General features: G+C 45.4%; 1 protein-coding gene across 1 annotated transcript; it reads right to left on the bottom strand.

Annotated features, from left to right (window-relative positions):
• Positions 1-17,864: 17,864 nt before the first annotated feature.
• LOC115081117 (vomeronasal type-2 receptor 26-like) lies at positions 17,865-45,977 on the bottom strand. The gene is made up of 6 exons (XM_029585629.1): positions 45,822-45,977; positions 44,784-44,928; positions 43,354-43,484; positions 42,889-43,233; positions 38,766-38,889; positions 17,865-18,787 (listed from the first exon to the last, which is right to left on the bottom strand). Exons 1-6 carry the CDS (start codon positions 45,975-45,977, stop codon positions 17,865-17,867), a joined length of 1,824 nt encoding a protein of 607 aa, XP_029441489.1.
• Between the last annotated feature and the right edge of the window lie 14,784 nt (positions 45,978-60,761).

Here is a 60,761-nt window from a genome sequence, read left to right as displayed (position 1 = left end):
TACAGAACATCTTTATCATAGCTAATCTGCCTAATGTTTTCAGCAGAAGGTTCATCCAATTCTGCAGCTTAGACTTAAAAATGTACATGATTGGTGTTATGTTACACTTATACCAATCCGAGAAATCTTTGTGAATATATACCCCTAGGTATTTAGGGCTAGATTTTAAAAACTCTGCGTGTGCATCCTTGTGCACACAGTTCCCGATGCGCGCACATGGACGTAGCTATTTTATAATATGCGCGCATCGGTGCACGCATGTTATGAAATAAGGGTCCAGTGCGCACATGCGCACAGCCAACAGCCCATCTGGTCCAGGGGCCTTTAGAAACATAGAAACATAGAAATGACGGCAGAAGAAGACCGAATGGCCCATCCAGTCTGCCCAGCAAGCCTCACACATTTTTTCTCTCATTCTTATCTGTTACTCTTAGCTCCTTGTTCTATTCCCCTTCCACCCCCACCATTAATGTAGAGAGCAGTGATGGAGCAGCATGCAAGTGAAATATCTAGCTTGATTAGTTAGGGGTAGTAGGGGCAGTAACCGCCGCGATAAGCAAGCTACACCCATGCTTATTTGTTTTACCTAGACTATGTTGTACAGCTCTTGTTGGTTTTTTTTTTTTTTTTTTTTCCTTCTCCCCTGCTGTAGAAGCAGAGAGCCATGCTGGATATGCATTGAAAGTGAAGTATCAGGCACATTTGGTTGGGGTAGTAACCGCCATAACAAGCCAGCTACTCCTCGCTTTGTGATTGTGAATCCTTTTTTTTCTTCACCCCTGTCGTTGAAGCTATGCAGGATATGCGTGAAGCATCAGGTTTTTTTTTTTTTTTTTTCCCCCCTGCCCTTGAAGCAGAGAGCTATGCTGGAAATGCGTGATGTATCAGTCTTTCTCCCATGCCGATGCAGGAGAGAACCATGCTGGATATGCATGGAAAGTGAAGTATCAGGCACATTTGGTTTGGGGTAGTAACTGCCGTAACAAGCCAGCTACTCCCCGCGTTTTGAGTGCGAACCCTTTTTTCTTCTCCTTTGCCGTTGTAGCAGAGAGCTCTGCTGGATGTGTGAAGTATCAGTTATTCTTCTCCCCTGTCATTGAAGCAGAGAGCTATGCTGTATATGCATTGAAAGTGAAGTATCAGGCATATTTGGTTTGGGGTAGTAACCGCCGTAACAAGCCAGCTACTCCCCTCTTTATGAGTGCAAATCCTTTTTTCCATTACCTCTTGCTGTTGAAGCTTAGAGCGATGTAGGAGTCACAGTAAGCATGTGTATGTTTATTTAGTAAGGGTATTGTGTCAATAGCCATCATTCTGGCGAGTCACCCACTCTTCATTGGTGGCCTCTTGACTTTATGGATCCGCAGTGTTTATCCCACGCCCCTTTGAAGTCTTTCACAGTTCTGGTCTTCACCACTTCCTCCGGAAGGGCATTCCAGGCATCCACCACCCTCTCCGTGAAGAAATACTTCCTGACATTGGTTCTGAATCTTCCTCCCTGGAGCCTCAAATCGTGACCCCTGGTTCTGCTGATTATTTTCCTACGGAAGAGGTTTGTCGTTGTTTTTGGATCATTAAAACCTTTCAAGTATCTGAAAGTCTGTATCATATCACCTCTGCTCCTCCTCTCCTCCAGGGTGTACATATTTAGATTCTTCAATCTCTCCTCGTACGTCATCCTATGAAGATCCTCCACCTTCCTGGTCGCCCTTCTCTGTACCGCTTCCATCTTGTCTTTGTCTTTTTGTAGATACGGTCTCCAGAACTGAACACAGTACTCCAGGTGAGGCCTCACCTGGAGTACTGTGGTTCTGAAGTACTTTAGGTTCTGAAGTACTTTAGGTTCTGAAGCTCTGCTATAGCCATATTCATTTCAGCCTTTTGCAATGGCTTATTTAAATATTCCAGCTTTCCTCTATCAACATTGGTAGAGACTCCTAACTCATAAATTTTTCCCTCTCTTCTGTATCAGCCACTTCTGCCATGTACAAGGATTCATAGTACTTTTAAAGATCTCTCTAATCCCCTCCTCTGACATTACTACTTCCCCAGACTTGTCTACCATACTAGTCACAAATGAAGCTCCTGTTCTTGGTTTTACCAACCTTGCCATCAGCTTGCTCATTTTATTACACTTGGACTTTTATTTATTTAGTATTTCTTTACTCATTATTTTAAAAACTTTTACTCAGAATAAGTGTTGAAAAGTGGTTGAGTTGCAAGTAAACTGTGATATATGTAACTGTGATGTATTATTCAACAAATGAATAAGCTAGAAACCCAAAGATTTGCACAATATACACCGTGTATTACTGAATTTTTTGTTCATGCAACAGGACCTCATAGAAAGGCACACTTATTCATGCTCATTAGCAAAGATTTAATGTCTACCATTGGTATAATCATAGGTCTTTTTATATGATTTTTTATGCTTAGGGCCAGATATTAAAATGATTACGCGCATAAGGTACGCCCCCTTGCATGTGCCGTCCCCGGATTTTATAAGATACACGCGGCTGCGCACGTATCTTATAAAATCCAGCATACTTTTAATTGCGCCTGGTGCGCGAACAAAAGTATGTGCGTGCGTAGATTTATAAAATCTACCCCTTAGTGTAATAAAAATTAATGTGATCATCCGAAGTGAAATGTCATACAATGTTTCATTTTCAGTTGTTCAATATGGGGCCGATTTTAATTCCTACGTGCGCGGGGTACCTTTGTGCGCGCTACCCGACACAAATGTACACCCGATTTTATAACATGCGTGGTGCCATGCGCATGTTATAAAATCCGGAATCGGCGCACGCAAGGGGGTGCATACATGTGCACCTTGCTTGCGCCGAGCCCGAGGGGAGCCCCAATGGCTTTCCCCATTCCCTCCAAGGCCACTCCGAAATTGGAGCGGCCTCGGAGGGAACTTTTTTTTGGCTCCCCCCAACTTCCTCTCCTTTCCCCTATCTAACCCACCCCCAGCCCTAACTAAATCGTCCACCCTACCTTTGTTTTAAAAGTTACGCCTGCGACTATGCACGTATCTATTGAAATCCGGCGTACTTTTGTTTGGGCGCGCGCAGGGTGTGGTTTAAGGGTTACGCGGAGCGGCCTCGGAGGGAAATTTCCTTCCGCCTCCCCCCACCTTTCCCTCCCTTTCCCCTACATAACCCCCCCCCAAGCCCTATCTAACCCCCCCTACCTTTATTGAAAAAGTTACACCTGCCCTGTTGCAGGCGTAACTCGCGTGCGCCATCATCCGACCCGGGGGCTGGACCAGAGGCCTCGGCCACGTCCCTCAGAACGCCCCCAGGCCAGCACCCCACCCCCCCGGAACGCCCCCTGGAATGCCCGAAACGTCAAGCCGCCCCCCGACATGCCCCCCCGACACGCCCCCCTTTCAAAGCCCCGGGACTTACTCGCGTCCCGGGGCTTGCGCGCACCACCAAGCCTATGCAAAATAGGCTCGGCGCACACAGGGGTTTTTTTTAAGGGTTACGCTCGTAACTTATGCGCGTAACCCTTTTAAAATCCGCCCCTTAGCTTTTAAATCAGCGGAGGAACTGCCTGAAATCTTAGTCGAAGAGGCATGAGTGGTGTCAACTAAAAATGAAACACGGCATGACATTTCACTTCGGATGATCACATTAATTTTTATTACACTAAGCATAAAAATCATATAAAAAGACCTATGATTATACCAACAGTAGACATTAAATCTTTGCTAATGAGCATGGATAAGTGTGCCTTTCTATGAGGGCTTGTTGCATGAACAAAGCATTCAGTAATACACGGTGTATATTGTGCAAATCTTTGGGTTTCTAGCTTATTCATCTGTTGAATTTTCATTTGGCTATTACCCTTCTTTAAATGACTTTTTGAGAGAACAGCTATATTACTGTGATGTATTATAACAGTGCGAGGTGATACTGTATTGGTTTATGTATGAAAACAAATATTTGAAAAAAAAATAAAAATAAAAATGAAAACAAAACCCTTTGAAAATGATTTCTGACATAATATCTGTTCAAGGTTGTCTTTTCCACTAAAGCATTTTGAAATGTAAGGTTTATGGACTCCTGGATGTGATTATGTATTTATTATTTTATCTTTCCTTTACAGCTGAATCTAACCAATCTTTTCATTTGTAGGAGATTAAGAAGTAAAAGACAGCATGTGTGACCCAGTACTAGAATTATACAGTTGGAGAATAGAAAAGTTTGGTATAATTCCAGAAGTAAAATCCAAGGAGAAATGGATGTCCAAGTGTAAAAATCAAACTGGTAATATTTTTGATGTTCACATCCCTACAAATGTGAGACAGAAAACCATATAAAAGAGGCAGCTCAATTCAGTTAAAATAGTTATGTTAAAGAAAGGATCGACTTAGCACAATGATATGAGTGTTTGGTTTGATCTACAGGAGGACACCATTCAGGGTAATATGGTATTGTAATTCTTTTGGTGTAGTGGGGCTGGGATGTTTCCTGTCTTGGACAGGATGGGGATTTTTCTGTCTCCTATCCTTATTATTTTCTTTGTTAAAAGTGCATATATCTCTGTTGTAAGATGACATGGAAATACATCAAAATAAGAGTGATTCTACTGATTGTCATCAAGTAGAATGTTACCTTTTAGGACAGTGTTTAGGATGCAAGGCATGTGTATTAAAAAGGGTATTATTTCATTTTAATTATATGTGGAAAGCAATCTAACTGGTGTTTCTTTCAGGAATTGAGAAAGAGTTCCAACTCATCAGCTGTGAGAGAGCTTTCAATAACAGTGTAGTAAGAATACAGTGTAAGCTGTAGCATTCTCTAGTACACTCCACCTATGGGGCCTGGAGGCAGGAGTTCCTCTTTTCCATGTATCATTTTGTTTGGTGTCCCACTTCGGGGGTGCTTGGCACAGAAAAGGAAGGGTTTGAGGGGTGCATTGTCACAAAGTAGGAATGTATTACCAGTGTTTGTAAGAATCTTCAGTGAGTGCAGGAAAGAAGGCTTGTATGAAGGGATTTTGGCAAGTTCTCATTTGAAATGGGCTCAAAAGTTTTTGATAAATTCAGAGGCTTTCTTGCATATGATCTTGTGTGGTATTTGTAATTAATCTTGTTTTTTCCCATGGATGGAGCAATGTGTTACGTTCGTGGACCCTTGTAGGGATGTGAATCGTGTCCTCGATCGTCTTAACGATCGATTTCGGCTGGGAGGGGGAGGGAATCGTATTGTTGCCGTTTGGGGGGGTAAAATATCGTGAAAAATCGTTAAAAATCGAAAAATCGAAAAATCGAAAAAACCGGCACATTAAAACCCCCTAAAACCCACCCCCGACCCTTTAAATTAAATCCCCCACCCTCCCGAACCCCCCCCCCAAATAACTTAAATAACCTGCGGGTCCAGCGGCGGTCCGGAACGGCAGCGGTCCGGAACGGGCTCCTGCTCTGAATCTTGTCGTCTTCAGCCGGCGCCATTTTCCAAAATGGCGCCGAAAAATGGCGGCGGCCATAGACGAAAAAGATTGGACGGCAGGAGGTCCTTCCGGACCCCCGCTGGACTTTTGGCAAGTCTCGTGGGGGTCAGGAGGCCCCCCACAAGCTGGCCAAAAGTTCCTGGAGGTCCAGCGGGGGTCAGGGAGCGATTTCCCGCCGCGAATCGTTTTCGTACGGAAAATGGCGCCGGCAGGAGATCGACTGCAGGAGGTCGTTCAGCGAGGGTTCCGGCCATACGCGTATGGCCGGCGCCATTTTCCGTACGAAAACGATTCGCGGCGGGAAATCGCTCCCTGACCCCCGCTGGACATCCAGGAACTTTTGGCCAGCTTGTGGGGGGCCTCCTGACCCCCACGAGACTTGCCAAAGTCCAGCGGGGGTCCGGAAGGACCTCCTGCCGTCCAATCTTTTTCGTCTATGGCCGCCGCCATTTTTCGGCGCCATTTTGGAAAATGGCGCCGGCTGAAGACGACAAGATTCAGAGCAGGAGCCCGTTCCGGACCGCTGCCGTTCCGGACCGCCGCTGGACCCGCAGGTTATTTAAGTTATTTGGGGGGGGTTCGGGAGGGTGGGGGATTTAATTTAAAGGGTCGGGGGTGGGTTTTAGGGGGTTTTAGTGTGCCGGCTCACGATTCTAACGATTTATAACGATAAATCGTTAGAATCTGTATTGTATTGTGTTCCATAACGGTTTAAGACGATATTAAAATTATCGGACGATAATTTTAATCGTCCTAAAACGATTCACATCCCTAGACCCTTGGGCCAGCTGAGACAGTTGGTGGTGTGCTGTGGAGACCCACAGCGAACGTCACAGTCGAGAGGCGGCAAAGAAGAGACTCAGAAGATACTTCACCACCGGAGGTCCAAGGTCCCCCCAGGAGGAGCCCATAGGGACCCGGACCTCTTGGACTTAGGTGGGACCCTATGCGACCAAGGATCTGCGCAGCGGCTGAAGAGATGGATGAAGGTCGGCTGGGCCCAGGCGGCAGGAGAGTCTTCACCCTCAGAAGCCTGCGGCTACCACAGGAGGAGCCCGTGAGAGCCCGGGCCGCTGGGACTTAGGAGAATCTTCTGGATTTGCGAGTACCGGATACCTGCTGTGGCAGAAGAAGCCGAATTTGGAGTCCAGGAGCGGAGCCGGGTCAGAAGCTAGAAGTCAGAGATCCAAACCAAAGCCAGGGACGAAAGCTGAAGACGAAGTCAGGAGACGAAGCCGGGTAAGAAGCCAGAAGACAGAAGATGAACCGAAGTCAGGGGCAGAAGCTGAAGATGTAAAAGTGTTCAACAGGCTTGGACATTGTTTAAAAATACAATCCTAGAGGCGCAGTCCATATGTATTCCGCGCATTAAGAAAGGTGGAAGGAAGGCAAAACGATTACCATCATGGTTAAAAGGAGAGGTGAAAGAGACTATTTTAGCCAAAAAAACATCCTTCAAAAATTGGAAGAAGGATCCATCTGAAGAAAATAGGATAAAACATAAGCATTGTCAAGGTAAGTGTAAAACATTGATAAGACAGGCGAAGAGAAAATTTGAAATGAAGTTGGCCATAGAGGCAAAAACTCATAATAAAAACGTTTTTAAAAATATCCAAAGCAAGAAACCTGTGAGGGAGTCGGTTGGACCATTAGATGACAGAGGGGATAAAGGGGCTCTTAGGGAAGATAAGGTCATTGCAGAAAGACTAAATGAATTCTTTGCCTCCGTGTTTACTAATGAGGATGTTGGGGAGATACCAGTTCCAGAGATGGTTTTCAGGGGTGATGAGTCAGACGAACTGAATGAAATTACTGTGAACCTGGAAGATGTAGTATGCCAGATTAACAAACTAAAGAGTAGCAAATCACCTGGACCGGATGGCATGCATCCTAGGGTTTTGAAGGAACTCAAAAATGAAATTTCTGATCTATTAGTTAAAATTTGTAACCTATCATTAAAATCATCCATTGCACCTGAAGACTGGAGGGTGGCCAATGTAACCCTAATATTTAAAAAAGGCTCCAGGGGTGATCCAGGTAACTATAGACCAGTGAGCCTGACTTCAGTGCTGGGAAAAATAGTAGAAACTATTCTCAAGATCAAAATCGTAGAGCATATAGAAAGACATGATTTAATGGGACACAGTCAACATGGATTTACCCAAGGGAAGTCTTGCCTAATAAATCTGCTTCATTTTTTTGAAGGGGTTAATAAACATGTGGATAAAGGTGAACCGGTAGATGTAGTGTATTTGGATTTTCAGAAGGCGTTTGACAAAGTCCCTGATGAGAGGCTTCTACGAAATCTAAAAAGTCATGGGATAATAGGCGATGTCCTTTCAGACAGGAAACAGAGAGTAGGATTAAATGGTCAATTTTCTCAGTGGAAAAGGGTAAACAATGGAGTGCCTCAGGGATCTGTACTTGGACTGGTGCTTTTCAATATATATATATAAATGATCTGGAAAGGAATACGACGAGAGGTTATCAAATTTGCGGATGATACAAAATTATTCAGAGTAGTTAAATCACAAGCAGACTGTGATACATTACAGGAGGACCTTGCAAGACTGGAAGATGGGCATCCAAATGGCAGATGAAATTTAATGTGGACAAGTGCAAGGTGTTGCATATAGGGAAAAATAACCCTTGCTGTAGTTACATGATGTTAGGTTCCATATTAGGAGCTACCACCCAGGAAAAAGGTCTAGGCATCATAGTGGATAATAGTTTAAAATCGTCGGCTCAGTGTGCTGCAGCAGTCAAAAAAGCAAATAGAATGTTAGGAATTATTAGGAAGGGAATGGTTAATAGAACGGAAAATGTCATAATGCCTCTGTATCGCTCCATGGTGAGACCGCACCTTGAATACTGTGTACAATTCTGATCGCCGCATCTCAAAAAAGATATATTTGCGATGGAGAAGGTACAGAGAAGGGCAACCAAAATGATAAAGGGGATGGAACAGCACCCCTTTGAGGAAAGGCTGAAGAGGTTAGGGCTGTTCAGCTTGGAGAAGAGACGGCTGAGGGGGGATATGGTAGAGGACTTTAAGATCATGAGAGGTCTTGAACGAGTAGATGTGACTCGGTTATTTACACTTTCGAATAATAGAAGGATTAGGGGGCATTCCATGAAGTTAGCAAGTAGCACATTTAAGACCAATCGGAGAAAATTCTTTTTCACTCAACGCACAATAAAACTCTGGAATTTTTTGCCAGAGGAGTGGTTAGTGCAGTTAGTGTAGCTGGGTTCAAAAAAGGTTTGGATAAGTTCTTGGAGGAGAAGTCCATTAATGGCTATTAATCAATTATGCTTAGGGAATAGTCACTGCTATTAATTGCATCAGTAGCATGGGTTCTTCTTAGTGTTTGGGTAATTGCCAGGTTCTTGTGGCCTGGTTTTTGGCCTCTGTTGGAAACAGGATGCTGGGCTGGATGGACCTTTGGTCTGACCATGCATGGCAATTTCTTATGTTCTTATGTTCTTACGTAGTCAAGGAACGTAGACAGATCAGGAGCCAGGAGTCAGCAGAAACGAACCGGAGTCCAACGCAGCAACTAGAGACACAGCGGACCTATGTGAACCTCGTTGCAAGGCCCTGAAGGAGTCCAGATGCAGGGTTTAAATACCCTGATGGCATCTGATGTCATCCAAGGCAGGGCTAAGGTTCCCAGCGCTGGCCCCTTTAAGAGGGACTCCTCCTCGCGCGTGCGTCTAGGGGGTGGAGCTAGCCGCGGCGGATCATCGGCATCTCTCACGAGGAGGGAGAGACATGCTGGCAATGCTGCAGGCCCAAGAAGGCCTGGAAACGGACCCAAGGTAGGTGGAGGGACTGGGGCACGGCCCGGGACCGCAACACAATGGGCTTGTGCATAAGAGTGCCTATATCTGTTACACGCCGCACCGGCAGCAGTCCTGCGCATGGGCCTGTTCACCTTCATGGTTCCACAGCAGGTCCCGGGACAACCTCCCTCACGGTAGTTGCCAGTCCTGCCAGGCCCCAGCGTCCCGCGGCGGCAGTCGCCGGGCCTTCCACTGTGCGCCAGGCCTCACACCAAGGCTCAGCGTGGTCTGCCATGTTAGCCACGGCCCTTCGTGCGTGGACCGCCCGGACTCATGTAGGGCCGAGGGCGGGTCCTAGCTCCGCGGCACGCCCTGATTGATCCCTCGTTATAAGGAAGCTCCTGGCTATGCTTCCATGCCTTGGCAATCGGATCGGTTTGTTCTAAAATTGCCTCTGTGTTGTTCCTGTTCTTGCTTGTTCCTAGTCTCGTTCCAGGATCCTTCTGTTCCAGTTCTGTTCCAGACCTGTTCCTGCATCCTAGTTCCTGCGTCCTGCTTGTTCCTGTATTCGTCTGTCTGTCTACCCAGGTAGTACCCTAAGAATATAAGAACATACTGGGTCAGACCAAGGGTCCATCAAGCCCAGCATCCTGTTTCCAACAGTGGCCAATCCAGGCCATAAAAACCTGGCAAGTACCCAAAAACTAAGTCTATTACATGTTCCCATTGCTAATGGCAGTGGCTATTCTCTAAGTGAACTTAATAGCAGGTAATGGACTTCTCCTCCAAGAACTTATCCAATCCTTTTTTAAACACCGCTATACAGCTGCACTAACCACATCCTCTGGCAACAAATTCCAGAGTTTAATTGTGCGTTGAGTGAAAAGAATTTTCTCTGATTAGTCTTAAATGTGCTACTTGCTAACTTCATGGAATGCCCCCTAGTCTTTCTACTATCCGAAAGAGTAAATAACCGATTCACATCTACCCTATCTAGACCTCTCATAATTTTAAACATCTCTATCATATCCCCCCTCAGCCGTCTCTTCTCCAAGCTGAAATGTCCTAACCTCTTTAGTCTTTCCTTATAGGGGAGCTGTTCCATTCCCCTTATCATTTTGGTAGCCCTTCTCTGTACCTTCTCCCTCGCAATTATATCTTTTTTGAGATGCTGCGACCAGAATTGTATAGTATTCAAGGTGCGGTCTCACCATGGAGTGATACAGAGGCATTATGACATTTTCCGTTTTATTCACCATTCCCTTTCTAATAATTCCCAACATTCTGTTTGCTTTTTTTGACTGCCACAGCACACTGAACCGACAATTTCAATGTGTTATCCACTATGACGCCTAGATCTCTTTCTTGGGTTGTAGCACCTAATATGGAACCCAACATTGTGTAATTATAGCATGGGTTATTTTTCCCTATATGCATCACCTTGCACTTATCCACATTAAATTTCATCTGCCATTTGGATGCCCAATTTTCCAGTCTCACAAGGTCTTCCTGCAATTTGAGAGGTAGAGCAGAAAACCGGAATGAAGGAATCAAAAGGACAAAGGATTCTGAATTTCATTCAATAGGATATAGGTAGCCAGTGAAGAGACTGTAAAATTGGAGTGTCATGTTCTTTCTTTTTTAGACCATAAATATGTTTTGCTGACATATTTTGGAGAACTTGTAAGCATTTTAGTTGATATTGTGGCAGACCCAAGAGGAGAGAGTTACACTAGTCAAACCTTGAGATAACAAATGTGTACTGGATGTGGACCCTTAGTCCGGAGCGAGGGATGATAACCCACTGAGGATCAGCCCCGATGAACCTGTCTCTGGAAGGTGGTATGGGCGACAGCCCTATAGAAGAGAAAGTCCCACAGCACCGCCAGGAGGCCCTCTGAGGAGCGGATAGCCTGGAAGCGTCAGGAAGCCCCCGAGGAGCAGGTACTACAGACGTTCCTATAGATATCGGGTACTACGAAGGAACAGACCGGTCTGAGACAGGTGGAGAAAGGCAGAGACGGGCCGAACTGAAACTCTGAGGCTGGTAGCAAGGTGCGATGTCAGAGTCCAGGCAGAAGATCTGGGGCCGGCAGCAAGGCGTGGAGTCGGAGTCCAGGCAGAAGATCTGGGGCCGGCAGCAAGGTGCGGAGTCAGGGTCCAGGACAATGTCAGGGCGGGCAGCAGACAGAAGAAAACCAAAAACCAGTCTGAAGTCAAGTCAGGAGAGAAAACAGCAAAGGCAAGGCAGGTAACACCACAGGGACTTAGTTGCAAGGCGTCTTGTAGGTCCAAGGGAGAGGTTTAAATCTCCCTGGTTGATGACGTCATCTTCCGAGGCCAGCCTGGTTTTCGGGCCGCAGCCCCTTTAAGGGGCGGAGCCTGCCATGCTCTCCCCGATGCTGCCTGCAGGGACGCCAGGGAAGTCGTGCCGCGGCCCACGCACCATCCGCCGCGTCGGGGGGGTCCCCCTCTCCGGCGAACCACCGAAGGTAGGGGTCCTGGCAGGGGGCTACCGCGGCCAGGTATCATAACAGTACCCCCCGTCTTACACCCCCTCCTGGAAGGACCGGGTTTACCAGGATGTGTTAGATGAAAGTGCTGAAGTAAAGTCTTATCCAAGATGTTCCCTGATGGTTCCCATGAGTTCTCCTCCGGACTAAAGCCTTCCCAAGCAATCAGATATTCCCAACATCTGTGGTTATGATGGACGTCAAGAATCTCCTGTACTTGATAGATCGGATCATCATCCGATTCAACAGCCGAAGGTCGAGGTGGAGCAGCGTGGAACAAAGAGGAAATCAACAGTTTCAGCAAGGAGACATGGAAGGAATTATGGATTCGAAGACTGGCTGGAAGCCGTAAACTATAGGTTTTTACTGATGATGAAAGGTCCAATGTACCTGGGAGCGAGCCTCATGGACGGAACCCTGAGGTGTATATGGCGCGTACTGAGCCAAACACGGTCTCCCGTGTTAAACAGTGGAGAAGGTCGACGATGTTTGTCCGTCATCCGCTTAGTAGTTTCAGCAGCATGTAGAAGTCTAGCGTTGGTAACCTCCTATAGCTCATACAGCTGTTGTGCTGAAAGGTGGGCCACCAGGGAGGCGACGGAAAGTGGTAGAGGAAGGGGAGGCCGTGGCTGCTTGCCATAGACAACCTGGAATGGAGAATTTCCAGTAGCCGAGTGCGCGTAGGAATTATGCAAAAATTCGGCCACGGTAAGAGCGTGGACCAATCATCTTGGTGGTCGTTCACAAATAGACGTAGGAACATCTTCAATCCTCTGTTTATCCGTTCAGCCTGCCCATTCCCTTGGGGGTGAAAGGCTGTGGTAAAGTCCAACTGTACTCCAAATTTCCTGCACAGCGCACCCCAGTATTTGGCAGTAAATTGTGGGCCTCTGTCAGATGTTATGTGGAGTGGAAGACCATGAAGGCGGAATAAATGTAGAGAGAAGAGCCCTGCTAACTCAGGGGCAAATGGTAATTTGGGCAATGGGACAAAGTGCGCCATCTTTGAAAATCGGTCGACCACAACCCATATTACCTGATTCCTGGAAGAAGTAGGGAGATCCACTACAAAATCAGTGGATATCTGGGTCCAGGGTTCTTGAGGCAGTGGAAGGGGTTGGAGGAGTCCCCATGGCTGGCCAGGTAAGGGTTTTTGTTGGGCACACTTCGGGCAAGAATCAACGTAGGCATGCACATCCCGACTCATATGGGGCCACCAATAGTAGCAAGATAATAGTCCCAAGGTACATGCTCTTTCAGGATGGCCAGCCGTAAGGGAATCATGTGCCCAGGAGAGTACTTTGGGACGAAGGTGAAGGGGAACCACCGTCTTCCCTGGTGGTGCTGTATCTGTAGTGGCAAGTACCACCTTAGCTGGATCTATAATATAGGTAGGGGATTCTTGCATGTCCTGCATCTCGTATAACCTGGAAAGGGAGTCTGCATGAGCATTCTTGGTTGCCGGGCAATAGAGTAACACAAAATCAAAGCGGCTGAAGAATAACGACCAGCGAGCTTGGCATGGATTCAACCGTTGCGCCTTGCTAAGGTATTCTACGTTTTTATGGTCTGTGTTGCGCCCCCTCCAGCCATTGCCTCCATTCCTCGAAAGCCATTTTTATAGCCAACAACTCCTTTAAGGGGCGGAGCCTGCCACGCTCTCCCCGATGTGAACCACCGAAGGTAAGGGTCATGGCCAGGGGCTACCGCGGCCAGGTATCACAACAAAATGCATGTGTAAGCAATTTAAGATCAAGGTAATCTAAAAGCTGATGAAGCAATCAAATATACAAAGAAAGTATGATTTCTGTATAATACAGGAAATATAAGAAACCATAAACAGTTTTGTCTCAATCAAGACACAGGACTTGATGCGCACGTGCGTATGTAGGAGCGTATGTTATAAAATAGCTCTGGCATGTGTATGTGTGCATCTGATTTTGCAAGTGGGCATGGTAAAGTCGTGTTTCAGTTTTGCAAGTAGGGGAATTTTATAACAGGCAAGTATCCACGCCAAGATCAGTTTCACCAGTTCGTCCACCAGTTTGCCCATTCTCCAGCTCGGTCCTCCAAACCTCCCTGGTTCATTAGCCTGCATACCTGCCCAGTTAACCCAGACTCCTAAAACACCTCAAAGATGCTTGCAAACAGTTTTATTTACATTTAGATCTCCTCATTAGCAGAAGTAAAGTCATGCGGCACTAGAACTGGGTGTGTACCCAGGTGCATACGTACTTACCCACTCATCTCTTGGCCCTATTCTGGCATGCCCACACCCTGCCCACATCACGCCCCGCCCTTTTTTTCTCTGAAGTGAGATATTTGTGCATTGGGACTTGTACATGCATGTGTTCTACATGTGCTGACTTCTCACGATTGTGGCGCATGCACAACTTTTAAAATTCACCTTCAAGAGAGGAGATTACATCTTTGAGAGTGATAACATTATCTAACATAATGGGCTGAGGAAGTAAAGGAGAACATTCATGTTGAGAAATCCAAATAGCTTCTGATTTAGAAGGGTTGACCTTTAATGTATGGAGGAGGAGCCAGTTTGGAATCATATGGAAACAATTATTAAAGATGCTTTAGAAGATGATGTTTTAGTATTTAAATATGCAGCTATCTGGATATCATCTGCATAGAGAGCCTAAACCCAAAATTATGAATCAATGTAAGAAGTGATGAATTGAAAAAATTAAAATACACAGTTAAAAAAAAGATGGGAAAGATAGAACCTTGTGTATGGTGTTGTAATTTTAGTACGTTTTGAAGATAAATTTATGATTGCGTTCCAAATTTTAAAAAATCCAGGGGAGAGTATAGAGAACTCTGTGGGTTCCTACTAAGGGGAATAGTCCAACTTTATAGGCGGAGAAGATATAGTATAAGAGCAGGTGTTAGTTCCCCCATGAGGAAGTCTGAGATGATGAGCTCCTGCCACCATCTTAAGTTGTGGAATCTTTAGTTGACCATCCCAGGAATTGCATGTTCCTTTTGCTCTTCCTCTTTGCTTTTTTTTCTAGGGAAGGTTCCTGGGTCTCTTTGATTGAGACAAGGATAAAGAAAGAAGAGAGGATACCTGTTTTTATTATGATTTTGGAAACCTTTTATTTTGAAGAGGGATATTTTTCCTTCTTTCCTGCCTTTTATTTGGTTTCCCCCTTTTTTTTTTTTTGAGAACTTTCTTTTTTGTTCTTTGCCTGAGTACCCTAGGGTCCACGGCTCAATTCTTAACATTAGAGGAAGTGATGTCTCTCACGGAGAGAGAACCATAGAACCATTAGTTTCTTCATGGAGGAATGAATCAACATTCATTCCAAGGAAGAAGGAGTAAGGAACAAGAGGAGAAGACCAGTGGCATCAATCAGCTGTGTCCATGTCATCTCAATGAGATTAATAGGAAGAAAGGAGAAGAAATGCATCAACCAGGTCTGATGTGAAGAACAGAGAAGAACAAGGAGTAAAAGAGGTAACGTTATACAAAATGGGACTTTTAACTAAAACAACTAAATTGCGTTAGAATCCTTCCCACCAGCTATGGAATAGAAGCTTAAAAACTGCCTCAATGCTTGTGTGACAGACCCTCCTGATCTCGCCACCAGATGTCACTATCCCTGAAATTTTAACACTCTAGTAAAGGGCCATCCATACCCTTCAATCACTCCCAACTGGAAGATCTAGATTGGATGCCTGAAGACTATTTATCCCAGCCATTTAAGACACTAGGGGTTCAGTTTGAGAAATCAAGGGAAGAGTAAGGATGATTGTTTTATACTATGGTGAGGCCTACCAACTTTACAATGGACTTTAATGTTTGATTAATAATGGTTTAGATGATGGTACAACGCATGGAACCTAGAAGAGTAATCTTCCATTGTCAGGAAATTCTGGACACTGAGTAAATTAACATTAAAAGGCAAATTTTAAAAGCCCTACACGCTTCAAAGATGGGAGATATGCGCTGAGGTTGGGCTGGCACATGTTGCATGGTTTTTAAAAGGCGCCCAAGTACGCGTATCTCCCGGTATACACACAAAACCTTTTTTTCAAAAAGGGCGTGGGACGTGGGCATGGTCTGGCGGGAATGGGCATTCCTGGATTTATGAATGAAACCAGTGCATAAATGCTTACGCGCAGAGGCACGTGCCGGGGTCCCCTACCATGTATCGTTACTTCTGCTATGGATAACGTGTAAGTAAACAAAAACACAATAGATGCCTCAGTCTTATTTCAGTGTTTATTAGAACAGAGATGTGCTCAATAATTGCCCGACTCAGGCCAGGTTTCGCAGCTCGTTGGCCGCTGCCTCAGAGGTCAAAACAGTATATCAAACAGCGCGCTGGTCTCCTCAACGGAATGGGGATCGTTACTTCTGCTATGGATAACGTGTAAGTAATAAAATAAAAAAATCTAGGCTAGTCAGCGGGGTTTTAAGGGTTGGTGCTAACAGGATAAAAGGGAGGCTATTTAATTAGGGGGGTTAAGAAGCCCTATCCTTTTCCTGGGCCAACTGGGAATGAACAGGGGAAACTGGTAATTGCATCGGCGCGCGTCTACTAAAATTCTACCAATTTACACAGTAGAAGCAGCATTTGCATGCACATGAACAGCCTACTTTATACCATGCGGGCATATACGCGTATATGTTCTAAAACAGCTGGGTCTCTGGGCGTAAGCTGGCATACGCACGTACATATGTGCCCACACTCCGGTATCAAAGTTGTCCTCTAAGAGAGGACTGTAACCTCTAACATTGTGTTTGTGGGGTGATTCCTGCGACCTAGAGGAGACACCTAAGTTCTAAGGAATATTTATTGATCGATGGTGCCTCATGTACTCTCTTTGGCCTTATTCAAATCCAGTCTAAAAACCCTCCTTTTTGTTGACACTTTTACACCTTTACAACCTGATAATTTCTCTTTCAGCTTTATTGATTTTAACCCTTTTCTTAATTAATGAAATTCCCAATGTTTCTTTTACATTGTATGTTGGTCTTGATTAGATTGTAAGCTCTATGAAGCAGGGATTATCTCTTATGGGGCGGATTTTAAGAGCCCTGCTCGCGTAAATCCGCCTGGATTTACGCGAGCAGGGCCTTGCGTGCCGATGCGCCTATGTTCCATAGGCCTACCGGCGCGCACAGAGCCTCGGGACTCACGTAAGTCCCAGGGTTTTTCGAGGGGGGCGTGTCGGGGGCGTGTCGGATCGGCGCGGCGTTTTGGGGGCGGGACGCGGCGTTTCGGGGGCGGGCCCGGGGCATGGTTTCGGCCCGGGGCGGTCCGGGGGCGTGGCCGCGCCCTCCGGAACCGCCCCCAGGTCCCGTCTCGGCGCACTAGAGGCCCGCTGGCGCGCGGGGATTTACTTCTCCCTCCCGGAGGCGTAAATCCCCCGACAAAGGTAGAGGGGGGGTCTAGATAGGGCCTGGGGGGGTGGGTTAGATAGAGGAAGGGAGGGGAAGGTGAGGGGAGGGCGAAAGCAAGTTCCCTCCGAGGCCGCTCCGATTTCGGAGCGGCCTCGGAGGGAATGGCGGCAGGCTGCGCGGCTCGGCGCGCGCCATCTACACGAAATCGGCAGCCTTGCGCGCGCCGATCCAGGATTTTAGCGGATACGCGCGTATCTATTAAATCCAGCGTACTTTTGTTTGCGCCTGATGCGCCAACATAAGTACGCTAAGGCGCGCTTTTTGAAAATCTACCCCTCTGTGTTTTTGCACAGCACTGTTTACATTAATTAGCAGTAGGGATGTGAATCGATTTTTGACGATTTAAAATATCGTCCGATATTTTTTAAATCGTCATTAATCATTAAAGAGTGTGATACAATAGAAATTCCACCGATTTATCATGACCTGGTGGTCCAGTGGGCCCCAGGAGCGATCTCCCGCTCTCGGGCCGTCGGCTGCCACTAATAAAAATGGCGCCAATGGCCCTTTGCCCTTACCATGTGACAGAGTAGCCATGCCATTGGCCGGCCCCTGTCACATGGTAAGGGCATGGAACCGGAACCAAACCGATTCCGGTTCTGATTCACATCTCTAATTAGCACTATAGAAGTGATAAGTATTAGCAGTACTGGTAGAATCGAAGGGGGTACAATAAATTACTTTGCATTTTTCAGGTTCCCTGTGGTTTTCCCCATTAGGAATTCCTTGGTGTTCATCTCTGGTCTGATTAGAATGACATAACATTTGGGGAAGAATATACAACCCAACAACCCAGCACTTGAGGACAAAATTGCAAATATTTCCACAGCCACCGTGTACTTCCCTCTTGTGCTTAGGTAAGCAGGGATGAAAGACAGCCAGACAGCAATGAATATAAGCATGCTGAAGGTGATGAACTTAGCCTCATTAAAGCTGTCAGGCAACTTTCTAGCTAAAAAAGCTACAATGAAGCTGATAGAAGCCAAAAGTCCCATGTATCCCAGCATGCACCAGAATGCAAGCAATGACCCTTCGTTGCATTCAAAGATTATCTTCCCCATCTGAGATTTCATGCTCATTTGGGAAAACGGGGGAGCCACGATCAACCAAGTGACACAGATGAGGACTTGGACCAGGCTGCAGGCTAACACCAAGGTGCTGGGCAGTTGTGGTCCTACCCATGACCTTAGATTGCTGTTTGGCTTGGTGGCCTTGAAGGCTATGGTCACTATGATGGTCTTGGCCAACAAGCAGGAGATGCAGATGGCGAATACAACACCAAATGCAATCTGACGCACCATGCAGACTGGGTTTGTGGGGTGGCCAATGAAAACTAATGAGCAGCCGAAACACAGGATAAGGGCCAATAGCAGGAGGTAGCTCAGTTCACGATTATTCGCTTTCACAAGTGGAGTGTGGTGTTTCCAGATGAAAACTGCAAGTATAGAGGCTGGCACCAGGGCTCCTAGCACTGAGGTAACAGCCAGCGTCACGCCCAGGGGTTCTTGGTAGGACAGAAACTCAATGGACTTCTCCTGGCATCCGTCATTTCTCTTGGTGGGCCATTGGTCATCAGGGCATTTCATGCAATCTGTGGCATCTGTAGGAAAAAAGAGATTCCATGTGTGGCTTAAATCAGGGAAAATCATTACAGAAATAAAAAGAGAAAGTAAACATGATTCATCTTTACAGAGGCATTATCCTTTGCCAACTCCGTTTTGCCAGAACTTGTTGAGTTTTAAGTATGAGGGGGATAGTAAATTGCTGGGCTCCAATTACTTTCTACCAGGACTTTAACCCCTAACCAGTGACTCACAATATGATCAGATACCTGATTCCGCGAGATTATGTAATGGGAGGGTATTTTTTGGATTTGAGATTAATGAACTGCTACTGTGGTGCCTGCAATGCCATCCTAAAGCTCAGGTACTGTAGTTTAGTTGCAAAAATCAGTTACTATGCCAGGTTTAATGCAGACCTGCCTCTACAGGGTTAATGGTCAGGCTGAGAGTGCTTAGCCTTTAGGATCCCTGCTGACCTGTCTGGAACCAATCAGAGATGGGAGTATGCCTCAGAGCCAGTGCGGCCTGCACATTCTGCTTGTGTTTTCTTTCTCTTGTGGATTTTCTTCCAGAGTTATAAACCTGGAGCCAGAAAAGGGCTGAGTCGTTAGATACAGGCAGAGTATCTAATCCTGGAGACAGGAATGATAGTGTAGCCCCTAAGCCATTGAAGAGCTGTGAAAGAACATTAACTATTGAGGCTTTTAAATGTATATTTCCTACTGAACAATTCTGTGTTTATGTACTAGGGATGTGCATTTGTCCTGGTTCGGCCACCCCGAAAATCGAAGCGGATTTTCCCGAAATTTCGGGAAAATTTGTTTTTCGGGATTAGTGCGCACTAACCCTGAAATTTGGGGCAGCCGAAAAAAATGGTCCCGAACTGCAGGAAAACGAAATTTCCTGTGGCGAGCCGATGACGAAGGCCGAACCAAAAGGTTTGGCCGAATCACATGTCTATTATGTACTGCAAGAGCAAGATTGATTTGTTTCCTCTTCGCCTCCACAGGATATAGAACTATTCCTCCACTAACCTCTGACTTCCAAACAGTAGTTAGTCGAGTCTCCCTTCCCTTTTGTTTCTCCTCCCTCCCAATTTTATGTAATGCATCCCATATGCCAATACCCTTCTCTCCATGCTACCTTATTTAACCGGTTTCCCGTTTTTCATTTTTCCTGTTTTCCAGCTCGTCCATGTTATTGATTACTATGTAATTTAAGTTTATTTTATTTTATTCTTTTGTGTTCCATGTACTCGTTCTGCCGTGCATTTGCCTTTCTGTCTCTATGTTCCCTGTAAACCGATACGATGTGAAAACGGTTATTGGTGTATAAAAAACTACAAATAAATAAATAGGTTTTTACTGGGTGGGTTTGTATTTTTTTGTATTTATTTTATGTAATATTTCCTTTGTTATATGTTACTGAGTTTTTTTTGTATTTATGTCTGTTTGGGTTGTATTGGTATTATAATAAGGGGCGGATTTTAAAACCCCTGCGCGCGCCGGCTCGCCTATTTTGCATAGGCCGCCAGCACGCGTAAAGCCCCGGGACGCGCGTAAGTCCCGGGGCTTTCGAAACAGGGAGGGAGGGGGCGTGTCCGGGGGCATTCCCGAAACGACGCGGTGTTTTGGGGGTGTGCCGCGGCATTTCGGGGGCGGGCCCGGGAGCGTGGCGCCGGCCCGGGGGCGTGGTCAAGGCTTCCGGACCACGCCCCCGTGACCGGAGGACGGAGCGGGGCTGCCGGCGACGTGCACAAAGTTACGCCTGCTTTCAGCAGGCGTAACTTTGCCGACAAAGGTAAGGGGGAGGTTTAGATAGGGCTGGGGGGTGGGTTAGGTAGGGGAAGGGAGGGGAAGGTGGGGGGAGGGCGAAGAAAAGTTCCCTCCAAGGTCGCTCCGAAATCGGAGCGGCCTCGGAGGGAACAGGTAGGCCGCACTGGGCTCAGCGTACGCAGGTTGTTCAAATGTGCACCCCCTTGCCCGCGCCGACCCCGGATTTTATAAGATACGCGCGGCTACGCGCTTATCTTATAAAATCTGGTCTACTTTTGTTCGCGCCGGTGGCGCGAACAAAAGTACCCGCGCACGTAGTGTTTGAAAATCCGCCCCTAAGTGTGGTGGGTTGTGGGTGGGTAGGTTGTGTTGGATATATGTAATTATTTAATTATTGTTATTATGTATTGTTCATGCTTGCCTTGAACTTTATGTTTATAGTTTTCTGATTATGATTTATGAATATATAGATTTATTTGTATGCATAATATTTTAATTAAAGAAATTTTGTGATTTATTTGTTAGAATCCAGCCACCTTCCCAGAAACCTCAGCGGCAGATGTTCACCGTGCAGCTGGGAGCTGCCATTGGATGCTCTGATGCATGTGATACTGGAACCTGGTGAAGTGATGTTTAGAAAGTATGTACGCATTGGTGCGCACAATTCGGCGCATGTTGCCAGGAGATCTCATGTGGCCTGCCACTGGAGATAGAACTGGCACATTGGCTTCCATCTCACTCCACACCTAACGCGCCATTTCCTCGTCCGATGATCCTGAAACTACTGCACTACCAACACACCTTGGCTATTTTACAAGCTGCAAAATTGCGCCAGTCAATTCATTTTTTGTCATTGAAGCTTTTTCTTTTGTGCCGGATTTGGCCAAAACGATGGCACAGAGAACTTTCTTGGCGCTGTGGCCTCAACTTTGGGATGCTGGTGCTAAATATGGCCTATTGTATCCGGCCAGGATGAGGGTCAAACATAATAATTCTACCAAAGTCTATGATTCGCCAGATGACCTGCATTCTTATTTGGCCTCTTTGCCTGCTTCTTCAGCCATGGTGGCTTGAATATACTGTTTTCCTTTTTTCTTTTTCTCATCTCGATGCCTTTTTTGTCGGGCTGGACTTCTTATTTTTCCTTCTGGATGGATTCCTTCACGTTCATCATTTTCCAGCTTTGTTGACTGTGATCTACCTTTTTGGCAGCTGTCTATAACATTCTTAATTCTCCAGTTCTATTGCCTACTAGACATTCTCCTTACAATACTTTTACTGTTTTTTTTTTCATCATACTACTGATATCTCCGCTTTCAATACCACGCTTATTGTTTTCTGGAGTTTAGGGATCGCCTACTCCTTGTCTCACAGACTCCTTCACTTATCGCCATATGTGGGTGTGGTGTGGCTCTTTTTTACTCTGCCTTTGCTTTGCTATTTTTTGTGGTGTGTTTTTATTTGTTTCTCCTTGCTTCAGATGACATGTTACTGCTTTCTAATGTTTGTTATTATCTCTGCCACCTTCAGAAATACTCCAAGGTTATTTATGTTATTCTGCCTATGATGGTTCTTTTCTCTCATTGATACACTTATGATGGCTACTGATCTTAACATTTTTTCTTTAAATGTGAATGGCCTAAATCTCTGTATTAAGTGGAAAAAGATTCTCACTCATATACATCCCGTTCATCCAGATATTGTATATTTACAGGAAACACACTTGACCTCCAAAGAATCCCTTAAACTTTGAACGGGTTGGGTTGGCCAGGTTTTATTTGACCCTGCAGTTGGTAAATGTAATGGGGTCACCATCCTAGTTCACAAGTCACTCCCCCTCACCATTCTTCATCAAGAGGCAGATCTAGAGAGTAGATGGATGGCTGCAATGGTTAAAATCTTGAATACCATGGTTTAGTTATTTAATATATATGTCTCTAATTTGGATGCTTCAGCTTTTTTCATGTTGTCTCTGCTCTCTTATATAAATATGCTGATGTACCAGTTCTGCTGAGCAGTGATTTGGTTATGGACCGATAATCCTCTTGTCCTGGTAGATGTTCCTCTTCCTTTACATTTATTCACTTACTTATGAACACACATGGGCCTGGATTTTCTAATATCGCACAGGTTTGTGAATCCCGCGGTAATGGGGGGCGGGTCTGCGAAAGCCGGCAGCGATAGCACCACTGCAGCGTTATCGCTGTTGGCTTTCGCACCCAATAACGCCACCGTGAAAGGTGGTGCTTTTGGGCGCGCTAGTGGCGGTGATAACGGGTCTTACCTTATCGCCTCCAGCGAAGTTACCGCCGTGTCCACCCCGATGCCGCCCCGACTCCTCCTCTTCCGGTCCCGACTCCGCCCCTATCAAGCTATCACACTCGAAAAGGGACTTTTCGCGGCATGACCATTAGAAAATGACCCCCATGGTTTGGTGGATCTTTGGCGACTCTTACATTCCACTGATAAGGATTTCACTTTTTTTCATTTCCTCATTAATCCTACTCTTGTATTGATTATTTTTAATTTCTAAAAATCTTTTAAATTTGGCTTATATGACAAAAACCTTTCCCATCTTGCTCTCAGATCATGCTTTGCTTTCTCTCTCCCTTCACTGGAACCTTCCATTAACTGATACCCCTAGCTGGTGTGTTAATGCGGTTTGTGGGAGGATTCATCTTTTATTTCTCAAATATCGACCACCATTTCTGATTTTCTTGCTATTAATGAGATCCCTCAGTCTCCCTTACCCATTGGTTTGGAAGCTTTTAAGGCCACTTGTAGGGGTATGATTATCAGTTATTCTGAGCACCTTAAACAAATCAGGTCTAGTGAATTACTTGATTTAGAAGCTCAGATCAGCCACGTGGAATCTCTGCATATATCTACCTGGAATAGCAGTGTTCTTGTTTCTTATATAAACTCAAATATCGCTACAATAAACTTAAGTGCTTCTGCGGGTAAATCCATTTTCCTTCAAAACTGCTGCTACTATGCAGAAAATGACAAGTCTGGGTGACTATTGGCTACTTATTTACAGGGGCTGAAGGAACATAAGAGGGAAGAGATTTTATGCCAATTTCATGATTTCTATAAAGATTTGTATTCCTCTGAATCACAGCATGATCCCATTTTAATTACTAAGTTCCTCTCTAATTTGACTCATCCTGCTTTATCATCTCTAGAGAGTGCCCACTTGAATGCTCCTTTAACTGTCTCTGAAGTGATGAAAGCTCTGTTTGCTCTACAAGTGGGTAAGACTCTGGGTTTCGATGGCTTTTCACTCAAATTTTATAAGGCATTCTCTTCCCTCTTGGTTCCTAAGTTGTATGCTTTATTTTTATATATGTGAACCCAGGATCCAACTTCTTCTTGCTTTAATGAAGCTAAAATTGTGTTTTTTTTCCCTAAACTAAATCGGGATCCACTATCTCCTGATAATTATCGACTCATCTCTTTACTTAACACTGATTATAAGATATTAGCTAAAATATTATCCTCCCATCTGGAACAGGTTCTGGATAAGCTTATACACCCAACTCAATCTGGTTTTATGAAAGGTCAATTTATTACAGATAACTCCCACTTATTTGTGGATATACTTCAAATTTATAATAATTTGTCTTCCCCTTTAGTGGCCTTATCCTTCGAGCTCAAAAAGTGTTTGGTCATATGGAATAGGAATTTTTGTTTGAAGTCTTTTGCTGGTTTGGTTGTGGTGCTCCTTTCATTTTCTATATTAACTCTCATTATTACTTGCCTACCTACTCTATTTCAATTGATGGAGCATCTTCTGACTCGTTTATATTGCACAGAGGTACGAGGCAAGACTGCCCGCTTTCTCCCTATTTATTCAACCTTTAATTGGAACCTTTATTGCTTGCTTTATGACAAAACCCATATGTTTTAGGTCTTACTTGTAATAACATGGAATATAAATTATCGGCTTATGCTGATGATTTAATTTTATATGTTTCTCAACCTGAGATAGTATTACCTCACATTATTCGATATATTTCCTCCTTCTCTCTTATTTTTGGATACCATGTTAACTGGAGCAAATCTGAGATGATGCCTCTTAATATCCATGTGACTTCTTTGGCCTCTACTTTTTCTACTTTTCAATGGGTTACTAGTGGTTTAAAGTATCTTGGTATGTATTTCTATCCTACACTTGCTCAAACTATTGCTAAAGCTGCAGATAAAATATGTGCAATGGTATCTGAGCTTACTAATAGATGGTTTCACATACATCTTTCTTGGTGGGGCTGTTTGGATATTCCAACCCCGCTTACTCTGACAGGAATTAGGAAAACAATTGACGAACCTAGACCTCTCCAACATAAATAATGCCACTCAATCTTGGTACCGCATCACAGAACAAACCGCCAACAACATAAACCCCGAGAAATTGAAACTGTTGAAAAAAAACAGAACAAAAACCAACGCATGGTTCAACCCCCAACTAAGATCTATGAAATTCAACCTCCGAAAACTGGAAAAGGAATGGCAAAAATCCAAATGCCCGGTATCCTTACAAAGATATCGCACACAACTCGCCACATATAAGAAAACAATTCTGAACTCCAAACGCGACTACTATAGTCAAAAGATTAGAACTTCCACAAACCAACCTAATGCCCTCTACAACATTGTAAGAAACCTCATAAATGAGAATAATATCAACTCCCCCTCTTCCGAAACAAACAACATATGTCAAGACCTTGCCATTTTCTTCAAGAATAAAATAAGCAAAATAACGAACACCTTCAACAATACTTCGATAACTGAAGAACACCCGGACACACCAAATATTACACCATGGTCGAACTTTGACCCAATTACAAACATTGAAACCGAAAAAATGCTAAGGAAAATAAACCCTGCTCGCCATGATCTTGACTTAATACCAACCCACGAGTTAAAAGAAATATCACACATCATTGCTCCCTCCTTAGCAGCTATCATAAATAAATCACTTGAAGAAGGTGAACTCCCAACCAAATTAAAAATCACAACTATCACTCCAATATTGAAAAAAAAGAACCTTGATCCAGAGGATCTGAATAATTATCGCCCCATCTCTAACCTTCCCTTACTAGCAAAGATGACTGAAAAAGCAGCACTGTTACAACTCAATAAACACCTAGAAAACAATAAAATTCTACACCCATCACGACATGGGTTCAGAAAAAATCGCAGCACAGAAACCCTTTAATTGGAAGGGTTATATCAAACAAAATAACAAGAGGATTTGACAATAAACTAAGATACCTACTGATACTACTTGACCTCTCTGCGGCCTTCGACACCGTTGACCACAAAAGCCTGATATCAAGTCTTGCTAACATAGGCCTTACTGGCAAAACCCTTGCCTGGTTCACTTCTTTCCTAAAAGACAGGTTCTTCAAAGTCACATTTAACAACAACTCCTCTGATCCCCTCCCCCTCGACACAGGAGTACCACAAGGGTCAGCCCTCTCAGCCACCCTCTTTAATATATACTTACTCCCACTCTGCCATCTCATCGCAAGTCTAGGCATATCATTTTATATGTACGCCGACGATATTCAGCTCCTTATCCCAGTAACCTCAACGATCGAAGACGCATTGAGACTAACTGCCAACCACCTTTTCGCAATCAGAAACAAGCTGAACCGGCCGCTTCATTCTCCGGGTCCAGCTGGCTTGAGGGGCCCGAAATACCATTCCCTTGCCGGTTTCCGGAATCAGCTGCTATCGGTGACGTCTGAGGAGGAGGAGCCGGGTAGACTACAAAACCTTGTCTACCCCAGCCGACGTTGCCGCTTCATTCTCCGGGTCCAGCTGGCTTGAGGGGCCTGAAACACCATTCCTTTGCCGGTTTCCGGAATCAGCTGCTATCGGTGACGTCTGAGGAGGAGGAGCCGGGTAGACTACAAAACCTTGTCTACCCCGGCGCGCCGCCGCCGGCGTGACGGTTAAGCCGCGCGCGGTGAAGGTGCGCGCTCGGCTTTGTCCGGCTTCGTCCGGATTGGACAGCATTGGGCGGCGACGGACGTAACTTTTGAAAAGAGAAGAAGCGGTCTTAGTGAACGGCGGCAAGCTAAGTAAAAACACTTTGTTTTCTCCTTATTTGATTTGGGAACAGCTTTACTGTAATTACCACTAGGTGAAGAGGTTTTTGCACTTGCATTGGAACTCTTTCAGGTATTTTTGGCCATGCCTCATTCTAAGAGGAAGGCAAAAGTAAGAGAACTTTCTATGACCTCAACCTCTGTGAAGTTACATCAGTCTACTATTCCAGACTGTTTCCAAACCCCTCAGAGAGAACACCGGGAGGGGCCGCTAGTAATATGAGCCAGGAGCAGGAGAATATTACTTTGGCCAGTGAAATATCTCTATCCCCCGGTGCCCCGCAGAGACCGGTTCCCCCATTCAAGGAACCTGAAAAAGCTATAACATCAGCAGAAGCCATACATGTTCTTCCTAGAGAAGTTGGGGATCCAACTGAGGTCTCTAAGGACAATGAAAATCTAAAGTCCAGAGAAGGCATGGAAGGCTCGGATCCAGGAGGAGGAACTGAGTGTTTGCAACTTGGAGAAATTGTATCAGGAAAAGCAAAGTCAGAGATAATGGAGATTACTCCTAAGAAACTTACTTTAGAAGAACTGGGACTGATGATTATGAAACTGCAAAAATCGATCAACAATTTAACTATGAATGTGCAGGAAGTTTTAAATAAGAACGTTTGTATGCAGAATAACATAGAATGTTTAGAGAAAAATTCTACTGTTCTAGATGAGAAATTGGGAGAAATAAAGAAAACCCAGGTTAATTTAATAAAATCAATTCAAGAACACGAAGGGAAGTTAGAAATGATAGAGAACCAGAATAGGAAATTGAATTTAAGAATACTGAACTTTCCTTTAGTCCATCTGGTGACACCAGAGGACTTGTTTAATAGTTATTTAAAAAATATCTTAAAGTATTCGGTAAATTCATTTCCTAAACTGTCTAAATCTTACTACTTATTACAACAACAGAGTAAGGAAAAGGATAATGTTAAATCTATGGAGAGCTTTAATTTAACAGAATTCCTGGAAAAATCATATGAATCTAAAATTGAAAAAAGAGCAACCCTTTTAGTGCAGTTTCAATCCCAAGTAGAGAGAGATGAGGTGTTAAAACTTCATTTCGGACAACAAAAACAAAATTTCTATGGTGCCCCAGTGAGAATATTTCCAGATGTTACTCGCATAACACAGATAAGGAGGAAAAACTTCATAGCAATGCGGAAGGAAGTACAAGAAAAAGGAGCACAGTTCTCCTTACGATATCCATGTAAGTGCTATATGAAATATCAAGGAAATTCATATATCTTCAATTTCCCAGATCAACTGCGTGCTTTCCTTGATACTCACTCCTAAGGGTTGTATAAAATGTGGGTTAAATGGAAAGTATGAGGGAGTATAAGGAGACTTTACCTTAAACATATTTCCTTATGATTGCTCCAATAGTTTACAGCTTGTCAAAGTTCACTAATGTTATTCCTAATATTTGTTGCAGTCCCGGTCGCTAGGCTAGCGACCGGGTCCTTACCTTTCTCCTGCCTCCCCCGGTCTCGCTGCAATCCGTTGCTCCTGGGGCCTGCAGGGCCGCATGGCAGCGTCTCTCTCCACGTGGAGACGCTGCCGAAGGACGATTCTGACTCCTCCCACTGCCAGGCAACGCGCGCGCGTGAGCAGGGGGCTCTTAAAGGTCCAGCACCCGGAAGTGCTGAACCGCCCTGTTCCTGACGTCAGACGCTGGCTGGCTATTTAAACCATCGTCTGACTTCCTTGCTTTGCCTTTGCAACGAGGTCGCTCTCCTGAGTGCTTAGTTGCTTCCCAGCGTTGCTTTCAGCCTTGGTTCCTGCTTGTTCCAGCCGTGCCTTGCTTCCAGCTCTGGTTCCTGCTTGTTCCAGCCGTGCCTTGCTTCCAGCTCTGGTTCCTGCTTGTTCCAGCCGTGCCTTGCTTCCAGCTCTGGTTCCTGCTTGTTCCAGCCGTGCCTTGCTTCCAGCTCTGGTTCCTGCTTGTTCCAGCCGTGCCTTGCTTCCAGCTCCGGTTCCAGCTTGTTCCAGCCGTGCCTTGCTTCCAGCTCCGGTTCCAGCTTGTCCCAGCCGTGCCTTGCTTCCAGGTCAGGTTCTGTTTGGTCCTGCTGTGCCTTGGCTCCAGCTCTGGGCTCCACTTGCTGTCTACATATCCTGACTCCAGCTCCGGTTCCTGATTCTCCTTTGTCTTCAGCCAGCCACGAACCTTGGTCTTCTTCACGATTCTCCTTTGTCTTCAGCCAGCCACGAACCTTGGTCTTCTTCATGATTCTCCTTTGTCTTCAGCCAGCCACGAACCTTGGTCTTCTTCACGATTCTCCTTTGTCTTCAGCCAGCCACGAACCTTGGTCTTCTTCACGATTCTCCTTTGTCTTCAGCCAGCCACGAACCTTGGTCTTCTTCACGATTCTCCTAAGTCCCAGCGACTCGGACCCCTACGGGCTCCTCCTGGGGGGGTCTCGGGTTTCCAGGGTGAAGACGCCACCAGTCCACTCCAGCTGAGTGCCGCCTCCCGGCTTATTAACTCCTGTGGACGCTGTCCACCTCAGCCGGCCCAAGGGTCCACTATTGACTTTACTCGTAACATAACAATATTATCCTCATAACTGATACAATTGGAGGGAATTATTTTTTGTCTTGTAAGTATTTTTATTGTTTTATTTCTACCTATGTATCAGAATTATTGCTTGTAAAAATTTAAGAAATGCAATAAAAATAAAATAAAAAAAAAAAGAAACAAGCTGAACCAACTCAAACTATGCCTCAACATGGACAAAACAGAATGCATACTCTTCGATAGAAACACAGGCCAAATGACCCCATTACCCTCCTTATAAATTGGCAACTCTAACATTCAACCGAAGAATAATACAAAGGACCTCGGAATTTGGATTGACTCTGAACTAAACTTCAAAAAAAACATCGCAATGAAAACAAAAGACGGCTTCCATAAACTCCACATACTGAAACACCTCAAGCCCCTACTACACCAACAAGATTTCAGAACTGTCCTGCAATCTCTCATCTTTACCAGCCTCGATTACTGCAACTCACTACTAATTGGTCTTCCCAAATCTACCATAAAACCACTCCAACTGTTACAGAATGCTGCTGCTAGAGTTTTAACCGGCAAAAAAAAGTCAGATCACATAACCCCTGTTCTGAAGAGCCTTCACTGGCTACCGGTCGAACAAAGAATAAAGTTCAAAACCCTAACAATCCTACACAACGCGATTTACAGATCAGATAACACCATCCTCGATAACATGCTCCAAACACACAAACCGCAACGCACGACAAGAACCTCAAGCAAACTGCTCCTAGCCATACCTTCTCTACCATCAGCTAAGCACTCCAACACAAGGAACAGAGCCTTCTCCATCGCAGGACCAAAAGCATGGAACTCCCTACCTGACTACTTAAGTTCACTCAAAGACATAAAATCCTTCAAAAAAGAACTCAAAACATGGATATTCAGACAGACTTTCACTGATGATGTTGGCTAAGCATACATCAAACATACACACCAGAGACTCACTGACTTTACCCTGCTTTTCTTGGAATTATGCATCAGCACCCGTTATACCCTGATTAGACAATATTTATACATAGTTAGAATTGTTTCCCTCAAATCTTTCTACGATATTTCCATTATGTCTAGTTAACATGATACCCATTTAATTGTTCGTTGTCTGTATCAAGTTCTTTACCTGTATCAAGTTGCTATACTGTAAACCGGAGAGAAGGCAGATTGCTATTCTTCGGTATATAAAAGACTTTAAATAAATAAATAAATAAAATGGTCATAGTGCCTAAAATTAATTTATTACTTCATATGCTTACTAATTTTTTTTTTATATAAGATTTTATATAGGCTTGATTAGAATGCTCTCTTTATTTTTGTGGACGCATAAGGCTCCACAGAGTGCTCTATCCATACTTAAACTACCTAGGGATACTGGTGGTGTAAAGTTTCCTGATTTCAGAGTGTATCATTCAGCATTCATTTTACGCCAAGCTACTCCTGATTGGCAGGTCATGTTCCCGATGTTACAAAACAGATTTGGCATGATATTGAAGTAGATTTTGTACATCCTCTCCCTCTTTTTGGACTCCTGGGCTTTTGGTCATTTTTCCATTTCTGAAGTTACCCCACCATTTATGCTTCTTGCTCTGTGTTTCACTATCTAGAATCCTCTTTGGAGCACTTAAGTACACAATGGGGCACTTCCTCTTTGACTCGGATTTGGCATAACTCTCATTTTTTGATTAGTAAACAAACTACTAATTGGATTTCTTGGATTCAAGTTGGTATCTGGTCTCTAAACCAACTAGTATCTGGGTCCAGTTGGCACTCATTCTCCCAACTGATGTCTATGTATGGTTTACATGCTTCCCAGTTCTATTGCTGTCTGCAGTTTCAGCATTGTGTTCATATGTTACACTTGGACCTCCTCACTAGCCCTCCACAATTGCTTTCTCTTGCCCAACTTTTCCTTTCTTACAGGCATATGGCTTCTGCCATTTATAAATATCTTAAACTTAGTTTAAAAGGTGCCTTGTCTTGGAGTGAACATGGTCACAAGACCTCTCTCTACACACAGATTTTCATGGCCCAGGTTTTGGTCGGTTGTTATCCGGCCTTCTCTTTCCTCTCAACTAACACAATCCCTTTTTTTTAGCGCACCACACCACTTGGACTCCATGGTCTTTATACAGAGCGAAGTTATCTTCGTCGCACTCATGCTGGTTGTGTGGCGAGCCTAAAGCAACTCTTTCTCATATGTTGTTTCATTGTTCTCATATTTATTCCTTTTGGAGTGAGGTGTGGGACAAGATATCTCAGATGCTTAGTTTACAAATGTCCTTATCTTATAAATTTATTATTGTTATATCTCCTATCCGCGGCCGGCTGCGGCTAGCCCCACCTACCTCTCCTACCTGCTTCCGGGCTGCCGTTGGCATCAGCGTGCGGGTGAAGGGAACCCCCTGAGGCAGGTCTCTGGCCTTCTCCACGGTACTGGCCGCCGACACTGGGCCGCGCTCCGATGGTGTCTCTGGCGGGGGGGGCGTCCCCCGGGCGTCTCTTCGTGGCATCGGGCTGCACTACACGATTCCAGGGACGTCCTCCAGCTGCCCTGTCCTTAGGCACTAGGCCGCGCCTCCTGCTCTCATTTAAAGGGACCTCGTCACCTTAACCAGGCTCAGCTGCAGCAGATAAGTCAGGGTTAGGGAGATATTTAAGGAGGCTTCCTCTTCTTATCCTTTGACTTGGCAACGAGTCTGCTCACTTTGGTAAATCACCTGATGCCTTGGGTTCCTGCTTCCTCTTGATTGATTCTTCGGCATCAACTTCGGACTGGCAAGTGGTGATTCTTGGCATGTGGCTTCGGACTGACAAGTGGTGATTCTTTGGCATGTGACTTCAGACTGGTGAACGGCGACTCTCTGGTACTCAATCTCAGACTCATTTGACAGATCTTCCACCTTCAAGAGCCCACCTAAGCCCAAGCAGCCAGGGTCCCTATGGGCTCCTCCCAGGGGGACCGCGGGCTTCCAGCGGTGAAGAACCGGCTAGTGCCCACTTCGACTCCATCTCGCCATCCAACCGGGGAATCCGAGGAGTTGTCTCCTCATGTAGTACCAACTCCCCCTCGGTCCAAGGGTTCACATATCTCTAGGTCATAACAATTGTTGCTAAATCCTTAGCCCTGGATCCTCCATTTCCCTCTCCACAGGCTAAATTGTTTAACTTCTTTATTTCTATTGCCATCCAACAAGTTTTATTATGTTGGAAATCATCAGCTCATCTTAATATACAATTTTGGTGGCACTCTGTTTGTATTACAAATATGAAAACGTAGCTGCAGTGTGCTACAATAGAGTTTCTTATTGGGTACCCAAGATCAGTAGACTATTACTTTCAAGATGTATAATTATTTTCTTTAATTTTTTAAGTCACTTGTTTTTTTTTTCTGGTGGATATTATTTTGTATGTTAATATACTCATCTTTTGTTTATCTCTTCTTTCTGAGATTCCAGGAACAGACTCGTGAAAATACGAATTCTCAGGGACATCGCTCGTGGTTCCCAGACCTTTGAATCTTTCACAATCCATCCTGGAACCACAGAAAATGGCTACTTTCGAAGAACCCATGTAATACCCAACTTTCACTTGATGAGAAACAAAAGTGAAGATCGCAAAATATTTGTCTCTACTGTGCCGCACAAGATCATTTTGTCCATCAGTGCCCCCTGAGACTAGAAAACTCTATAAAGAGAAGTCTCATCGGGAAGGCAGCCTTGCACCATCCTGCTTCTTCTCCACTACTAATGATTCTGGTGTGTCTTACCTATGGAAAACATTTAGTTCAGACTAAAGCTTTAGTAGATTCTGGAGAATCATTGCTACATCAATGTGGTTGCCCTACTACAGCTTAACCACCATCTTCTCATTTTGTCCATCAATGGAGAACCATTACCTAGTTGTGTGACGACAGCTTCCTCGCCCATCATGATTCAGATTGGGTATCTCCAAGAAAACATTAAGTTTTATGTACTATCTAAAGCACCTAGCCCTCTTGTACTTGGACTACCCTGGCTGAGTCTTCATCAACCATCTATAGACTAGAATTTCTTACAGATTAACCAATGGGGCACATCCTGCCGAGAACATTGTATCATTTCATCTTTGTCTCTGGCCTCTTCACTTCAAACCACCTCGTCTGAACTGCAGGTTTTGCTACATCAATGTACATCATATTCCCACGTGAATTCTGAACTGTGTTGTCCTCCTGCCAAAAAACATTTGTCTGTCGATCAGGACCAGTCTCAGTATTTGTCCAAGCTTTCAATCTTTTTTTCAGTTAAGTCTTCAGCTTTGAATGGTTCTTCAGTCCAGTCTGGAAACCAAAGAATCTCTGGATCCTGGGTCTGGACCCCAAGCCCCCAATTGGTAAAATAGTACCTTCATCTCCTGAGAAGTCAAAGAGAAGAGGTTTGAGAAGGGGACTTGAGGAGGGAGTCACCTTCCCAAATTCCTCGGTGGCAGATGTTCACCATGCAGCAGAGAGCCACCATTGGATGCTCTGACATGTGTGCTACTAGGACCCGGCAAAGAGCTGCTTAGGGAGTATATGTGCATCGGTGTGCATGATTTTGCACATGTTGTTGAGAGAGTTGGGTATCTACCCTGATGATGATGTCACACACACTCAAAACTACTTAGCCTGCTTGGACTTGGCTTCGTTGCCTCGGCAAAAAGGTCTCCTGGTTCCCTCTCCTTCTGGTTCTAGTCTTCTGTCTTGCTCAAGTTCTTCTGATTGGTTCCTGCCTTCAGCTCCAGCCTGGTTCCATCTTCTCAGCCTTCAGCTTTGTTTCAGTCTTTGCCTGTGGCTCTGCTGCAGTCTTCATCTCCACTTCAGCCTCACCCTTGTTCAAGCCATCAGACTTGCCTGAAGCCGTAAGCCTTGGCTCAAGCCAAAAGCCTTGCCTCAAGCCATCAGTCTTGTCCTTGCCTTGTTTCAGCTGCAGCCTGGTCTTTGTATAGATTTTAGGACTCAGTCATAGTCTGGCCTGTGCCAATATTTGCTCACCCGCTGCTGGCGAGCGTCTCAGGATTCTACCTACGAGGCTGCATCATGGCAAGAAGGGTGCACTCATACACAGTTCTTTACAATATTCAGGCCTATATTCAGTGCCTCTTAGCCAGATAAGTTCCAATGTATATGGCTAAGTAGTTTGTTTTAAATATTCAGCTACTGTCAGTGAACACCACTTAGCTGTATAAATTCTTTACCTAGAGTTTAGTCACTAGCGCTCACAGATGTGCTCTGGTAGCGTGACACTTCTGTTCACCTAAGCCCATTTCTGTCTATGACCAGAACATGTCTTATTTTTGCAACACTTTTATAACTTGTCCCACAGGATGTATGCACAACACAGTATGAGTCCTTATGCTGTCCTTCACTTTTCTGGTAACGTGCATTGATTATATCCCTGCTTGCCATTGTAATGAATATTATCCTGGGTAGTTGTTTACAATAACATATGTGGTCTTGCTTTTATAAATTAGGTCCTTTTTATAACGCAGGTACCTTTATTAGAGCTAATGACTACCTAGTGAAACTTAGTTATGCTGTTATTATTTGTCAATTAGACAGTGCATGTCTGCCTATGAGTCTCATTTACTTTTAGGGGGGGATCTAGAGGGATAACACACAAGGTTAGCTTAGCTTACACATTTAGCCCATTTGCCATAATGACTTCATACAGTTCTGTCTTCACCTCTGGTACTTGGGTGTGCCACTTTGCCATTTGTAAGTGGCACAACAGGGAAATGAGAAGTATGCCTGAACACAGAAGACCAAAATGGAAAAATCCCCAGAACCCTCTGCGTGTCTTTGGCCTGCCTGGGCTGAATGGACTCTGAGTGACTTACAGAATGTCCCTGGATATCTGTGGAGGCAAGCTGGCACCAGACAAGTGATGTCTATTCATAGAGTCACAAAGAAGAAACCACAGGGGAGCTTCAGGCACTATTCTCAGGAGTTTGTAATCCACACAGTTACAGACGTGTTGATTGTCTTGACCAGCAAGAGTTTACCAGAACAAAGAAAGTCATGGGAAATGGGCTACACATCCTGGGAAGCCAATCAGGATAGTTAGCGATGATTTAATCATGCAGTTGACATCACAACTTATGTAAATGATCCTTTGGGCAGTCATGCAAGCCTCTGGAACCTTCTACCCTGTATTTGAATGTAATCTATAAAACAAGGATCATTTTCTGTATACGGCGAGATGCTAGACAGTTCGAAAGCATCTCCCGAGAACACTCATATTGACTAATAAATATCCATTATACTTTTACTGAGTTTCAGTGTTCTTGTGTCCCTGGCCATAAGCATAGAGTAAGCTTAACAAAATACATGGATGGTAACTTTCAAACCAGCGTGTGAGTGCACATATGCGTGTGAGCGTCAACTTTCACCCAGGGATATGGCCATTTTATAACATAGGTCCCAAAAAGCACAAAGGTAGGTGGTCTAAGAAAGCCGTCAGGAAGAAAACAAGAATTAGACGCCACGGTCTTTTTCAAAACTTTATTGAAGTGGAGACGTATATATTGGGCATTAAGAATATATAAGTTTCCACTTCAATAAAGTTTTGAAAAAGACCGTGGCGTCTAATCCTCATTTTATAACATATGCACATGATATAAAATAGTCTTGCCATATGCACATGTGCACCAAATTTTAAGTGTGTGCGTGCGTGTGTGTGGGGGGGGGGGCACACGCATGTGTGTGCAAATCCCAGTTACATAAGAACATAAGATACGCCATACTTGGTCAGACCAAGTGTCCATCAAGACAGTATCCTGTTTCCAAAAGTGGCCAATCCAAGTCACAATTTCCTGGCTAGTTCCCAAACATTAAAAAGATCACAAGCTACTAATGCTGGTAACAAAGAGTGGCTAATCCCTATTGATTAATAGCAGTTTATGGGATTCTCTTCCAGGAACTTATCTAAACCATTTTAAACCCAGCTACACTAAATGCCTTAACCACTACTGTATACATCAGGGGATTTTAACATGGCATGCGCTGACACCATTGCCAGTTAAACCAGTTTATCCCCAGTTCACCCAATTAAAGGGTAAGTCTTCCAAGTTTAATAGTCTTCACTCTCCCCAGTTAACCCCGACCATTAAAACCCCGCAGATCTGCCTATTATTCTTTATATTATAATTTACCCCTCCTCCATAGCAGAAGTAAACTTACAGGGCAGGGGATCTGGGCGTGTGCCCAGCCACGTAAGTATTTATGTGAAGATCTCTGATCCATGCTCCAAAACACCCATTCCCTACCCAGACCATGCCCACGTGCTGCCCTTTTTGGAAAACTTTGATGCGCGCATTCCTGGAGATTCACACGGATTCAGGTGGCTTTTCAAATCCACTCGATGAACAAGCCTGACTTATTAGTTCATCCTCTAATTAATGTGTGTGCCAGGCTTTTAAAATTCACCTTTCAGACGGTTACAAAGCGGAGCCCAGGGGTGCGGCAATTGTATAACTTGCAGGTGCATACACGCGCATGCTATAAAATACACAGGTCGCGCACACATCTCTGCTCAGTTGTAAGTGGGTGCACGCTTAGGTGCGTAAATCCCATTTCTACCATGTAAGTGAGGGTATTTCATAATGGGCACTCATCCGCACCATTGCCAGTTCACCCAGTTAAAAGCTAAGTCCTCCAAACCCCCCTGGTTTAATAGCCTGCACTCCCCCCAGTTTCCTCAGTCCCTTTAAACCCATGAGAAATGGCTATTTTTGTTATTTGTAAGTTAAACCTCTTCCATAGCAGAAGTAAAATTACACAACATGGCACCTGGGTGTGCAAGCAGGTGTGTAAGTATTGACATGCACATCTTTTGGATCTGCCCCGGAGCACACACGCCCCACCCAGACTACGCCCACCCCCACCCCCTTTTTTGAATCTCTGTGAGATGTGCGCGCAGCCCAAGTTCTGTGTGCATTTCGGAGCTTTGAAGATAATTTCAGCACGCATCGGGCTTTTCAGATTCACTTTTAATTTTAAAGATTAAGCCATTCCTTTTGTTAGAACTTTGTTATGTTAATCTCTGTTATGTTAAACTTATTCCTTTTGCTCTCAACTCTCCCACTCTGTAAATCCCTGTTCATTGTAACTTTATCTTTCTAGTTAATTGGTTACCCCTTGTTTCGCTGTAAACCGGTACGATAAGACCCTAGTCTTGAGTATCGGTATATCAAAAGAATCAAAATAAATAAATAAATAAATAAATATTTATTTATTTATTCTCCTAAGTGGAGGGAAGAGAATGGGCGTCACGGGGAGAGGTAGTTAGCCAGATAAGTTATCCAGCTAACACTTGTCCCTCCATAGAGGTGTCCTAAAGCTAGCCAGATATATTCAGCTGGGTGGTAGGCTACGTTAGCCAGATAAGTTAGCTGACACCTATTGAAACTTCGGTGGGAAATAATTACACTTGAACCTAGCACTCTTGTCCATATCCTCCCCCGCACACTTGTGAGTCTGCATTCATCCTCTTTCATTTGCTAGCGGATTTTAAAAATGCTACACGTGCCAAAGCCGGGAGTTATGTGTGTGACTTGGTCTGGCGTGCAACGCACAGATTTAAAAAACCGCGCAAGTATGCGTGTATCTCCTGGTATGCACAAAAATGAAAAAGATCAAGAAAGGGGTGGAGCATGGGCAGGCCGAGTCTTTAATATGAAGTCTGTGTGTAAGTATTTATGTGCTCAAGCACGTGCCGGGGTCCCCTACTGCGTAACTTTACTTCTGCTAGGAATGGCGTATAAGTAAGAAAATAACAAAAACTTAGTGGGGTTTTAAGGGTAGGGGCTAATAGGGTAAAAGTGAGGAAGTTCGCTAGGGGGTTTCTGGGGTAAACTGGGAAAGAACTGGGGAGGCAGGTATTTGCGTCAGTGCATGAATGTATTAAAATGCCCCCACTTACGTGATCGAGGCAGCATTTGCACACACATGCGCACGTCAATATAAAGTCATGTGCACATGTATGCGCATATAGCTGATTTTATAACAGGTTCACATATACACGCATATGCGCATGTATGTTATAAAATCGATGTGTCCATGTGCGCGAGCTGGCAAACATGTGCACATGTACGTGGGTCTTAAAATTCACCTCATAGCCTTCCAGGCCCCTTTACTCTACCAGTTGTTGCCTCTGTGTTTTCCAGGGATGTGCAGCTTTGCATAGTATGCGTGACAGATGATGAACAGCGCTCCATGGTGGCTTCCATTGTATCCATGCACACTGTGCAGACCCCTCCTCCTCCAACAGACAGACTTCACCATGCATATTATAGATATAGATTGTTAGCTTCCAGGACCTCATAGGTCTCCTCTGAGATCATATCATAAATACATACAATACAATATAATTCTTGTTGGGAAATGTAATTTTTAAGTTTGCAATATATAAGTTGGAAGATGTCTGTCTATTAGCACCTGCTAAGAATTGAAAATTCCAGTAAAGGTTTTGCCCATTGACCTGATCTAGATGGAACCACCCTACTCTCTAATACCAACCCTCCATCCTACAAGAAGTGCTCATTACAGGGTGGAATTCATAGCACTCACCGGTTTGGTTACTAAACTCATCTTCAGAGCAGGGGACGCAGTCAAAGCAGCAGACAGGTTGCCCATCCAGAATGGCCTTCCGGAACCCAGGACCACAGCTCTCACTGCAGGTAGAGACAGGAGCCTTAATGGAGAGAAGTGTGAAGGGGAACAGAGCACATTTATCTATTAATAATGAACCAAGGGACTCTTTTTCAGACAAAAAATGTTTTATTTATTTATTTATTACTATATATATCCTGTCTATTGCAAAACAATTGTACTAGGTGGGTTGCAACATCTTAAAATCAAACAATCTTAAAATACAGCAGATAAGAACCGCTGTGATCTTATCTTGGATGACGGTATATAAAACGCCTAAAGAAACAAATATATAAATAAATAAATATATAATTCAAATACATAAAAATCTACAACAAACCTTTTATCATGCTAGACATCAATGAGAACACACTTATTCCAGGTTAAAAAGTTGCTTAAATAAATGAGCTTTTAAATATTTTCTAAAAAGACAAAATTTGTCAATTATACGCAATTTCTCTGGCAAGAAGTTCCATAGCTTAGGCCCCATCACAGACAAACTTCTAGATCTTGACATATTTAATCTTACTTCCTTTGCTGGAGGGATTACCAGCAGCTTCCTATCACTGGACTGCAAAGAACGAGCAGGAATGTAGCATTTCAAAAGATTTGTTAAATAAGGTCAGGATTCATCATTCTGCAAAAACAGGGGGCAGGAGGGTGAAGGGGGGGGGGGGGGGGGGGGGCGGGCCTGCGAAAGCCCACAGCCTTAGCACCACAGCTGTTCGCTGGCTGCCAGCTTTCGCACCAAATAGCACCACCGTGAAAGCTGCTATTCGGCGCTACTGCCAATGATAATGTTAGTAACATTATCGCCGGCAGCAAAGACACCACCAACTTCGCCCCCTCCCCGCCCCAACTCCTCCCCTTCCTCTAATTTGCATTCTATCACATGCGAAAAGGCCCTTTTTGTATGCAATAGAGGCTTATCGCATGAGATACGGCTGTATAGCGTGCAATAAGCCTCTAAGAAATGACCCCCTAAGATGGTCCGTCAAATTTCAATGCTTTAAAAACTAAAATCACATCTTGAAATTGATACGATATTTCATTGGCAACCAATGCAGGTCTTGGAGGTGTGGAGAAATATGCTCCCACTGTCGGCAATTTACTATTGGAGAGAGTGGAATAGAAGCGTTCGCATAAATAAATAAATAAATAAATAAATAAATACTAGACATGTTGCGGAATTTTGTAGGACCTGAAGTGCCCTCAGAGAAGCTGCTGGCTGTCTCACAACAAAGAATTGCAGTTATATACTATTGTTAGTGCAAATGCTTGAACACTGTGCGAAAATCATGCTTACAAGAACATAATATGGGCATCCAGGACCTCACTCGCTCACCACCGCCCCTTTTCACATACAAATAAATACAGTAAACATCGACTTGGGTAAATAAGGCCGCAACTTTATTAACATGAGGGCCCGAGCCCAGGAAATAAACCATTAACAAATACAGTTTCAGCTTCCATACCCCCACCATCCGCCGCTCCCCGGCAGGATAGTCAATGCCAGCCATCCGGCACGATATGCCAGCCTTCCACACCGGGTTCAGACTCACGCCACCTGCCTGCAAGGTGCCAACCCAGGTGGACTCCTGCCGCCAACCTGCAAGGAGTCTGGCCATGAGTCTCCCGCCGCTTTCCAGCAATGAGCCCCCCCCCCATCGCCGACAACAGCCCCCAGTTGTCAACCGCCATCCACGTCCAGCTGAAACTCCTTTTAAGATAACAATTCCTATAACTATTATGGCTCGGGCCATCCGCCAAAGACACGGGCATGCAATGCCCAGTGACCCCCCCAAAGATGCGGCCTCAGTTAACGAGGACACAATTCCTCCAGAACCTCCTGAATGGAATTAAGGAAAAGATCCATCCCAAGGAATGAAAGGTGGATCCCGTCCTTCCCAAACAACCCCGTGACTTTACCCCAGGAGCACTCGTAACGAATATGGCACCCCACTAACCGGGCAAGCCAGGACCCAATTTGTTGATTGGCCTTGGACCGACTCCTACGCCACATAATGTGTTCCCATTCAGCAGGCCTGACGATGATGTCCGACCAGCACAAAATGGTGGTAGGCAACAATATAGATATAGTCATCAAGTCCTTACGGACGATGCTAATAAATTGCTTCCCGGACATCTTGCCCCAGTCGTTTCCCCCCAGATGTACCCCGAGGGCACGCGGCGAACCAAGCCGCTCGCGCTCCCTCCATACACACGGTATCAGCTCATCCCACATCATGCCTCTGCGCCCCAACCAATGCACCCGCACCCCCCGGCTTGACAAATCCAAGTGAGGCCCGTAAGGTCGTCCGCAGGCATGCCTGTGAGCCCAAAACGTATAGGAGTGGCCAATGATCCACACGGACTTCCCCTCGGCCGCCGCACCTGCAAGGAAACAAGCATTAGATCTCGATCAACAGCGCCCCTGCCCCGGGCGGATATAACCCAGGAACGCTTGTGACCGCCATCTTCCTATCCTCTGAATTACCCCTTCCGCCAAACCCGCATTAGCCGCAAAAGTTGCTGCCCTGATCCGAAAGGAGTGGGTCCCAAAACAACGCGCGTCAAGGCCCACCGCCACCAAAGCCCGCCGTAGCAGCATTTCAAATTAGTACTTCGTAAGCGGTCGAAGGTCCCTATGCACTAGAAATGTCGCCGACCCCTGTGGCCGCTCACGACAATATCGAGCAGCATTACCCATTGGGCAGGACCGCAACCCATGCACTGCTTTTAGGACGACCGCCAGCCCCTTACCCCGCTGATTGGTTTTAGATCGGGGAATACGTATCACCACAGAGCTGCTCGTTACCACCACATGACGTGCCAAAAGCCCCAGGCAATCCTCGCTAGTAGCTGACCTAGCTACCAATTCGCTAACCCGAAAGGCGCCGAAGAAGGCGAAAACAAACGCCACTTGAAATAGCGCAGTTTCGTACGGAGACGAGCAAAGCCCCGGTAGTACATCCCACAATTGCACGAGGATATCGTGCGTAATCGGTAAACGCCTATCCGGCCGCTGCCCCACCATCCGCGACCAGCCGGCCAACATGCGCCGTACCACGAACCGCCCCACGGGGAAACCCCACCCATGAGCCCGCATGAAAAAGGAGAAACCTGCCAATTGTCTCCCCACCGCCGCCTGAGAAAAGCCTTCTAACCTTGCCCATTCCAAAAAACGCACCAGCAACGCGTCCGATACCGGGCCACCTGACCAACCCAAAGATGACAGAAACATAGCCACTCTTCTGGCACCCCCCACATAACCTGACCACGTGGAGGAGGCTAATGAAGCCCGCAGCAGGTCCCAAGCCTCAGGAAACCGAATCTCCAAAGGGAAGACGGCACTGGAGCTCCACAGGGATCCGCCTCCGGAGCAAGTTCTCGAAACAACTCCCACTTGAAACGAGAAAGAGAGTCCGCCACACCATTAGCCACACCCGGTACGTGCCGGGCCCAAATTGTCACGTTCCGCAACATACACTGCATGATCAGTTCCTGCAACAATTCCGACACCAATAAGCATCGCGCTGCCCTCTTGTTGATGACCTCCTCGACCCCCCCGGTTGTCACACCAGAACACTACCCGCATACCCTGTAACCGCTCACCCCAAACGTGCAAGGCAACCACGATTGGGAATAATTCCAGAAACGTGATGTTTCTCGTGGTCCCGGCCGTCACCCACTCCTCAGGCCAACCATCTGCGCACCACGAACCTTGGAAATAGGCCCCAAAACCCGCCGCCCCAGCCGCATCCGTAAACAATTCCAAGACGTGATTGGACAGGGGGCTTGATTGCCAAAATGCCGCCCCGTTAAAAGCAACTAAAAATTTATCCCAGATCCGCAAATCCGCACGCAACGGGGCGGTCACGTGAATCCAATGATGCTGCTTTCGAACTCCCGACATGGCATGTGACTATCGCCGCAAGAAGACCCTCCCCATCGGAATCACTCGGCAAGCAAAGTTGAGGCTACCCACCAACGATTGTAACTCCACTAAAGACAACTTGGGCCGCGACAACGCCTCACGCACCAGACCACGCAGCCGCTCCACCTTGTCCAGTGGTAAGCGCGACTCCATGGCCTCCGAGTCCAATTCAATCCCCAGAAAAACTAGCTTATTGCTCGGCCCCTCCGTCTTCTCTGCCGAAAGCGGGATACCAAACTCGTCCGCCACCCTTTGAAACCAGCCTAGACCATGCAGACAATCTCCCGACGCGGCCCGGCCAACAAACAAAAAATCGTCCAGGTAGTGCACGATGTCCCGAGAACCCGAGCGCCTTTCCACTACCCAGTGTAGGAAGGTAATAAACGCCTCGAAATAGGCACAAGCTATCGAACAGCCCATTGGCATGCACTTATCGAAATAATACACCTCCTGAAAGCGAAAACCCAACAAATGAAAGTTCTCGGGATGAACTGGCAGCAGCCGAAACGCCGCCTCTATATCAGCTTTAGCCATCAAGGCCCCCCGTCCACAACGCCGAACCACACGCACCGCGGAGTCGAAGGAGGTATACCGGACCACGCACAACTCCCTGGGAATCCCGTCGTTCACCGTCCCGCCCTCAGGGAATGAGAGATTGTGTATCAGCCTATATTTCCCCAACTCCCTCTTCGGGATCACCGCTAGCGGCGAAAGCACCAAATTCGGAAAAGGGGAAACCTCGAACGGACCCGCTATCCGACCGAGCGCTATCTCCGCCTACAACTTGTCCCATACCACCGCGACCAGACGCCGTACCGTAGGACAATTAGCCCCCCCTCCCCTCGCACCCCACTCTGTACACGGAATCCGAAAACCCATCGTTAAACCCTGCGTCAGCATCGCTGCCGCCCCCTCCACCGGGTACTCCCGCAGCCACGGAAGCATTGCCACAATGCTTACGGGCGTGGCCGCCAACCGCATCCATTACTTGCCTGGGCCCTTGACGGTAGGGACGACCTCAGGTCCCTCTGCCGGTTTCTTGCTACATCGCACAGCAGGGTGTCCCGCCCCGCAGGTGGAAAAGGCGTGTTGAAACTTGCAGTCAGGGAAGATGCAGGTGGCTCGGTTGAAGCGCCAACAGACATCACTACGCCCCGCTCCGACCTTGGCTGCACCCCCAGCGGGAAACTCTTTCTGAAAGGACCGCGCCCCACTACCACCCGTAGATGCCCCCAACCCCGAGGCCCCGGCCGACACCCTAGCAGCCATTTGCGTCAGCCATAGCCCAACGTCCTGGGTACCCCAGGACATAAATCTGTTCTCCTCCATACGATCGCGGAAACGCTCGTTGTAGTTTAACCACGACCAACCTTCATACGTTTTGCTCGCCGCCAGGATCGCATCCGCGTACAACAATAAGGGCCCATACTGCGTCGGATCCCTACGGCCCACCACGCTCGCCAATCGCAGAAACACGCGCATCCAGTTATGTATATTGCACGCCACCTTCTGCTACCCCCCCAAGCCCCGCTCGCCCTTGCCCCGCTTCTTCTTCCCTTTTCTCCTCCCCCTCCGCCCCTCCAGCAATTGGAAAATGTCTATAAACTGGCGACGCAGAATCCTCTTCCGCAGGGATCGCGGCACCTCCTCCCATAACTCCGTCAGAGCCACCAAGGCTGGAGCCCCACGCGCCGCGTCCCCCCCTCCCTTGCCGCCCTGCGCTGAGACCGTCGAGGCCGAAGAGGTAGAGGACGATGTCGACGAGGAGGATGACGAGGACGAATTGGAGGAGGTAGCTCTTGCCCGCTTTTTTCCCTTCCTGGATTTCCCCCGCTTCCCTCTCCCCAGTTTAGCCCCGACCGCCTCAGAGTCCCTCCCGAGCGGTTCGCCCAGTCCACGTACGCCCCCCACTTCCCCACCAATCCCGTCCGCACCATGAACCGAACCGATCGCACCCCCAACCTCCCCAGCAGCAGGCCTGGGAAAAATGACGAACTCACCTTCCGGAGGCGGGTCCACCGTCACTGCCCTCGTTTCCGGTCTTTGTTCCACTCGACCCTGCCGATAGGCCTCCGGCGCCACATTCCTCCACTCCTCGAACCGAGACGAACTCGGCTCCTCCCGATCCTCTGCCATCCCGGCAGCCTGCAACGAGACCACAGCCGACGACGGAGAAGGCGCCAAACCTGTCCCAGAACCCCACTCCGCCTGCCACCGCCTGCCACCCCACGCCGTCAACCCCTAAAGCCCCTGCAAAAGGTCCGACCTCCACGGACCCCTCCCAATCCGCCCACTCCTGGCCCCCCTGCCCATCTGGCCACCAATTGCCCACTTGACACCAACCAACCGCACCTGACCAACCCCCATGATCCAATCCCCCATCCCCTGTCTCCAGACGCCTGGGCTGCCCGGCACCACGCGGCCCCCTGCCACATCCAATGCCCCCACCCCACCCGGAATCCGGGACCCCCGATCCTATCACCCCTCCCCGCAAGGGCCTCTGCGTGCGGGACCGACGACCCCGGCACATCCCTCCAGCTCTGGTGCCGCTGGCCAACGCAGGGGGCAGCTCGCGACCCACCCCCCCCCCCCCCCGCTGCAGAGGCTCATCAGACCAGGCTGGGAGCACATCCCAATCCCCCCGACCCCGCATCCCCCCCGCGGACTCCGATCCCTTCAACATGGAGACCACACTCGCACCCCCCCCTGCCGACGCAAAGGACCCCTGCAGGCCCCCACTCCGGGCTGCCCCAGCATCTCCCAATCCTCCCCGGGTCCCATCCCGGCCACCAGTCACCCCCGGCCTGCAGTCGGAGACACACCCTGCTCAGCTCTCCCAGCCCCCCTACCACGCCCCCGCGAACGGGAGCGAGACACCCTCGCTCCCCTGCCTCTGCTCCCCCCTCGCAGCTCGGCTGTCGGCCACAACCCCGACGGCAAATCTACAGCCTCCGAGGTGCCCCCGAGACGCGCACCCCTTGGACCGACCTCCTCACCCCTGTCAGCCCCGCCCCCCCCCTGCCGGAGCCCCAGCTCACCCGCTCCAGGACCGCCAGCCTATGCCTCAGGTCCGCGAGGCCGCCCCTCTCCTCAACCGGCTCCACATCCGCCGCCTCAGCGTCCCCGGGGACCCATGCCGCTTCCTCCGACTCGGCTCCAACGATGACCGCCCTCTCCTGCTCCCCATCCGCCATATCAGGTACCGCAGGAACCGCTCCGAAGAAACCTAAACCGCCGCGCTGTCTCCGCTTGCCTACCCAAGTCCCCTGCCTGCACGCGCGCTCGCCGGGTAGAGTCCCTTTCCCGACGCTTGCAGACCCAGCAGCCAATCAGGGCCGACCGTTGCTGTGGCAACGCGCCCTTCTTCCTCCAATGGCTGCCCGATTATCCCCGAGCACACTCTCATCCTGCTACCCCCCCCCTTTTCCCTCTGCACTCAACCTGACCCCGTCGCGCACCTGCTCTCTCCTCCCCCTCCCCCCCCTCACCGCGACCCGGCTCCTTCCCGCGGTGGGCCTGGGCCCACATTATCCTGCCCGACCGGACACGGGATCCGGTCGGGCTTCCAAACTTAAGATGTCGCAATAATCTAAGCTTGGAGTATCCTGATTTTAAAACTTTTTGAAAATGATTCTTAGATGAAAGTTTAGTATCAATTATGCATCCTAAATTCCGTACTGAATATTTACATGGAATTGTTTCACCTAAAATTCCAAGGCTATGTAAGTTATTTTTAATTAGGAAGAATGGTGCATAAGAGATGAAAGAGATGAAAAAAATGAATGGGAAATTTAAAAGACAGGAAGAATGCTTTGAAAATAAACATGGATGCTAAAAAGTGTGAAATCATTCATTTGATGCAGAAATCTTCACAAGCTACATATCACTGTCTCTTTGCATGACACACAAAGCGACACCAGAACCTTTCTGACACAGCTAACCTGCCTGAATTCCAGCTCTGTGTAGCTCCCTACGTCCATCTTGGGAGCCTGTCCATGTTCCTGGTGAGTGACTCTGTTCTGCTGTCACCAGGAGCACCCTCCCTCCCCATCCTGGTGGGACTAGAGGACCCACCCACTTTGCCACATCATCACCTGGCCTCTGAGATAAGGGTGGAGATCGACACTGGAGGTGCCACATGCTGGGGTATTGTATGCTGAAGGAGCATGACAAAGCAGTGCACCCCTTCATACGCCCCTTCGCGTGCACTTTGTGAGCCCTATGTGATCCTTATTGATTTGCAGAAATCTATGTTTAGTGATTTTTCATTTCATCATGGTGTCAGAAAACATCAAAGTTATTAGTAGAAATGGAAGGTACAGACAGCTCTCCGTATAATTTAAGTCAAGATTTTTACATGCAAAGAGGTTTTGAAACCTATTATTCCTATGCAGCATACTATTATTCCTTCCTATTTACTGTAATTGATAATTCTGATAAACGCTCAGTTTTTGACTAAAAAAATTATTTACTTAACGATAATCTAAAAGATCAGAAGCTTTCTTGTGTATGTCTTACCAAAACATGGTTTAGAGATTCAGATAATGTGCTTATCAATCAGATTTTGACCCCTGATTATTCTTGTTTATCCCTATCTATACTTGGAAGAAGAAGTGGAGGATTAATGATTACATATCATAATGATTTGAATTTTAGAAACACTGATGTGTCAATTGCCTGTCCTTTTGAGGTGTTGTTGGTCATATCTAATAGGGTAAATATCTGTTTAGTTTATTGCCTTCCAGGATTGCTTCAGCATAATACAACGCCATTAATTTAATTGCTTTCTGATCTGAAACTTGACTTGTCCTCAACTATCGTTATGGGTGACTTTAATCTTCATGGGGATATTGTTGTATTGCCTTCTGCCTGTGAGATTCTCCTGACTACTCTGCTGGCTCATGGGTGGGAACATTTCCGACAGTAAGATTTTTAAAAAGAGTTTGAAAACATGGCTTTTTAATCTAACTTTTAAGGATAATATAATTAAATACTGATTGTTACAAGTAAGATGGTGGGATAACATCAAACAGGCAAAGATTACATTTACCAGAATGGTCAAGATAGCTTTTCTTGCAGTTTATATTTTATTGTGGTATGTATATTATTGTAGTGCATATTCTTTTGATTTTATGGTGTGTTGTACTTAACAATGGCTTTTATTTTTTAATGTTTTTTATTTCATTATTGTATTATATAGAAGTTATGTTATATTATGAATGTATTATTGTAAATTGCCATGATCCTCGGAATGGCAGTCAATAAATATTTTAATAAATAAATAAATAAAACAGTACAGGTCATGCACCATTTTTGGGGCATTTTATTGATCCTTCCTTGAATTGTCTCCAGCTTTTGTTGGTGTAGTTTCCAAAATTCATCCAATACTCAACATGGGATTACACCAGAGATCTGTACAGTACAGAGGTATAATTACTTCATTTCTTCCAGTAGTAATACCTCTCTTTAGTTACCAAAGTATACTATTAACATGTTGACTACTACTAACTTTTAATATGTCTTTTCATAGAAGCCTTCCCAAAATAAAGACTGGCAAACTCCTGGAATATGGAGTGGTGACTATTTATGAGCTAAAGATCCCAGACACCTTTTAATTAATGAAAAATAAATCAGAGTCGGATTCAAAGCAATGCAAACCTGAATTTGATTGAAGAAGTCCATCCAAGTCAAATACTCAATTGGATTTCAATCAGATTAAAGAAGGGTCCTCCCATCATTACCTCTGAGCATCCTATCAATCTGTTTTCTGTGAAGATAGAGAAGTGTAACCTAACCTGTGTATAGTCGTCATGCCACACAATTGCACTGGTGTTGATATTGATGTCCTGGCCACTGTCTGCTCTAGAATCATAGTAGCCAATGTTTACATAGGTGAAGGAGTCACTTGAAGATACGTGACAGTTCAGAATGTCATAGGAAGCTGGCTGGTTGCCATTTTGGTCAAAGAAAATCTCCCGGCCCATGGTGTTCTGGAAACGCACCTTCCATATGTAATGCAGAAGCTGTATCGAAAAAAAACATGAGAACATAAGAAATTGCCATACAAGGGTCCATCAAGCCCAGCATCCTGTTTCAAACAGAGACCAAACCAGGCCACAAGAACCTGGAAATTATCCAAACACCAAGAAGATCCCATGCTACTGATGCAATTACTAGCAGTGGCTATTCCCTAAGTAAACTTGATTAATAGCAGTTAATAGACTTCTCCTCCAAGAACTTATCCAAACCTTTTTTGAATCCAGCTATCATGATCTTAAAGACCTCTATCATATCCCCCCTCAGCCATCTCTTCTCTAAGCTGAACAGCCCTAACCTCTTCAGCCTTTCCTCATAGGGGAGCTGTTCCATTCCGTTTATTAATTTGGTTGCCCTTCTCTGTACCTTCTCCATCGCAATTATATTTTTCTGAGATGCGGCGACCAGAATTGTACACAGTATTCAAGGTGTGGTCTCACTATGGAGCGGTACATTGGCAGTTTGCCTTCATGAGGAGATTTGTACTGGTGTCTCTCATTGATTGCTCGCTATAATTGAAACACATCACAGACCACTAAAATTGCTCCAGTTTTCAGCAGAATTCTGTAGACAGCTCAGAACAGCATGATTCTCCTGTGGCTTCTTTGTAGATATCTAGTAGCGTAGAGTCCTATACATCTCATAGGTCCTGAACAAAGCAGAGTTGCTTATCTGTAACAGGTGTTCTTCAAGGACAGCAGGATGTTAGTATTCACACATGGATGACAACATCGGATTAAGCCCGGCATGGAAACTTTGACAAGCACACTGAGCATGCCCAGCATGCTGCCAACCACGCATCCACGCAAGGTCCCTCTTCAGTTTTATAACATAGAGTTTGCGATAAAATAAAATAACAAACCGTGAGAAAAAACTCTGTGGGGTAGTGGGTGGGGTTCGTGAGGACTACCATCCTGCTATCCTTGGAGAACAACTGTTACAGGTAAACAACTCTGCTTTCTCCAAGGGCAAGCAGGACGGTAGTCCTCACACATGGGTGATTAAGTAGCTCCAGGTCTCTCCAAACATGGGCAGCAGAGAACAGGTGCCAACGTGCACAGCAACTGGAACTGCAGCCACCATTGGAGTAGGCCTGCACCCAAGGACAGGGCCCATGGAGGGAGAGTTGGGTTTTTATGGCTGGAATAGATTACAGAGGACGGACTGTCTGAAATAACTGTCTTGTTGGCCATCCCTGTCCAGGCAATAATGCGAGGCGAAAGTGTGGCAGGAACTCCAGGACTCTGTTCTGCAAATCTCATGAATGGGAACTGCATGCAAGTGAGCCACCAAGACCGACATGGTCCAGACAGAGTAAGCTTTCATGTGGCCATCAAGTTGCAACCCCGCCTGTGCGTAGCAGAAAACGATGCAATCTGCTAGCCAGTGGGATAGAGTTTGCTTGGAGACAATGACTCCTAATTGGTTTCTGTCAAAGTGTTGCAACCGTCGGCCGCAGATGGATGCGCCCTCTGTTGGATTTCAATCAGATTAAAGAAGGTTCCTCCCATCATTACCTCTGAGCATCCTATCAATCTGTTTTCTGTGAAGATAGAGAAGTGTCACCTAACCTGTGTATAGACGTCATGCCACACAATTGCACTGGTGTTGATCTTGACGTCCTTGCCACTGGCTTCTCTAGAATCATATTAGCCAATGTTTACATACGTGAAGGAGTCACTTGAAGATACGTGACAGTTCAGAATGTCATAGGAAGCTGGCAGGTTGCCTTTTTGGTCAAAGAAAATCTCAAGCCCATGGTGTTCTGGAAACGCACCTTCCATATGTAATGCAGGAGCTGTATCGAAAAAACATAGGAACATAAGAAATTGCCATGCTGGGTCAGAACAAGGGTCCATCAGGCCCAGCATCCTGTTTCAAACAGAGGCCAATGAACAAAAGAAAGGGAACCAGCTAGCATCCAATTAATTTCTACTCAATAGCTAACTGCAAGGACTGCATAAGTTATCCTGGGTTGAAAAATCTGTTAAAAAACAAACTTTATTAAACTTTTTTTTTTTTTTTAATAATTCCCAAATGATAATTTTTTTTATGAAAGACAAAGACCTCAGAACTGGCAAACAAAGTGTCTATTGACCATGGATTTTATAGCCAGTAAGTTCAATCATAGGTCTATGATATGTCTCTCTTTTTTCTTTTTTTATAAAAGCATATCTAGCTCTTTTGAAATAAGTAATTTTATAATTCCCAAAAGAATTGGTGTCATGTATATTGTTACGACCAATTGCAACAAACTGTATCAAAGTTGCAAAATATTCTGAAACATAGTGTGTTGGCTATTATCTCAGCAATCCTGAAGTTTTAATGCTGACTATTTCCGGCAGCTCACTTTTCTTCTCGCCATTGATTGCCACACTGTTATTTGCCGTTTTAACCACAATAACTTATGTCTGTTAGAAGCCCATAAATTACATATCTTTTCTTTTCTGAGACAAGATTAATGTAATGCTTCTTTGTCCTAAATAGAACCTCAAAAATGGAACCTTCATAATAAATGTACCAACTCTCTCAAAAACTCTTAAATCCTCGTGAAACGAATGAAAGAAATTTTCAAACTTTAATATGAGAAAAATTTTTTGGAAGGAAAGGAATGTTTCATATACGAGATCATAAATCCCCAACCGGGGTAATATGACTATAAAGTGTAATCATAAACATCCCTCCTCTGACCAATGTGTGCAGTGTGTGTACAAAACAATATTGCAATAAAAAGCTTTTTTTGAAATTTTTTTTAAGTAGTATGCTAATCTAAAAATTTTTGACTCTATGGAAGTGGTGCAGAAATGCACTCAAGTGTTCAAAGAATTGTAAAAAGAACACTCCTCGCAGCCTTGATAACTGATCCCAAACAAAGGGTATAAAACTTGAAGAGCCGCTGATGGATGCGACCCAAGAAGGCTTAAACGGCAGTCTCTTATGGCTTACAACAGAAGCTCATGCAACACCCCGACTTATCTGATAATTTGATGGGTCACCGACGTAGCCACGTTTCAGGTCTGCACTGAGACCTTTCATCAGGGAATTGATCCTCTTCCGATGTCTCGTCGGTCAGTGTTGGGCCATTGCCTGTTAGGTTCCAAGTGTAGGTCTTACGACTCTGTCCAAGGCTGAAAACGCTGTAAGCTAACGGAAGCGTCCTTTTAAACGTGGTGTAGAGATAGCTGTGCAACCAATCTCGATCAAGCTCTGAACGTATGACGTGTACAATGAACCGCGAATCAAAAAGGTAAATACAAACTCCATTCGAAGCGCAAACATTTAAACTTCAAAGATCACAAAATTGAATTCCAATCCAATAATTCATTTAACCCTGTGGGTGCTTGTGATTGTAAAGTGAAAATCCAGAAAGCTTCTCGTTTGTTTAAAGAACGAGACCGATCGCCGCCACGGGAAGGCAATCGGACTTGGTCTAAGATAGTCCACTTCAAGTCTCCGAACGTATGGCTTTTCTGAATGCAATGTGAAACGATGGGTGCAGTTAAAGTGGCAGTATGTAATTTGGACTTATGTTCATTTAAACGGATTCGAATTTTTCTGACCGTCCGACCGATGTATACCTTCGGACAAGGGCATACAATGGCATATACCACATGATCAGATTCACATGTGGTATGTGTCTTACGATAAACTTTGTAACCTGAAACAGGGTCAGTCCATGTATCTCCGTTCATACTAAGTATACAATGAGTGCAATGCCCACATTGATTCTGACTGCCACCTTGTTCATGACTGCTACCATCTAGCATTGCATGTATCAATGTATCGTGAATATTCTTGCCACGTGTCGTGACAATCAATGGGAAATCTTTGAAGACTTCATGAAGCGCCAAGACTGGCCAATGTGTCCGAATAGAGGCAGCTATAGCAGAGGTGGCCACTGAATGATTTAACACACAAACCAGACCGGGGTCTTGTTTGCGAGGCTTGTAAGATAACAATGACGATCGATCTGAAAATTTTGCCCGTTTATATGCATGTTTTATTGCCGATTTAGGATAACCCCGTTCCAAGAATCTATTACTGAGAATCTGAGATTGGAGTTCGAATTGATGTTGATCAGAACAAATCCGTTTGATTCTGAAAAACTGACTAACAGGTAAGCCACGCTTAAATGATGGCGGATGGTGACTGTGGAATTTTAAGAGATTGTTCTTGTCAGTTGGTTTACGGTATACTGTAGTTGTAAATTGCCCATCTTTTAAACCCACCAAAACATCAAGGAAGGGTACTTGAGTGAATGACTGCTGTTTAGTGAACTGTAGGTTGGGATCTTGCTGATTTAACCACTCAAAAAACAACGCTAAATTCTCTTCAGAATTTTTCCACACAAAAAAGATGTCATCAATATACCGTACCCATATCACCACATCCCGCCACCAGTCAGACGCATAAACCACATTGTGTTCAAAGTGGGCTACATAGATGTTAGCAGTAGTTGGGGCTAACGGTGAGCCCATAGGGATCCCGTGGATTTGAGCAAACAATTGATGATCGTACATGAAATAATTGTTGTATAACACCACTTCTAACAATTGCAGTATAACAGAATTGGGAATTCTTTGATGAGACAACCTACGTGATAGGCATTGTTCAATCACTTGGAATGCTTGTAACTGTGGTATATTAGTGTACAGAGCACTAATATCCATGGTAACCAATAAATGTTGTACCTGGTGATCCAAGGTAATACTTTGCAATTTCTGTAATAAATGGATGGTGTCCTTAATATATGAATCCGATGATGTCGCATAAGGTTGTAATAATTTGTCCAATAATACCGCAGGTGCTTCCAGTACCGAATCGTTTAACGAAACGATCGGACGTATTGGGGGATTTAAAAGGTCTTTATGAATTTTGGGGAGATAATATATTACAGGAAGCCGTGGATGTTCAACAATTAAAAACTTCTTCTCTTTATCAGTAAAGCATGTAGTATTATCAATTATCCCTTGAAGAACTTGAGACAATCCTATGGTGGGATCATTGGTCAACTTTTTATAATACTGAAGATTGTTCAAATGATGAAGCATCACTTGATTGTACACCGATTTATCCTGTAAAACCACCCCACCCCCCTTATCTGCTGGCTTAATAATAAGGTCAGAATTCTTAGCGAGAGATTGTAAAGCAGACCTCAAAGGGGCTGAAAGATTGTGTTGCCAATGATAATTTTGATTCTCATAAGTAATCATGTCACGTAGGACCAACTGTTCGAAGGTTTTGACGTGAGGATCAATCGCGCCCGGGGGATTCCAAGTGGATTTAAGGTGAACAATGGACATATCTGAACCCATTACATGATCAGCTTGAGCAAAAAAAAATTTTAAATTCAATTTACGTATGAATCGCTGAAACATAATGCGAGCTTCAAACGGAGAATGTTTAGATGTCGGAACAAATGATAAACCATGATTTAAAACTGATGTCTGATCCACCAATAATTGAGTCGAAGAAAGATTAACCACAGCAGACGACGTCTGTGCGGAATTCTGGACCTGCACCAAACCGATTGAAGGTGTTATTTGTTTCTTGTTCTGGTGTTGATGCCGGTAAGTGGCGGGCCTTCTGATGTGTTGTCTTGACGAGTACGACCTTTCGGTCGGGTAGATGTTTTGCCACGGTCTGGCTGAAAATCCGACTGACCTTGATTCTTAGGCACTGAAACCGCGCCATCTGTTTCATCCGAACCACTAGAGTTCTCATCAGATGAAAAGTTAAATCTGACGCGTCTGTGTTCAGCTCGATTGCCCAACCACTTATATACCCGGTCAGCTTTATAATCAGTTTGATCACGACGAAATTTACTGATTTTCATTTCTTTAATATTCTCTCTAAATTTGTCCAAAATAGTCTGATGTTCTTGTAATTTCTCTTCAAACTGCTCAACGGCAGAACTTTGTTTCAACTGGTCAATTTGTTCCTGAATCGGCACAGCTATCTCAGCAGTGAACTTCTTCACCTGACCCACTATCAGTAGCATCAAGTCAAGTGCACACTTATTAAGAATGGCTGTCCATGTTTGCATGAATACTTTATCGTCTGTAAATAATAGGGGTTCCTTCTGGACCCGCAACCCGCGGGGTATTAATTGATGTTTTATATACTCTACCAGAGTAGTACCATGCAATTCAGCACGGATGCTTTTCTTACTCAAACGAAGGAACTCATCCCATGATGTATTAATGATATGTTCGTCAGTGTCAGAGAGCAATGATGGAAGAGTTTTCGCATCAGCCAGCTGAGCTTCCGAGAAGCTAAAGACGTGTTTCCACGTTTCCATTAGGAACAATTTACACGAAGGTGCATAAATCTGTGAAATACCAAAAGTTATCGATGGGCACCCAAACAATTGTAGAAGGATCCTTACTGTACTAAATAGAACCTCAAAAATGGAACCTTCATAATAAATGTACCAACTCTCTCAAAAACTCTTAAATCCTCGTGAAACGAATGAAAGAAATTTTCAAACTTTAATATGAGAAAAAGTTTTTGGAAGGAAAGGAATGTTTCATATACGAGATCATAAATCCCCAACCGGGGTAATATGACTATAAAGTGTAATCATAAACATCCCTCCTCTGACCAATGTGTGCAGTGTGTGTACAAAACAATATTGCAATAAAACTGATTATAAAGCTGACCGGGTATATAAGTGGTTGGGCAATCGAGCTGAACACAGACGCGTCAGATTTAACTTTTCATCTGATGAGAACTCTAGTGGTTCAGATGAAACAGATGGCGTGGTTTCAGTGCCTAAGAATCAAGGTCAGTCGGATTTTCGGCCAGACCTTGGCAAAACATCTACCCGACCGAAAGGTCGTACTCGTCAAGACAACACATCAGAAGGCCCGCCACTTACCGGCATCAACACCAGAACAAGAAACAAATAACACCTTCAATCGGTTTGGTGCAGGTCCAGAATTCCGCACAGACGTCGTCTGCTGTGGTTAATCTTTCTTCGACTCAATTATCGGTGGATCAGACATCAGTTTTAAATCATGGTTTATCATTTGTTCCGACATCTAAACATTCTCCGTTTGAAGCTCGCATTATGTTTCAGCGATTCATACGTAAATTGAATTTAAAATTTTTTTTTGCTCAAGCTGATCATGTAATGGGTTCAGATATGTCCATTGTTCACCTTAAATCCACTTGGAATCCCCCGGGCGCGATTGATCCTCACGTCAAAACCTTCGAACAGTTGGTCCTACGTGACATGATTACTTATGAGAATCAAAATCATCATTGGCAACACAATCTTTCAGCCCCTTTGAGGTCTGCTTTACAATCTCTCGCTAAGAATTCTGACCTTATTATTAAGCCAGCAGATAAGGGGGGTGGGGTGGTTTTACAGGATAAATCGGTGTACAATCAAGTGATGCTTCATCATTTGAACAATCTTCAGTATTATAAAAAGTTGACCAATGATCCCACCATAGGATTGTCTCAAGTTCTTCAAGGGATAATTGATAATACTACATGCTTTACTGATAAAGAGAAGAAGTTTTTGATTGTTGAACATCCACGGCTTCCTGTAATATATTCTCTCCCCAAAATTCATAAAGACCTTTTAAATCCCCCAATACGTCCGATCTTTCCGTTAAACGATTCGGTACTGGAAGCACCTGCGGTATTATTGGACAAATTATTACAACCTTATGCGACATCATCGGATTCATATATTAAGGACACCATCCATTTATTACAGAAATTGCAAAGTATTACCTTGGATCACCAGGTACAACATTTATTGGTTACCATGGATATTAGTGCTCTGTACACTAATATCCCACAGTTACAAGCATTCCAAGTGATTGAACAATGCCTATCACATAGGTTGTCTCATCAAAGAATTCCCAATTCTGTTATACTGCAATTGTTAGAAGTGGTGTTATACAACAATTATTTCATGTACGATCATCAATTGTTTGCTCAAATCCACGGGATCCCTATGGGCTCACCGTTAGCCCCAACTACTGCTAACATCTATGTAGCCCACTTTGAACACAATGTGGTTTATGCGTCTGACTGGTGGCGGGATGTGGTGATATGGGTACGGTATATTGATGACATCTTTTTTGTGTGGAAAAATTCTGAAGAGAATTTAGCGTTGTTTTTTGAGTGGTTAAATCAGCAAGATCCCAACCTACAGTTCACTAAACAGCAGTCATTCACTCAAGTACCCTTCCTTGATGTTTTGGTGGGTTTAAAAGATGGGCAATTTACAACTACAGTATACTGTAAACCAACTGACAAGAACAATCTCTTAAAATTCCACAGTCACCATCCACCATCATTTAAGCGTGGCTTACCTGTTAGTCAGTTTTTCAGAATCAAACGGATTTGTTCTGATCAACATCAATTCGAACTCCAATCTCAGATTCTCAGTAATAGATTCTTGGAACGGGGTTATCCTAAATCGGCAATAAAACGTGCATATAAACGGGCAAAATTTTCAGATCGATCGTCATTGTTATCTTACAAGCCTCGCAAACAAGACCCCGGTCTGGTTTGTGTGTTAAATCATTCAGTGGCCACCTCTGCTATAGCTGCCTCTATTCGGACACATTGGCCAGTCTTGGCGCTTCATGAAGTCTTCAAAGATTTCCCATTGATTGTCACGACACGTGGCAAGAATATTCGCGATACATTGATACATGCAACGCTAGATGGTAGCAGTCGTGAACAAGGTGGCAGTCACAATCAATGTGGGCATTGCGCTCATTGTATACTTAGTATGAACGGAGATACATGGACTGACCCTGTTTCAGGTTACAAAGTTTATCGTAAGACACATACCACATGTGAATCTGATCATGTGGTATATGCCATTGTATGCCCTTGTCCGAAGGTATACATCGGTCGGACGGTCAGAAAAATTCGAATCCGTTTAAATGAACATAAGTCCAAATTACATACTGCCACTTTAACTGCACCCATCGTTTCACATTGCATTCAGAAAAGCCATACGTTCGGAGACTTGAAGTGGACTATCTTAGACCAAGTCCGATTGCCTTCCCGTGGCGGCGATCGGTCTCGTTCTTTAAACAAACGAGAAGCTTTCTGGATTTTCACTTTACAATCACAAGCACCCACAGGGTTAAATGAATTATTGGATTGGAATTCAATTTTGTGATCTTTGAAGTTTAAATGTTTGCGCTTCGAATGGAGTTTGTATTTACCTTTTTGATTCGCGGTTCATTGTACACGTCATACGTTCAGAGCTTGATCGAGATTGGTTGCACAGCTATCTCTACACCACGTTTAAAAGGACGCTTCCATTAGCTTACAGCGTTTTCAGCCTTGGACAGAGTCGTAAGACCTACACTTGGAACCTAACAGGCAATGGCCCAACACTGACCGACGAGACATCGGAAGAGGATCAATTCCCTGATGAAAGGTCTCAGTGCAGACCTGAAACGTGGCTACGTCGGTGACCCATCAAATTATCAGATAAGTCGGGGTGTTGCATGAGCTTCTGTTGTAAGCCATAAGAGACTGCCGTTTAAGCCTTCTTGGGTCGCATCCATCAGCGGCTCTTCAAGTTTTATACCCTTTGTTTGGGATCAGTTATCAAGGCTGCGAGGAGTGTTCTTTTTACAATTCTTTGAACACTTGAGTGCATTTCTGCACCACTTCTATAGAGTCAAAAATTTTTAGATTAGCATACTACTTAAAAAAATTTTCAAAAAAAGTTTTTTATTGCAATATTGTTTTGTACACACACTGCACACATTGGTCGGAGGAGGGATGTTTATGATTACACTTTATAGTCATATTACCCCGGTTGGGGATTTATGATCTCGTATATGAAACATTCCTTTCCTTCCAAAAAATTTTTCTCATATTAAAGTTTGAAAATTTCTTTCATTCGTTTCACGAGGATTTAAGAGTTTTTGAGAGAGTTGGTACATTTATTATGAAGGTTCCATTTTTGAGGTTCTATTTAGTACAGTAAGGATCCTTCTACAATTGTTTGGGTGCCCATCGATAACTTTTGATGCTTCTTTGTCCAACATCGTAGTAAAGCACTTATCTTAGAACTTGTTGCAGTTTTCTTTCATTTTAAACAAGTCTGTGCTGCACGCCACCGCCAACGTTAACGTTTCGCTTAACGCTTCCTCAGGGTGGATTTGAGCTCTCTATCTTTCAGCGTACGGGCTTCATAACTCCAGGACTCTGCAAATCTCATGAATGGGAACTGCATGCTAGAGATGTGAATCGTGTCCTCGATCGTCTTAACGATCGATTTCGGCTGGGAGGGGGAGGGAATCGTATTGTTGCCGTTTGGGGGGGTAAAATATCGTGAAAAATCGTGAAAAATCGAAAAAAACGTAAAATTGCAAAACCGGCACATTAAAACCCCCTAAAACCCACCCCCGACCCTTTAAATTAAATCCCCCACCCTCCCGAACCCCCCCCCCCAAATGACTTAAATAACCTGCGGGTCCAGCGGCGGTCCGGAACGGGCTCCTGCTACTGAATCTTGTTGTCTTCAGCCGGCGCCATTTTCCAAAATGGCGCCGAAAAATGGCGGCGGCCATAGACGAACACGATTGGACGGCAGGAGGTCCTTCCGGACCCCCGCTGGACTTTTGGCAAGTCTTGTGGGGGTCAGGAGGCCCCCCCCAAGCTGGCCAAAAGTTCCTGGAGGTCCAGCGGGGGTCAGGGAGCGATTTCCCGCCGCGAATCGTTTTCATACGGAAAATGGCGCCGGTAGGAGATCGACTGCAGGAGGTCGTTCAGCGAGGGTTCCGGCGCCTCGCTGAACGACCTCCTGCAGTCGATCTCCTGCCGGCGCCATTTTCCGTACGAAAACGATTCGCGGCGGGAAATCGCTCCCTGACCCCCGCTGGACCTCCAGGAACTTTTGGCCAGCTTGAGGGGGGCCTCCTGACCCCCACAAGACTTGCCAAAAGTCCAGCGGGGGTCCGGAAGGACCTCCTGCCGTCCAATCGTGTTCGTCTATGGCCGCCGCCATTTTTCGGCGCCATTTTGGAAAATGGCGCCGGCTGAAGACAACAAGATTCAGTAGCAGAAGCCCGTTCCAGACCGCTGCCGTTCCGGACCGCCGCTGGACCCGCAGGTTATTTAAGTCATTTGGGGGGGGTTCAGGAGGGTGGGGGATTTAATTTAAAGGGTCGGGGTGGGTTTTAGGGGGTTTTAGTGTGCCGGCTCACGATTCTAACGATTTATAACGATAAATCGTTAGAATCTCTATTGTATTGTGTTCCATAACGGTTTAAGACGATATTAAAATTATCGGACGATAATTTTAATCGCCCTAAAACGATTCACATCCCTACTGCATGCAAGTGAGCCACCAAGACCGACATGGCCCAGACAGAGTAAGCTTTCATGTGGCCATCAAGTTGCAACCTCGCCTGTGCGTAGCAGAAAACGATGCAATCTGCTAGCCAGTGGGATAGAGTTTGCTTGGAGACAATGACTCCTAATTGGTTTCTGTCGAAGTGTTGCGCCCGTCAGCCGCAGACGGATGCACCCTCTGTTGCTTACCTCTTGTTTCCAAGCTCCAATTTCTCTTGCCTAGATGGCCTACTCAGCAACTAAATGCCGACCTCCCTGGCGTCCCCCGGACAGCATGGGCGATTGCGATCACCATTTTGAATCGGAAATCACCTAGTGGCCCGCGCGCTCTGCGGGCCACTACCAGACCTACTTTTCTAGCAAGCTCTCGGTGAGAGTCATTTCCAGTGCACCCCACTCTGTGGGCTGCTACCAGATATCATCGCTGGGCATATTCTCCTCTGGACTATGTTTTTCTGTCCATTCCATGGGCAGCTTTCTTCATTGCAGTACAATAAATACCTATTTCTCTCTCTGTGCATTACTTCTGGGATCCAGCCAATCGTGGCAAGTCCCCGTACGGCTCTTCCCTATGGGTGGAGACTACTCTTGCT

The sequence above is a fragment of the Rhinatrema bivittatum genome, chromosome 19, assembly GCF_901001135.1.
Source record: "Rhinatrema bivittatum chromosome 19, aRhiBiv1.1, whole genome shotgun sequence".
Classification (NCBI taxonomy): Eukaryota; Metazoa; Chordata; class Amphibia; order Gymnophiona; family Rhinatrematidae; genus Rhinatrema; species Rhinatrema bivittatum.
Note: the sequence above shows the minus strand (reverse complement) of the source record. Positions and strands in the feature narration are given on the sequence as shown.

Excerpts from the sequence above, each read along its gene's own strand:
- LOC115081117 (XM_029585629.1), bottom strand. The coding sequence starts at position 45,977 with ATGGCGGATGGGGAGCAGGAGAGGGCGGTCATCGTTGGAGCCGAGTCG. Across the intron at positions 38,890-42,888 it reads TGGAGCGGCTGCGTGGTCTG|GCTCCTGTCTCTACCTGCAG; the intron begins GTGCGTGAGGCG and ends CTCTCCATTAAG. Across the intron at positions 18,788-38,765 it reads TGAGTTTAGTAACCAAACCG|ATGCCACAGATTGCATGAAA; the intron begins GTGAGTGCTATG and ends TTTTTCCTACAG.